A 72,089-nucleotide genomic window follows, 5' to 3' on the forward strand; every position below is an offset into this window, starting at 1 on the left:
TTCTAAGATTAGGAAGAAGACAAGGATGCTCACTCTCAGCACTTTTATTCAACACAGTACTGGAAGCCCTAGTTAAGCAATTAGAAAAGAGAAAGAAAATCCATCAAAATTGGAAAGTGATAAGTAAGACTGTCATTATTTGTAGATGACATGATGCTACTTACAGAAAAATCCTAGAGTTCATCAGCAAACTTTTAGAATGAATAAATTCAGTACAGTTGCAGGATACAAAATCAATATGCAAAAATCTGTTGTCTTTTTATATTAAATAGTGTATTATTAGAAAGAGAAATTTATAAAACAATTCCATTAACAATTGTAGAAAAAATAAATCCCTAATATATTTAACTGAGGAGGGAAAAGACCTACGCACTGAAAACTGTAAGACTCTACTAAAAGTAACTGAAGAAGACACAAGCGGAAAAATACTCCATGTTCACGAGCTGGAAGAATTAAAGTTGTTAAAATGTTCATACTATGAAAATCAATCTACAGATTCCATGTAATCCCAATCCCTATTTTGATGGTATTTTTCATAGAAATAAAACAAAAATACTAAAATTTGTATGAATGATGAAAGATCCCAAATAGCCAAAGTAATCTTGAGAAAGAACAAATATATAGGCATTGCACGTCCTGGTTTGAAACTATATTACAAAGCTATACTAATTAAAACAGCATGGCATTGACAAAAAAAGCCACATAGGTCAGTGAAACAGGAGAGCCCAGAATTAAACTGCAGCATATGCTGTCAACTAAATTCTGAACAAAGAAGCCAACAGTATACAATGGTAAAAGGACAGTATCTTTAATAAGTGGTGTTGGCAAAACTAGATAACCAAGAGCAAAGAATGAAACTAGACCATTTTCTTATACCATATACAAAAATTAAATCATAATGGATTAAGGACTTAACATAAGACTTGAGATAGTAAAGCTCTTAGAAGAAAACACAGGCAGTAAGCTCCTTGACATAGGTTTAATGATGATATTCTTTAATCTGATATCAAAAGCAAAGGCAACAAAAGGAAAAATAAACAAGTAGAATTACATAAAATTAAAATGCCAAAGAATGCTCAAACTACCATGATTGCACTCATCTCACATGCTAGTAAAGTAATGTTCTCCAAGCCAGTTTTCAGCAATATGTGAACTATGAACCTCCAGATGTTCAACCTGGTTTTAAAGGCAGAGGAACCAGAGATCAAATTGCCAACATCTGGTGGATCATCAAAAAAGCAAGAGAGTTCCAGAAAAACATCTATTTCTGCTTTATTGACTATGCCAAAGCCTTTGACTATGTGGATCACAATAAACTATGGAAAATTCTTCAAGAGATAGGAATACAAGACTACCTGACCTTCCTCTTGAGAAACCTGTATGCAGGTCAGGAAGCAACAGTTAGAACTGGACATGGAACAACAGACTGGTTCCAAATAGGAAAAGGAGTACGTCAAGGCTGTATATTGTCACCCCGCTTATGAAACGTATATGCAGAGTATATCATGAGAAACACTGGGCTGGATGAAACACAAGCTGGTATCAAGATTGCCGGGAGAAATATCAATAACCTCAGATATGCAGATGACACCACCCTTATGGCAAAATGTGAAGAAGAACGAAAGAGCCTCTTGATGAAAGTGAAAGAGGAGAGTGAAAAAGTTGGCTTAAAGCTCAACATTCAGAAAACGAAGATCATGGCATCTGGTCCCATCACTTCATGGCAAAGAGATGGGGAAACAGTGGAAACAGTGCCAGACTTTATTTTTCTGGGCTCCAAAATCACTGCAGATGGTGATTAAAGCCATGAAATTAAAAGATGCTTACTCCTTGGAAGGAAAGTTATGACCAACCTAGACAGCATATTCAAAAGCAGAGACATTACTTTGCCAGCAAAGGTCCATCCAGTCAAGGCTATTGTTTTCCCAGTAGTCATGTATGCATGTTAGTGTTGGACTATAAAGAAAGCTGAGCACTGAAGAATTGATGGTTTTGAACTGTGGTGTTGGAGAAGACTCTTGAGAGTCCTTTGGACTGCAAGGAGATTCAACCAGTCCATCCTAAAGGAGATCAGTCCTGGGTGTTCATTGGAAGGACTGATGTTGAAGCTGAAATTCCAATACTTTGGCCACCTGATGCGAAAAGCTGACTTGTCTGAAAAGACCCTGATGCTGGGAAAGATTGAGGGCAGGAGGAGAAGGGGACGACAGAAGATGAGATGTTTGGATGGCATCACCGACTCAATGGACATGAGTTTGGTTGGCTCTGGGAGGTGGTGTTGGACAGGAAGGCCTGGCGTGCTGCACCTCATGGGGTCGAAAAGAGTTGGACACAGCTGAGTGACTGAATCGAACTGAACTGAAAAACCTTCTATACAACAAAGGATCCCATTAAAAAAATGTCAACCTATTGAATGGGAGAAAATAATTGCAAATCATATATGATAAGGGGTTAATACCCAAAATTTACAAATCACTCATAGAGTTCAATAACAATAACAACAAGAAAACAACAAACATTTCGGTTAAAAATGGGTAGAAGATCTGAATACTTTTCCAAAAAAGACATTCAGATGGCCAACAGATATATGAAAAAATGCTCAACATAATCAGTCATCAGGAAAATGCAAATCACAACCACAAACAGATATCACCTCATCCTTGTTATAATGACTATTATAAAAAAGAGAAGAAGCATAAGTGTTGCGGAGGATGTGAAAAAAAAGGGAACTTATGCACTGTTGATGGGGGTGTAAATTCATTCAGCGACTCAGGAAAGCTGCCTGGAGGTTTATTAACAATTTTAAAATTTAATTATCTTATGATCCAGCAGTTCCACTTCTGGGTATTTATCCAAAGAAAAGAAAAACACTAATTTGAAAAGATCTCACTCCCATGTATATTGCAACATTAACTGCAACAGTCAAGAAACAATCTAAGTGTCTATCAAAGGATGAGTGAATAAAAAACTGTGAACCTTGCAGATATTTCACTAAGTGAAATATGTCAGAGAAAGACAAATACTGTACTATCTCTTTCACAAATGGAATCCCCCCAAAATAAATACAAGCACACAGATGCAGAGAACAGATAGGTGGTTGCAAGAAGCAGGATTGAGGGTAGATGAAAGAAATGGGTGAACTGCTTTGTTCTTGTTTTTTACGTTAAACAAACTGAATAATTTTTTAAATGGCTAGAACATAATATATTAAAAGGAAGAACACCATGTATGTGAGACCATATGTCACACAGGAAAAAACACTATCTTTCACACAAATATAGTCATTTTTTTAATCAGAACTGCTGAAGCTATGGAGCTCCATTTGGTGATCTACATAGCTTTATCAGGAATTTGAGTCATTTACCTGAGCTATCAATGTGTATTCTCTCTTTCTCTCTCTGAATATTGTAAGATTCTGGCTCTGCTCAATAATCATTATGCTTCCCACCTGCTAGTAGTTGAATCAATAGAGTTTGTTCTCTACATGGATTTAAGAAGTGCATCTTGATTTCAATAAATGCTTTATAGAACCAAGGGTTTTTAGGGCATGACTATGTTAAATACAGAACAACTTTACGATTGATACTAAATCTTGTTAAGCTCAGAAACTGTTAAGAATGCCATGAATATAGACAACCCATAATTTAAAAGATGCTATTCCTAATGAAAATAACTGTTATTGAGTTTTAAAAAAATTAATTGAATATTCATTCTGTCATTATGACAGTATAGGTGCTAGTCGTATAAAACAGGGAAATCATATATAATTATATTTAATTTTAGCAACATCATTATTCTTTCTTGGGCTTACTATATGTAGTCAAATATGACAAAAATGTGGGAATTTGGAGACTATGAAAAATGATTTTGACTTAGGGACACTTGGCCATCTATGTCCTAAGATTTCTTCTGTTATCTTTAGCTAAGAAACTGAAATACTATGCATGGTTTATCCAAAAAAATATATGATTAATGTATCTCTTAAAGTGAATGATGATTAATAATAATAATAGAAGTAGAGTTCTTCAGAGTCCTAAGTTACACATGAACAATTGTGAATAGTACTTCACATGCATCATTTGATTTGATCTTTATACATTAATATTGATAATAACAACTATATTTGTTCAAGTATTTACTTGTATTTAGACACTTTGTAGAGGAAATTTCATAGTTCCAGGGAAAAAAGACATTAAAACCCCTGAGGCTTAAATACAGTATTTTATATTGTTACTATACTTTGAAAGCAATGAGCCGAGATTCTTTTTCGCATTTATCTGACTCTGCCCAATACACTAGATTACCTCCCAAAGTTCTTGAAACAAAGGCAAGATAATTATCATTAACCATTCAATAAGTGAGGCTCCATGATCAGAAAAATCTCACAGACTTTGAATAATAAACTAAATCAGATCCTCCTGCACCCCCATATAACCCTTCTTCAATTATGAAGATAATGAGTATGTACAATAAAGAATGAAAACTCAAAATCCTTTGTGGCATTAAAAAAGTGATATAAATAGTAATTTCAAAAGACAAATATAGGTACTTTCAACTTTGTAGAATATGAAAGGAAGGGAAAATCATATGAAAAAAAATGCTTCATTCATCCACCTCACAACTTTTTATGAAAGAAAGTTGGTGAACAGTGGTATATTGATTAATTTCACCCTTCATTTTTTTCTAATTCATTTTTCTTTTCTCACATTTTTAGGAGATGGCACCTTAGAACTATAAAACTTCTTTCTTTAACTTAAAATTATTTACATTATAAACATCAACTACTTAAGTTATTTTGAAAGAACTTTGAACAAGCAAACAAAACCCACTTACTTCCCACTTGTTCTTAATGGTTTATAATACAGTATAATTATATGTGTCCCTTTTCTTTCTTTTTCACTTATTATACAATGACACCATTGTTTTCAGATAATAAGATACATAATACTGTACTCTGCTTTTTCCCCTCTAGTAGGCTAGTACAATGTAAATGTTATCACCTAACAATGAAGATAATTGTTTTAAGAAAAAAAATCTTTTACATCTTCTGTGACAAAAATGATTTTAAAAAATTGATGTAGTTACAACCGCTAAACAGAATTTTTTTCTTTTACTTTGGGTTCTTGTCAAGAGGAATAAACACACAGCCCTTACAACATTTTAGAATATAATCTAATACCCTGCATTTAATAAGGTATATCTCTCTGTCTCCACAAATCTTATGTATAATCCCCTAAGAATGTACAATAAACTGCATTCAGCCTGTTGTCAAGAGCCTGAAACCAGGAGGTCAGAGGCATGAAGCTATTAAGATATAAAACTTGTAATCTCAGTAATGTTTTACTTTGAATGCTATTTTATGAGGATTTTCCAATACCTTTTCCCAAGTTCACTGAGGTTCACAGGGGCAGTGTGAAATAAGAAGTTACAGGCCAAAAATTTGGGTCAAGTTCAAGCTTACTGAATGAATTCATTCAAAACTTTACAAGGTACACGGACCTTGTTTTTATCCCCATTTCCTCACATAGAACTTGGCATGGATTAAGAACTAAATAAATATCTTTTGAATAAATAAAGACATGAGCTCAAACAAACTGTTAATGTTTCCTGAGTCACAGATTCTTCAGTTGAAAAATGGAAATAACAATATCTGAACTGGGATGACAATAAGAAACGATATGTGTGTTTGGTTGGTTTGTGTGTATGTGTACATGAAATGTTCTGAAGTTTGTGGTAGCTATAAAGTACATGTACATGTAAAGAATTATTATTATTATTATTTTTAAAATACTGGAATCCTTTTTGAAGGCACTAAGTGAGGAAAATGAGCACTTTATGATCCTCACTCACTATGATAAACATCAAAAAGCTTGTAAATCCAAAGTGCGGTTTATAAATACAAAAAGTGAGAATGCCCCTGTGCATCCCACTTGTGATAAATTGTCCTGACCCAAATACTCACATCTGTTCCCTGAGAGGCAAGTTAAATACCACTTAATGTTGTCAATAGGATGTTCAAGAAGAAAACAGTATCTTAACGTGTCAGAGATATTCTCACACACTGCACTGCCATGAAACACGCACATCAATCAGGGCCTCATTAAAGGAAGGAGTGGGTTTAACATTCAGATTATCCATAAACCTTAGAGCACTCACTGTGATTGGTAGGAGCACGTCAAAGATGAGTCAGTGGGAGCAGTCCATCTGTGGAGCAGGCAATTCACAAGGTGCACTGTCGGTGGAGAATTTAGAAACAATAATAGAACTTGACTAAAGTTGGTCTGCTTTTTATTAACACCATGCCTCAAGTCAGTGATAAAATTGTCCTTCCAGAAAAAATCTGTTGTTTTAAGTACAAAACAATTGCTATGGTTACTACTCAATTTTAATAATATATATGTAAGCTTCAAATTAGCACATTTTTATTACTTATTCTTTGGTAAACGTTGTATTCTACATGGAATTTAATTTAACTCTCAGTTATACAGCTGGGCTTGATACATGCATTTGTTTCAACAACAAGTTTTTAAAGATGTGGAATCATTTAAGCTCTCTTCAAGCACAGTTCATGGTTCCATTTAAACAGCAGAGTAGAAATAAACAAGATAGGCTAGTGCTTGTACAAAAGGAACAAAACTTGATAATCTATACTTTTATTTGTGCTAAGTATTGGAAGCTGTTGGAATTACTCCTAAAGAAACAAAGGTATACAGCAATATGACACTTTCTGGAATTTACTGTAAAATGGGATTTTTATAACTCTATGGCAAAAGTTTTTCCTTATATTTTAGATTATTAAAAATTGTATAAATCAGTTGCATCATGTGAAATAAATTTTTTGAAATTAAAATTAATGAGAAGTGTTTCTCAATCATTACTATAGGTAGTCATAGTGTTACTAGTTATATTGCCTATAACCATAAATATTTTAAGAAGATTCATTTTGATAAAGTCATTGATATATCAACAGATTAATACTTTGAAATAGAAAATGTAAATTTATTATAACTCATTACAACTTTAAATATATGATATTTTCATAATCTTTAAAAGACACAGTAATAAAGTAAGAAATACTAACTCACTATAATATTCCTTTCTGTAATATATAATAATTCCATATTTATATTCCTTAATTTGTTTTATTGATATTATATATACATGAAGTTCAGTAAATAAAACCTTTACTCCCTTTGTTCTTTCTGGACATTACTCTTATGACTTTCATTCCATGATTATTACTGGTAATGACCTACTCAGTGTGTCATTTACGCTAGCTATGCTACGGATGATTCCTGACCCACAAATTGTTGTATAAAGAAAAGACTGTTGAAACAAGTTATGTCTATTTTCAAACAATATGGAAGTAATGGATTGTTTTAAATAATGGACAAATTCACTTCTCAATTGAATGGTACAATACCAAGGGGGGGGCGGATCAAGGTTGGTGGTTCAGATGGCAGAGAATCTGCCTGCAAAGCAGGAGACCTGGGTTCGATCCCTGGGTCAGGAAGATCCCCTGCAGAAGGGAATGGCAACCCACTTCAGTGTTCTTGCCTTGAAAATTCCATGGACAGAGGAGCCTGGCGGGCTACAGTCCGTGAGTTGCAAAAAGTTGGACATTGAGTGATTTTTAAATTACAAGAAAATAAAAGGGACTAACAACACCTACCACTGGCAAATATACAGACTAGCTAGTGGTCGGAGTCTAAACTGGTACAGTATTCTGCAGAAGCACTTAGTCATAGGCATACCCTGTGACCCAGAAGTTTCTTCTAAGAGGGCCCTTTGTTGTTGACTGAAGTTGTGTCTGACTCTTTGTGATTCCAAGGACTGGGGCATGCCAGGTTCCTCCCTCCTTGACTCTCTCCCAGAGTTTGCTCAAATTCATGTCCATCAGGGTGATCTAGCATCTTCATTTATGATGTTTAAGAACTGTAAACTACCCAGTTTCTTATCAACTGTAGAATAAATGAATTATCTGTGACATATTAATAGAATTAAATGTTCTAGAGCAATAAAAATGAAAAATCTACTACTAAATGCAGTAAGATGCATTCTCACAACATCCACTAACATACTTTATATAAAGTATATAGAAAAAAGAACTCCTACAAAATTTATATTAAGTTCAAAACTAGACAAAACTTTTATGGAAAAAAAATCCTTTATAGAGCATCAGAAATCAGGGGAATAACTAATTTGGGAAGAAGTATTAGTAACTGGGAGATACCTCAAGGAGGAATTTTGGTGTGCTAGTAATATTCAATTTGTTAAAGTGTTCTATATGCATGTTCCACTTCCATAAAAAGTGTTTATAATAAATGATAATAGATAACATTTATTGTAATTTCAAGAACACAGCAAGTCTAAACAAGAATTTCACTTGTATAGCAGAGCCACAGAGATGATATCTCTAACTATAATGGCACTACACATAGATTGATCTTATAGCAACCTTTGTCGTAGGCATTGGTATAGACATTTATATTTTATAAAAAATGTTTTAGATGTTAGTCTTTAATAGGCAATTTAGATAAAATTGGATTTTGAGATTGAGGGGAAAAATCTATTACTTTTGTTTCTTATATGAAGATTTGATATCTCATTCACAACTTAAACCATTATCTCACAAAGAATTACTAGACTACCTAGTGGAATTACCAGTTAAAGAGATATAAAGAATATGTGTGTTACATTATTCTTAGCATTTCCTTTATGAGTTTTCACAGATGTCTTGAAATGTACATTAGGGGCAATCACTTTGCCAGACATATAATTAATACTTTTCAAATCAAGAACCTATTGAAAGTTATACCTTCACTATTTTGAGCTTTTCTAATTAGGTATATGCTATTATTTGTTGTAACTGATTTTATTTTTTTCCAAGAAAACTCAAACAGGTAAATTTTCTGGGTAAAAATCCTTGAATTTTCTTTAAGGACAGAGGATAAGGGAATAGTAACAATGTATTATAATGGCAAGAAGTATAAATGTGTGCTTTTCTTTTTGATTTCCTAGATTATGCACATTGATTAATATTTATAATAATGTTTTATGTCAATTTTATTATATGTGAAATTTCAACAAATATGAAATTATTATAAGTTACTGCTAAGTTATGAATAAAACCCCCCATACCAATGTTGTTCAAATTATTTAAATATTATCAAATTTATAAATGAGGAAAAGAATTAGTAAACCAAAAGGATAATATTTTAAAGTGCTTGACAGACAACTAAATCAAGGTTAATAAACTCTGTCCTTTTATCAAACAAGAAATGTTTCAAGACAATGTCTATATGATACCATTAATTCTTAAATCACTAGAAAATTACAAGTCCATATGCAAACAAACTGTTTTTTATAATGTGAGATAATTGTCATAAGTTATGTACACAGAAATTATGCAAGGGTTTAGTGTACTGACATCACTGAAAAATCTAAAAAAAAATATGATTTAAATATTATGCTTTGATACAAAGTTAGAAAATCATGGCTTGGATCATGGAAAGACACTTAAAAAATAATTTTTTTTCCAACTACTACATAGCAAAACTATGATTGGGTAGAAAGTTAATTTTCTTCCATATTATGTAACTTATCAAAGATAATTTACTTTCATTCCCATAAATCATGCAGTTAGAAGGAAACATTTGTATATACCATTGCTCCACTTGTGGGTTTCTATTAAAAAAATAATATCTTAAAATACAATGAGCAGTTAAATAATCTTGGGTCTGCTATAATTTTCAATACTGTCATCTCCATGAATTACATTTCAATCTCTTAAAAAACTGTAATACACATCAATCTAGAAGTTACCTGTCCTGATGAAATTTTGGTACTTCTTTTTATAGGTCACTTTCTTAATACCCTTAAAAGTGACTGTGCTAGGTGCTCAGTCACATCTGACTCTTTGCGACCCTGTTGACTGTATAGCTCTACAGCTCGCCAAGCTCCTCTGTCCATGGAATTTTCCAGGCAAGATACTGGAGCCAGTGGCCATTTCCTTCTCCATTTAATTAATCATTAAAAATGATTAATATATTCAATTAACATGTTTTGAAGCTTGTTTTTAAAAACAATTTTCAAATTCAAAAAATTAGAATCTGATCATTTCAAGTATTTCTCATAAAGTTCTATATGAAAATATATGCTTGGGACACAAAAAATTTGACCGGATTACCAACATTAAAACTGGGGCATCATTCACAACGAATTCCCAGTGGAAGCTTAATGAATAATTATTTTTCTGTTGCTTTCTTAATTTTTTTAATCTGTTCTAAATACAGACACAATCAGTTGCCCCTTGCCTGAAATTCTTTACTATTGTGAAATGAAGGTGTGACTTTTTATCCTGAAATTTACTGGTAGGAAAGTAAAAGACCATAATGTTGTAGATGAAATATATGGATCAGATACCCTCAGACGATTCAAGAAAAAGTGTGAAAAGCTGGCTCTGCTTGCTGTGGTATTAAATGAATGGGACATGTATGTTTTCTTTTTTAAAATGTTTTTGATGATATCTGTTTAATTTGCAGATTTTCCAGGGGCTCAGTGGTAAAGAATCGCCTGCCAATGCAGGAGATGCGGGAGATCTGGGTTCAGTCCCGGGGTCGGGAAGGTCCCCTGCAGAAGGGAACGGCAGCCCACTCCAGCGCTCTTGCCGGGAGAACCCCCCACTCCAGCGCTCTTGCCGGGACAATCCCGTGGGCAGAAAAGCTTGGCAGGGTTTGCGAAAAGTCGGACAGGACTTAGCGACCGAGCGCAGCACAGCAGCACATTTGCTCACTTTCTAGGTTCAAGTCAATGACTTCAATGGATTAAAGATTTTAAAGATTCTATCCAGATAGATACGAATTTTTAAAAATGTAGCCACAATATATAACCCGATTTAAAAATTACTATTTCCTTAATACTATCACAAAATATACAGATTAAACCATAATTTGACTTAATATGGGTACAAATGAGATCAATATTCCCCAGGTCTCTTCTGTTTATTGTGAATAATTCATACTTTTTAAATAATATTTTCCCATAATACCTCTTTTTCAACTTGAAATTTTTTTATTGAAAAAAAATGAATTGTTCGGTCGAATATCACAAAGTTTGGATTTTTCTGACTGCAGTGTCATTTATTGAACATATTTCTTCATAGTTTATATCGCCTGAAAACTGACGGGTAAATCTTGAGGCTTGATTTTACGTCAGGTGAGAGACTTCATAATTTTTTTCATTCAACATCAGCTAAGAGTTTGGAAAATTTATTGTTGGCAATTAAGCCTACATTGTCCTTATTCCCAGAGTGTTGTTACTCTGAGTGGTGATGAGGTTTCTTCTCAATGAGAATCAATGTAAAACATCCTGTGGCAGAAAATATGAGGACGATACAAAGCATCGTCTCTCTGGGGTTCCTGTTTGGATTGGATTTATAAGGTAACAGTATACCTCTGTATTTCACTGGGGAGACATAAGCAGAGTCTTTAATTCTAATGAGTCCTGCTGAATACTTAGCAGGGCTAAGCTACTTTCTATGTGATCTTCTACCTATATTCTGGAGAAAAAGTTTGTTTTATCTTGTCTTGTAGTGAGCTTTTGGGAATTAAAGACAAAGTTTTGTCAACTTAGTAGAAAGTAGTACTGAGCATTTGTGCTTTAATTCTCCAAATAGGCTTAGTGGTAAAGAATCTGCCTGTCAATGCAGGAGACACGGGTTTGATCTGCGGGTCGGGACGATCCCCTGGAGGAGGAAATGGCAACCCGCTCCAGTATTCTTGCCGGGGAAAACCCATGACAGACGTACCTAGCAAGCTGCAGTCCACGGGGTTGCCAAAGAGTCGGGCACAGTTCAGCAGCTAAACAACAAACACCTCTGGGCCCGGCACTGTTTTAGAAAATGAGGGTATAAATATTAGTGAAAACAGATACGTTTTCTCTTTTTATAGTACTATGATGATATGAGGAATATAGATAACTAAATAATTTTCCTCGTTAATATACAATTACTAATTGAAAGTGCTCTGAAGGGAAAGAACATTATTTAACATCATTAAAACAAAGGAACCAAATTTTAAGATGTACCAAGAAATAATGAAGGCAGCCCAGAACCAGGCACATTTGGGAGGTGATTAGTATCCACCAGTACTGTTCATGGATTTCTCCTGGCAAAAATACTGGAGTGAGTTGCTATTTCCTCATCTGGTGGAGGCAAAAGGAGAAAGGGGTGGCAGAGGATGAGATGGTTAAATACTATCACTGACTCAATAGACATGAATTTGAGCAAACTCTGAGAGATACTGGAGGACAGTGGAACCTTGCGTGCTGCAGTCCATGGGGTCGCAGAGTTGGTCACAACTTGACGACTGAGTAACAGGTAACCACCAGGATAATTTGTGGAACATAAAAAAATATTTATCAGTTTCAATCCTAGATATTCATTAAGGAAGGAAACTCAATTCCTGAAAACGTTTCTGAAAATCATTGAGATATCGTCCTCACACTTTTTAAAACTAGACTTTGAATACAAGGATTATCCCTGAAAGGAAGAGAGAGATGAGATATAATTTCTAACTCACAACTGCTTGTCAATCACAGGCCTTCTCATCCCTCTTGTTTGTCCATATGGTCCACATGGAACATATTGGGTAAGCAAAGAACTATATCTGGTCACAAAGAGTTCTGACTTCTGGATAGGTCCAAACATAATTTTAACTGCTGTTTGTAATTCAAACTAAATAGTGTAGTGATTATATTAACTACATCAATATTAGGCTAACTAAGTTGCTTTGTCTAGAAATGGAGACATTTCTCATAGGCCACATGTAAAGCAACCATAAATAACCATGTGAAAAAATATGAACGCAAGCTGAACAGATTTAAAAACACAATATCCCCTACATCATGAACTATTTCTCTACTTTGGCATTTCTTTGTGTGACAGAGTCACCAAAGACACTTTAATATACAGAAACCACAACTTTTTTGTAATAAATGGGAAACAGAAGAATTGAAAAACAGAATGTAGGAAGTAATTTATGAAGAAAAAGAAAACAAAAGAACAATTTTTTACTTATAAAATTTTGCAGTCTGATACCTGTCTTGCTCATAGGAACCATTTTTCAGAGAAGATAAGTGGTGAGAGATGCGGCTTTGTTAAGGAAAGAATGTAATGTCAAGCAGCTGAGCAAGTGCACTTCTTAAAGAAATTAATCCTGTCTTCCTAATTGGACTCTTTTTGTCTCCCCTTTCCTCCTTAAATTTCTAACTGGCATTTTCAGTAAATGATAACAATCTTGATGGCATCTAATGGTCTTAGTGATATTACATTCCCAACTCTTTCTGTTCGTCGTCTTTATAAACACCTTTATGGTACAAGTGCCCAAGGTGGAATAATTCATTTGAAAGGATGGCTATTTATTTATGATATGTTATCATTTCCATATATATTCTCCTTTCTATTACTATATATTTTCTTTCTTGTTATACTTTTTTCAAAGGAGAAATAGGTGAAGTGAAAGTTGCTCAGTCATGTCCGACTCTTAGTGACCCCATGGACTATACAGCCAGTGGAATTTTCCAGGTCAGAATACTGGAGTGGGTAGCCTTTCCCTTCTCCAGGGGATCGAACTCAGGTCTCCTGCATTGCAGGTGGATTCTTTACCAGCTGAGCCACAAAGGGAAGCCCAGAAATAAGGTTAGACAATGATAATACTAGTAATTCTATTTTATAGGAGACAAAAATATCATTTTTATATGTTATATATTTAACCATGACATTTGAGATTCCTGTAGCATGAGGATAACATCTTTTAGTGGGAGGGGCAGTTTCGCATTTCTACTAGCTAGGATTTTATACCAAAACCTTTTTTTTTTTTTAATCCATAATAAACAACAGAACAATCAATGACAGAATACCAAATGAAAGGCCCTTTGTGTGTGTTAAGTCGCTTCGGTCGTATCCAACTCTTTGTGACCCCATGGACTGTAGCCCGCCAGGCTCTTCTGTCCATGGAGTTCTCCAGGTGAGAATCCCGGACTGGGTTGCCATGCCCTCTTCCAGGGACCTTCCCGACTCATGGACTGAACCTGCCTCTTTTACACCTCTGTGCTGTCAAGTGGACGCTTCACCACTATCGCCACCTGGGAAGCTAAAGGCCCTCTGGGACCTTTTTACCTTCCTCAAAGACCCTCTGTGGAAGGTATATAGAGGGTGGAAACTATATGTATATACATACATATATATATATATGTATGAGACCCTCTGTGGAAGGTATATAGAGGGTAGAAATTATATGTATATACATACATATATATACATGTATGTGTATATATATATATATATATATGTATATGTATAATATCTTTCCTATTGCTATATGTATTGGATTGGCCAAAAAGTTTGAGTTTTTCCATAAAATGTTAAGGAAAAACTCACACAAAATTTTGGTCCACTCCGTGTTTGGTATTTTGTCACTACACCATGAGGATTCTCCCAGTGACACTACGGCCCTGGGGCTATCACTGGGTGATGATGGTGATGAAGTGAGGAGGAAGTGGGTGATTTATATTTTGGGAGCCTAGTGAGCTGCTCAAGGAGAGACTGTGATTCCACTGATACTTCCCTGGGCTGGAACGACCATCTTCACATTCCAGTGAAACAGCTCCTCACTGCTGTGTGGCGTTACCTGGCTCTGCATGTGTAGTCTTTCACCTGGGATTTTCTATTTTCCTATCCATCATCTTCTTACATCACGGTTAAGCTCCTCAAGGCATTCTAGATCAGTGCTGTCCAAGAGAAATATTATTCATGACCCAAACATAATTTACAATTTTCTAGTAACTATATTAACAAAAGTAAAAATGAATTAATTTGAATATCTCTAAACTAAGATATTAAATATTATTTCACACACATCTGGAGAAGGCAATGGCACGCCACTCCAGTACTCTTGCCTGGAAAATCCCATGGACGGAGGAGCCTGGTAGGCTACCATCCAAGGGGTTGCTAAGAGTTGGACATGACTGAGCGACTTCACTTTCACTGTTCACTTTCATGCATTGGAGAAGGAAATGGCAACCCACTCCAGTGTTCTTGCCTGGAGAATCCCAAGGACAGAGGAGTCTGGTAGGAGGCCGTCTATGGGGTAGCACAGAGTCGGACACGACTGAAGCGACTCAGCAGCAACTCAGCCGTCACACACATCAATGTAAGAATCATTCATGTGTATCTTATGTAGCTTTGTTTTATTTTAAACCAAACGTCCAGAATCAGGTATTTTACACGCACAGCACATGTCAATTTGAGCTAGCCACATTTTAGGTGTGCAGTAAGCACAGGGCCTTTGTTGTTTTCAGTCACTAAGTCGTGTTCCACTCTTTGTGACCCTGTGACCCACCAGGTTCCTCTGTCCTCAACTATTTCAGAAGTTTGATCAGATTTATGTCTGTTGAGTTGGTGATGCTATCTAACCATCTCATTCTCTGCTTCCCAATTCTCCTTTTACCTTCAGTCCTTCCCAGCATCAGGATCTTTCCCAATGAGCATGCTTTTTGCATCAGGTGGCCAAAGCACTGCAGTGTCAATTTCAGCATCAGTCCTTCCAATGAATATTTATGGCTGATTTCATTTAGGATGTACCGGTTGGATCTCCTTGCATCCCCAGATTCTCAAGAGGCTTCTCCAGCCCTACAATTCAAAAGCATGACTTCTTCAGCAGTCAGCCTTCTTTATGGTTCAACTCTCACATCCATACATGACTACTGGAAAAAAACCACAGCTTTGACTACATGAACCATTTTCAGTAAAGAGATGCCTCTGCTTTTTGATATGCTGTCTAGATTTCTCAACGCTTTCCTTCCAAGGTGAAAATGTCTTTTCATTTTGTCACTGCAGTCATCATCCACAGTGATTTAGGAGCCCAGGAAAATAAAATCTATCACTGCTTCTACTTTTTCCCCTTCTATTTGCCATGAAGTGATGGGACCAGATTCCATGATCTCAGTTTTTTTGAATGTTGAGTTTCATGCCAGCTTTTTCCCTCTCCTATCTCACCCTCATGAAAAGGCTCTTTAACAGAAGTAAAGAGAAGCTAGAGTGGTATAATCTGCATACCTGAGGTTGTTAATATTTCTCCTAGAAATCTTGATTTCAGCATGTGATTCATCCAGCCCAGCATTTTGCATGATGTACTCTGTGTAGAAGTTAAATACACAAGGTGAAAATATATAGGTTCGATATACTCCTCTCCCAATTTTGAACCAGTCTGTTGTTCCATGTCCACTTCTAACTGTTGCTTCCTCACCCAAATACAGGTCTCCCAGGAGATAGGTAAGGTGGTCTAGTATTGCCATCTCTTGAAGAATTTCTCATAGTTTGCCATAGTCCACACAGTCAAAGGCTTTAGCATTGTCAGTGAAGCGGAAGTAAATGTTTTTCTGGAACTCTGCTGATTTCTCCATGATCCAATGAATGCTGGCAATTTGACCTCCAGTTCCTCTGACACTTGGAAAGCCAGTTTGTTCATCTGAAAGTTCTTGGTCCACATACTGCTAAAGTCTAGCTTGAAGGATTTTGAGCATAACCTTGCTAGTATGTGAAATGAATGCAATTGTGTGTTAGTTTGACCATTGTTGGGCATTGCCTTCTTTGGGATTGGAATGAAAAGTGAACTTTTCCAATCTGGTGATCACTGCTAAGTTTTCCAAAATGCTAACATATTGAGTGTAACAATTTAATAACATCATCTTTTAGGATTTTTAAATACCTCAGCTGCAATTCAGTCACCTCCACTAGCTGACGTTTCCTAAGGCTCATTGACTTTACATTCCAGTGTGTCTGGCTTGAGATGAGTGACCGCACCATCATGACTGTCAGGGTCATTAAGACTTTCTTGAATGGTTCTTCTGTGCATTCCTGCTACCTGTTCTTAACCTCCACTACTTCTGTTAGATCCTCACTGTTTCTGTCCTTTATCATGCCCATCCTTGCACGAAACGTTCCCTTGGTATCTCCACTTTTCTTGAAGAGATCTCTAGTCTTTCTCATTCTATTGTTTTCCTCTATTTCTTTGCATTCAAGCAGGTCTTCTTTTCTCTCCTTGCTCTTCTCTGGAGCTCTGCATTCAGTTGGGTATACCTTGCCCTTTCTCCCTTGCCTTTTGCTTCTCTTCTTTCCTCAGCATTTGGAAAGTTTTCTCAGACATCCGCTTTGCCTTTCTGCATTTCTTTTTCTTGGGGTGGTTTTGGTCACTGCCTCCTGTACAGTGTTAGGAACCTTCATCCATAGTTCTTCAGGCACTCTTTCTTCCAGATCTAATTTGAATCTATTTGTCATCTCCACTGTATAATCCTCTGGGATTTGAGTTAGGTCATACCAAATGGCCTAGTGGTTTTCCTTACTTGTTTTTTTTGTTTTTTTTTTTTCAGCTTAAGCCTGAATTTTGCAATAATGAGCTCAATGATCTGAGCCACACTCAACTCTAGGTCTTGTTTTTGCTGACTGTATGAAGCTTCTCCAACTTCAGCTGCAAAAAAAAAAAAAAAAAAAAAAACAACACATAATCAACCTAATATAGATATTGACCAGCTAGTGATGCCATGTGTAGAATCGTCTCTTGGGTTGTTGGAAAAGGATGTTTGTTGTGACCAGCATGTTCTCTTGACAAAACTCTGTTAGCCTTCGCCCTGCTTAATTCTGTACTTCAAGGCCAAGCTTGTCTGTTATTCTGGATACCTCCTGACTTTCTGCTTTTGCATTCCAACCCCTGTGATATTCAAGGGCTTTCCTGGTGGCTCAGACGGTAAGGCGTCTGCCTGTAATAAAGGAGACTTGGGTTTGATCCCTGGGTCGGGAAGATCCCCTGGAGAAGAAATGGCAACCCACTCCAGTATTCCTGCCTGGAAAATCCCATGGACGGAGGAGCCTAGCAGGCTACAGTCCATAGGGTTGCAAAGAGTCGGACACGACTGAGTGACTGAACTGAATGATATACAAAGGTCACTTTGTGTGTGTGCGTGTGTTAATTCCAGAAGGTGTTGTAGTTCTAAAATCAGTTAATTTTAGCTCTTTGTCATCAGTGGTTGGGGCACAGACTTGGATTATTGTGATGTTGAATGGTTTGCCTTGGAAATGAATTGAGATCATTCTGTCTTTTATGAGATTCCACCTAAGTACTGAATTTGGGACTGTTTTGTTAACTCTGAGGGCTACTCCGTTTCTTCTAAGGGATTCTTGCCCACAGTAGTAAATATCATGGTCATTTGGATTAATTTTGCCCTTTGCCATCCATTTTAGTTCACTGATTCCTAAGATGTTGATGTTTATTCTTGCCATCTCCTGTTTGATCACATCCACTTTACCTTGATTTGTGGACCTAACTGTCCAGGTTCCAATACAATATTGTTCCTTATAGCTTCAGACTTGACTTTCATACCATGCATATCTACAACTGAGCATCATTTCTGCTTTGTCTCAGTCACTTTGTTCTTTCTGGAGCTATTAGTAATTGCCCTCTGCTCTTCCCCAGTAGCATATTGGACAGCTCTTGACCTGGGGGGCTCATCCAGTGTCATATCTATTTGCCTTTTAATATTGGAGTGGGTCGCCATTTCCTTTCCCAGGAGACCACATTTTGTCAGAACTCTTCACTATGACTCTTCCATCTTGGATGACCCTGCATGGCATGACTTGTAGCTTTACTGAATTATGCAAGCTCCTGTGCCCCAACAAGGCTGTGATCCATGAAGAAACACATGTGCATAATGGCTACCATATTGGAGAGCACAGCTCGAATTATTCCTCCTTCATGTAGCCACAGGCCTACATCAAGCAATCATGTTCTCTATCAAGGATACCCCTCCATTTTTACACACTGAGAAATCTATTAATGAGACAAACAAGTCAAATCCCTAAAAAGCCAAATCACCTTTTCTTTTAAAGTTTATCTGATCTGGATACAATTGACATGAGTCTCTACAACCCAGTTCATAAACAAAACATATGAAATTTAATTCTCAGTCTCTTTGCATCCCACACCTAGACATCAGGCTTGTACATTATTTCCTCTTCAAACTCTCAGGTATCTGTTTGTTGACCAAGCCCTTCAGTTCAGTTCAGTCGCTCAGTTGTGTCCGAGTCTGTGACCCCGTGAATCGCAGCACACCAGGCCTCCCTGTCCATCACCAACTCCCAGAGTTTACCCAAACTCATGTCCATCGAGTCGGTGATGCCATCCAGCCATCTCATCCTCGGTCGTCCCCTTCTCCTCCTGCCCCCAATCCCTCCCAGCATCAGAGTCTTTTCCAATGAGTCAACTCTTCGCATGAAGTGGCCAAAGTATTGGAGTTTCAGTTTCAGCATCAGTCCTTTCAGTGAACACCAAGGACTGATCTCCTTTAGGATGGACTGGCTGGATCTCCTTGCAGTCCAAAGGACTCTCAGGAGTCTTTTCCAACACCATGGTTCAAAAGCATCAATTTTTCAGCGCTCAGCTTTCTTCACAGTCAAAGTCTCACATCCATACATGACCACTGGAAAAACTATAGCTTTGACTAGACTGACCTTTGTTGGCAAAGTAATGTCTCTGCTTTTTATTTTTATTTTATTTATTTTTTTTGTCTCTGCTTTTTAATATGCTGTCTAGGTTGGTCATAACTTTCCTTCCAAGGAGTAAGCCCTTAAGATGCTCTTAATATAAATTAGGCAGAGATAGGAAGCAAAAGAGAGTTCAAAACTCAAGAGAAGTTGGGAACCATATACGCCATATATCATGTTCCTAGGAAATTAGTATGTTCATAGTAAAAGCCAAAATCAAGGCTATTGGCTTGTTATATTTGTTCAGATAGAGCTATATTCTAATTTTGCCTCTATCATCTGTTTGCATGTATGCTAAGTCACTTCATTCATGTCCAAATGTTTCTGACCCTATGGACTGTGGCCCTCCAGGCTCCTCTGTCCATGGGATTCTCTAGGCAAGGATACTGGAGTGGGTTGTCATTTCCTACTGTAGGGAATCTTCCCAGTCCAGGGATTGAATCTGCATCTCTTATGTCTTCTGCATTGGCAGGTGGGTTCTTTACCACTAGCACTGCCTGGGAAACCCTAGAATATTAGAATGGGTTACCATGCCCTTCTTCAGGGGATTTTCTTGACCCAGGTTTCAAACCCAGGTCTCCTACCTTGCAGGCAGATTCTTTATCATTTGGGCTACTCAGGACCTAAAATTTTCACTATAGGAACATTTTTTGCTGTAATATAGGAACAATAATATTAATAGTCCTTGATATTAAGAATTACAATTGCAACCATACCTTTAATACTTGCAGTGGATCAGATTCTTTGCTAAGGATTTCAAATTCATTATTTATTAAATAAAGGAAATATATCTCACCAAATGTGGTAATACATGTACTATTTCTATCTTATATTTGCTTATGAATATAGTCAGTATAATACATTAACTATTATGATAGTGATTTCTTTATTATTTCTCATGTATCTTCAATTTTCTTAATTGATGATAACATCCCCATTTTAATAATAGACAGAAAATCTGCAGTGACAAAACAATGTGCATTATATGAATCCCCAGGGTACAGTTTGTTTATTTCTTACAACTTCTGATGCTCAGCTGCTCAATAGATAATGAATAAATTAACAAATTAATTAGTGAGCCAAAAAAGGGAGAATTTCTGAATTCAATAGCCATGGTACAGCAAAGCAAGATTATATTAATTATGTTCTCTATTTCATTTAGAGAGCTGTATTTTACACAGCAGCCTCCAAAATTTCTCAAAGGAAACCAAAAGAGATGTATGTTGTACCATCAGTGGAACAAATTGAATGTTTATTTAAATGGAGGAACCAGATTCTTTGACAATGAGACCAATTTGATTCCTCTTACTGCTGACTCATTTGAAAAGACCCTGATATTGGGAAAGGTTGAAGGCAGGAGGAGAAAGGGATGACAGAGGATGAGATGGTTGGATGGCATCACCGACTCAATGAACTCTGGGAGTTGGTGATGGACAGGGAGGCCTGGCGTGCTGCGGTTCATGGGGTTGCAAAGAGTCAGACACGACTGAGCCACTGAACTGAACTGATTGCTCCTCTCCTTCCCCTTCCCACTAGTGATGAGGTCACAGATGTGCCACTTGGTTTGTTAAACAGCAGTACACAGACAGTTGTGAATTCTCTGGATGCAGAACAGATTCATATAAAAGAGGGTCTGCTCTTTCTGAGATTTTAGATCTGGGAATTTATTGAATCTGCTTTCTTCTTTTTTTTTTTCAAAATCTTACAAAATATGAAGTTTTTGCTTCTACCATCAACATGTAAGTTATTAACAAACCATACCAAACCATTTGTGAGCAAATGTTGAGGTAATGCCCTTTTGTGTACAAACTTCTAGTTTAAAAATGCTCATTTTGTAACAGCCAACAAAGTTAACTGGCAATGACGTTGGCATTTTTGAGAAAATTAGATATTCATACATAAAAGAAATGAGACACCTATTTTACACTACTCAGAATTAAATAAAAATGTATTAAAGACTTAAATATAAGAGTAGACACTATAAAACTCCTAGGAGAAAATAGTTTTTAAAAAATTGCTGGACAGGGCTCTTGGCCATGATGATCTGGATGTGACATGTAAAGCACAAATAACAAGAGCAAAAATTAGCCTGTAGGGCCATAACTAAAACGCTTCTGCATAGCAGAAGAAACAATTAACAAAATGAAGAGGCAGCCTATGGAATGGGAAATGGTATTTGCAAACTATGTATCTGACCACGGGCTAATACCCAAAATATATAAAGAATTCATATAACTCAATAGCAAAAAGCTTCCAAATAATCCAATTAAAAACTGAGCAGAGGATCTGAATGGACATTTTTCAAAAGAAGATGTATGAAAGGCCACAGGTACTTGAAAAGATGTTAAATATCACTAATCATCAGAGAAATGGAGTGAAAAGCACAAGATATTATCTCATACCTACTAAAATGGTCACCATCAAAAAGGAAGGGATAACAAGTGCACCGTTACTGTGACTGCAAGTTGGTACAGCTGCTAGGGAAAACAGTATGGAGGTTTTTCAGCAAATTAAAAATAGAACTGCTATACAAGTCATCAACTCCAATCCAAAAGATGCATCCAAATAAGACAAAAGCCCTGTCGAGGGGTGTCTGCACCCCTGTGTTCACTGCAGCACTATTTACAATAGCCAGGCGTAAACCAATGTGTGTCCAAATAAAGATATATGGATAAAGAAGTTTGACACACATACAACAACGGAATACTTTTCAGTAATTAAGAAGAAGGAAATCTGCCATCTGTGACAACATGAATGGAACTAGAGAGCATTATGCTGAGCAAAATAAATTAGACAGAAATACAAATTCTGAATGATTGCTCTTACACATGGTATCCAAAAACAAAACAGAAAGCCCCACCAAACTCAAAAAAGATCACGATTTGTACCTATAAGAGGTGGTAGGTGGCAGGAGGAGGGAGTGGCTGAAGGTGGTTGAAATGGTTGAAAAAGTACAAACTTCAGTTATAAGATAGGTAAATAATAGGGGATCAGCAGGTAAAGAATCCACTAGCAATGCCGGAGAGGCAGGTTCAACCCTTGGGCTGGGGAGGAGCCCACGGAGGAGCAAATGGCAACCCCCTCTAGTATTCTTGCCTGAAAAATCCCACGGACAAAGGAGCCTGGTGCGATAGAATCTAAAGGATGGCAGAGTCAGACAAGCCTGAGCCCCTGTGCACACGCAGGCACTAGGGGTGCAACGCACACGCACCGTTAGCACTGCTGAATGACACATTTGGAAGCTACTAAAAAAGTAAATCCTAAGAGTGGTCATCATAAGAAAAAACAAACAAACAAACACTTTTTTCTCTCTTTTTGTATCTATATGAGATTCTGGAGGTTAACGACTTATAGTCATTTTACAATACACTTAAAGTAAGATCATTATGCGGTGTACCTTAAACTTACATGGTTGTTTAGTTGCTAGTCATGCCCAACTCTCTTGTGACCCCTGCTTTGCAGCCCACCATGTTCCTCTGTCTATGGTGTTTCCCAGGCAAGGACATTGGAGTGGGTTGCCATTTCCTTCTCCGGGGGATCTTCTCAATTCAGGGACCAAACTCTTGTCTCCTGCATTGCAGATGGCCTCTTTACTAACTTGTATAGTGCTATATGTCAATTTTATTGCAATAAATTTAGAAAAATTTAGGAGAAAAATAATCAGCATTTTGTATTAAATGCTATTTTGAGTGACAATCCATTTTCTTTACTTTTCTTGCCCTATTAAACTTTACTTAAATGGAACTATTTTTATTTAGCTGCATTTGCTATTTACATGAACAGCAAATAATTGCTACTTTATATGTGACTGTATCCCTGGAGCAGGAAATGGCAATCTGCTGCAGCATTTTTGCCTGAAAAATTCCAAGGACAGAAGTCTGGTTGGCTACAGCCCATGGAATCTCAAAGAGTCAGACACAACCGACACACTGAGCTCACATGTGATTCTATATCAGAGTTACATATCATTATTTTGCATCTAGGCTGTTTATTTAAAGAACTTGTACATTAAAAGAACAAAAAACTGCAACACCATAGGATGAAATTTTCATTGAAACGGCTTAGGAATATCCTGGTCTAAAAATTTTCAGGATGTTTCCAATGCCAGTATTAGAACATATGCTTATAACAAATAAAAGAGATATAATTCTTTACACCTGGGAGATATTTAAGATGAAGTGTTTACTTAAAGAAAGAAATAAGATTCAATGTTTTTCCTCAAAGGAAAATTGATATAAAAATGTGTCTCTTCTTTCCTTCCTCCTTCCTTCTTTCATTCCTTCTCCCCTTTCTTTCTTTTCTTTTTTCTTTCCTTTCTTTCTTAGCAGAGGAACAAAGCTTCAAATATTGATATCAATGGAGTTCAAGAAATGAGATCCATTCTTTGGAGCCCTACAGGATTAAAGATTATTGCCTGAGGGGACAAAGAGTTTGTCTCAGTAGACTCTATAACTACCTCAATTGAGTAAAAGGTATGCATGGTCCTGCTATTGAGCTTTCTGTGAAGTTCCTACTCTCTCTGATCATCACATCGTTGACAAGGTATCTCACATACGGGAACAAGAGCACAGATCCACAGACACACTGCTCTGCCCTTCCATGCTTGAGGATTCAGCAAACGCAATCTGGATTATGCACAATACTTAATGGAAATAGCCAAAAAACAGACTTGATCTTGCAGTAAACTGACAGGAATCTTAGCCTGAACATGTTTAAAGACAAAGATACCATTAAAAAAAAAAAAAAAAAACAGAGGGAGAATCATCAAATTATCAAGAACTGTCAAGCCATCCTAGTTTCAGGACCTATACAGTTCAAAGTTGAGTTAGAGGACTCCAAGCCAGGAAGGTTTATAGACTTCTAATTCTGTCTTAAAGATATTTAATTTTTTGCTTAAGCTCTTTTTAAAATGACAATTACAGGGAATCAAAAAAAAAAAAAAAGGCAAATTAAAACCAAAAAGCAAAATCTCTGCTCTGTTAAGCTTTATGCATTCTCAAAGAGTTATCTATAAAGTAGAAGAATCTTGCTGAATAAATGAAGGTTAAATCATCAATAGCAAGATCATTATTTTCTCATTTAAAAGATCTATAAAAGGACGCAGCACTGCCCTTGCTGTATTAATTTGTGAGCATAAATACTTGAAGGTAAACGCTTGGGATATGCATCCGGTCCAAAGTTAAAATAGTAAATGAAAGCTAACTTCTATTTCTTTGAATCTATTTTTCTCCTAGCTTATAAAGCAGATCAAATTATGATTTGTAAGGAAAGGAACCTTTCCTACTATATTTATCATATTGTGTATAATACTGTGTACTACAGTTAAATATCAAATCATATTTAACATCTGTGACAAAAGGTGTATCCATATAAATAAATAAGGGTTGTGTTACTAGGAGTTTCCCTCATTGGTTTCACTTTATGTTCATTTCCCTCATTGGTTTCACTTTATGTTCATTATGAACCAGGTTTGGCATATGCATATATTAAGTGAGATTCTTTACATATTTAGCACAACAAATACACAGCAAAGTACCTAGAAGTAAGAGATTTTTGCCTAACTTTTGATGAGAAATTTTAACATTCTGGGGCTCGTTGTTGTTCAGTCGCTCAGTCGTGTCCGACTCTTTGTGACCCCGTGGACTGCAGCACGCCAGTCCTCCCTGTCCTTCGCTATCTCCTGGAGCTTGCTCAAACTCATGTCCATTGAGTCACTGATGCCATCCAACCATCTTACCTTCTGTAGTTTCCTTCTCCAGACTTTAATCTTTCCCAGCATCAGGATCCTTTTAATGAGTCGGCTCTTCCCATCAGGTGGCCCAGTGTATTGGAGCTTCAGCTTCAGCACCAGACTGTCTAATGATTATTCAGGACTGATTTCCTTTAGGATGGACTGGTTTGATCTCCTGGCAGTCTAAGGGACTCTCAAGAGTCTTTCCCAACATCACAGTTCAAAAGCTTCAATTCTTCACTGTTCAGTCTTCCTTATGGTCCAACTCTCACATCCATACATGACTACTGGAAAAAAAACATAGCTTCGACCAGGCAGACCTTTGTTGGTAAAGTAATGTCTCTGCTTTGCTGTCTAGGTTGGTCATGACTTTTTTTCCAAGGAGCAAGCATCTTTTAATTTTTTGGCTGGAGTCACCATCTGCAGTGATTTTAGAGCAAGAGAGAATAAAATCTGTCACTATTTCCATTGTTTCCCCATCTATTTGCCATGAAATAATGGGACCTGATGCCATGATCTTCGTTTTCTGAATGTTGAGCTTGAAATCATCTTTTTCCACTCTCTTGTTTCACTTTCATCAAGAGGCTCTTTAGTTCTTCTTCGCTTTCTGCCATTAGGTGAAACCTCTGCATCTCTAAGGTTATCGATACTTCTCCTGCAATCTTGATTCCAGCTTGTGCTTCTTCCAGCCCAGCGTTTCTCATGATGTACTCTGAATAGAAGTTAAATAAGCAGGGTGACAATATACAGCCTTGACAAACTCCTTTCCTATTTGGAACCAGTCTGTTGTTTCATGTCCAGTTTTAACTGTTGCTTCTGGACCTGCAAACAGCTTTCTCAAGAGGCAGGTCAGGTGGTCTGGTATTCCCATCTCTTGAAGAATTTTCCACAGTTTTTGTGATCCACACAATAAACGACCTTAGCATAGTCACTGAAGCAGAAGAAGTTTTTCTGGAACACTCTTGCTTTTTCTATGATCCAGCATATGTTGGCAATTGGATCTCTTGTTCCTCTGCCTTTTCTAAATCCAGCTTGAACATCTGGAATTTCTTGGTGCAAGTACTGTTGAAGCTATCTTGGAGAATTTTGAGCATTACTCCACTAGCATGTGAAATGAGTGCAATTGTGTGGTAGTTTGAACATTCTCTGGAATTGCCTTTCTTTGGAATTGGAATGAAACTTTATCTTTTCCCATCATGTGGCCACTGCTGAGTTTTCCAAATTTGCTGGCATATTGAATGCAGCACTTTAACACTTTTAGGATTTGAAATAGCTCAGCTGGAATTCCATTACCTCTACTAGCTTTGTTTGTAGTGATGCTTTCTAAGGCCCATTTGACTTCACACTCCAAGATGTCTGGCTGTATATGAGTGATCACACCATTGTGGTTATCTAGGTAGTGAAGATCTTTTTAAATAGTTCTTCTGTGTATTCTTCTCACCTCTTCTTAATATCCTCTGCTTCTGTTAGGTCCCTACCATTTCTGTCCTTTATTGTGCCCATCTTTGCATGAAATGTTCCCTTGGTATCTCTAATTTTCTTGAAGAGATCTCTAGTCTTTCCCATTCTATTGTTTTCCTCTATTTCTTTGCATTGATCACTGAGGAAGCCTTTCTCATCTTTCCTTGCTATTCTTTGGAACTCTGCATCCAGATGAGTACATCCTTCCATTTGTCCTTCATCTTTCACTTCTTTTTTCTCAGCAATTTTGTTATGCCTCCTGAGACAATCATTTTGCCTTTCTTTTTCTTGGGGAGGGTTTTGATCACCATCTCCTGTACAATGTCATGAGCTTCTGTCCATAGTTCAGGCTCTGTATCAGATCTAATCCCTTGAATCTGTTTGTCATCTACACTGTATTTTCATAAGGGATTTAATTTAGGTCTTACCTGAATGCTCCAGGAGTTGGTGATGGACAGGGAAGCCTGGCGTGCCGTAGTCCACGGGGTTGCAGAGTCAGACACGACTTGAGTGACTGAAGTGAACTGAACTGAATGCTTTAGTGTTTTTCCCTACTTCAATTCAGCCTGAATTTTTGCAGTGAGTTCATGATCTGAGCCATAGTCAGTTCCTGGTCTTGTTTTTGCTGACTGCACAGAGTTTCTCCATCTTTGACTGTAAAGAATGGCCTTAATGTCCTTATTTGTAAAATCGTTTTTTGAAAAAAAAAAAAAATAGGTTAGAGCTAGTTGTTCAAGGTGTTGTAATTTTTTTTTGGACAGGGCACAGAGACACATGCTTAAGAATCTATCTATATTATTCCTTCCTTTTCAATGTAAAAGAGCTTATTAACTGATTTACTTATTTTCTTGATACTTAAAGATGTATTATTAAAGAAATATAGAGTCAGTTTTTAATTATTTTTTTCTCCAGCTTTTGCTTCGAGGAGTTTTCTTGTTTTATACATAAGAAGGTATGAAGTATTTCTCTGAAACTGCATGAAGAATAAGAGTAAATAAAAACTATAAACCAGTTTTGTACCAGGTTTCAACAATAAAGAAATGCCTTTGGTTCTTTATATTACCTTTTGGACTATACACATGATTATAACTGACTGATCTAGTTACCTTTAATTCCAGTTTATCCCCATTTGATTCTAAGCAATTATCTGTCTAGATGAAGTAAGGAAATAAATCATCTGCATTTTATATGAGGTGTTGACATTTATTGATTTAATGTTCTCTTAAATACTTTCAGGGAAACAGTTTTTAAATTATAATAATAAGTGGACAGAAATTAATGGACCTAAGAAGAGTACCATGTTGCCGTATAATTCATTGTCAAAATTTGTGAGTGAATTTTATTTTCACCCTTTTTAGTAAGAGAAAATTATGGCTCAGAGGCTATGTAGCTATCCTTTGTAACTTGCACTGCTCCTTTCCCACGAGCAGTGAGAGGATACTGCACTATTAGTGAAGTGAAAGTCCCTCAGTCATGTCTGATTCTTTGCGACACCATAGACTATACACCCTATGGAATTCTCCAGGCCAGAATACTGGAGTGGGTAGCCTTTCCCTTCTCCAGGGGATCTTCCCAACCCAGTGATCGAACCCAGGTCTCCCGCATTGCAGGTGGATTCTTTAGCAGCTGAGCCACCACTGAAAAACATAATTATTCCTTTTAGACACTGACATGTATTATGTTTTCTGCTTCCACAAGACTAAAAGTCCTTCAAAACAAAACCTTTGAAGAAAATATTGTACTCTAAATAATTTAAGAAGAAATAGATAATCTATTATGAATATAATAAATGACTAGCATTCAGATACTTCTGTATTAATATTTAATACAAAAATATGTTGCAATGTAACAAGCAGTATCAGTTCATTTCAGTCGCTCAGTCTTGGCCAACCCTTTGCGACCCCAAGAATCACAGCACGCCAGACCTCCCTGTCCATCACCAACTCCCAGAGTTCACTCAAACCCATGTCCATTGAGTCAGTGATGCCATCCAGCCATCTCATCCTCTGCCGTCCCCTTCTCCTCCTGCCCCCAATCTTTCAAAGCATCAGGGTCTTTTCCAATGAGTCAACTCTTTGCATGAGGTGGCCAAAGTACTGGAGTTCCAGCTTTAGCATCATTCCTTCCAAAGAACACCCAGCGCTGATCTCCTTTAGAATGGACTGGTTGGATCTCCTTGCAGTCCAACTTTACTAAACATTGTATATAAAAACATGAAGCATAAATAATTCAGATTACCGTTCTTATAATCTCCAAGAAAGCTGTGAGTACGTATTAAATGTGTCTTTCTACAAATACATAATCAGCCATCTTTCATCTCATAATTCCTTTCATGTTCTTTACCTTGTGCTCTATCTGTTTTACCCAATCCTTTACCTATCCTCTTGATTTTCTGGCTTGTTTTCATCTTTAAAACAACAGAGTTACAGCTTCTCTTTTTCATATGCAAATAAATTATATTTCAAAATTGTTATACTTTATCAGGTTTGACTGTAGACTCAATGGTAAAGAATCCACCTACCAGTGCAGGGGATGGGAGTTCAATCCCAGAGTCAGAAAGATCCTCTGGAGAGGGAAATGGCAATCCAGTTCAGGATTCTTGCCTGGGAAATCTCATGGACAGAGGAGCCCTAGCGGACTACAATTCATGGGATTGCAAAAGAGTTAGATATGACTTACTGACTAAACAACAGACAACATAGATACATGCAAGGTAAGTATAAAATTAGAATATACCACTTATCCCTTATCAGTTTCATATTTAACCATCTTTAATAAAATCAGCAGATGACACCACCCTTATGGCAGAAAGTGAAGAGGAACTAAAAAGCCTCTTGATGAAAGTGAAAGAGGAGAGTGAAAAAGTTGGCTTAGCGCTCAACATTCAGAAAACGAACATCATGGCATCCGGTCCTATCACTTCATGGGAAATAGATGGGGAAACAGTGGAAACAGTGTCAGACTTTATTTTTTAGGGCTCCAAAATCACTGCAGATGGTGAGTGCAGCCATGAAATTAAAAGACACTTACTCCTTGGAAGAAAAATTATGACCAACCTAGACAGTATATTCAAAAGCAGAGACATTGCTAATAAAGGTCTGTCTAGTCAAGGCTATGGTTTTTCCAGTGGTCATGTATGGATATGAGAGTTGGACTGTGAAGAAAGCTGAGCGCCGAAGAACTGATGCTTTTGAACTGTGGTGTTGGAGAAGACTCTTGAGAGTCCCTTGGACTGCAAGGAGATCCAACCAGCCATCAGTCCATTCTGAAGGAAATCAGCCCTGGGATTTCTTTGGAAGGAATGATGCTAAAGCTGAAACTCCAGTACTGTGGCCACCTCATGCAAAGAGTTGACTCATTGGAAAAGACTCTGATGCTGGGAGGGATTGGGGGCAGGAGGAGAAGGGGACGACAGAGGATGAGATGGCTGGATGGCATCACTGACTCGACGGACTTAAATTTGAGTGAACTCTGGGAGTTGGTGATGGACAGGGAGGCCTGGCATGCTGCGATTCATGGGGTCACAAAGAGTTGGACACGACTGAGTGACTGAACTGAACTGAACTGAATAAAGTCAGGATTTTTCTAACATTAATAGCAATAAAAATTTTGTTGTCAATAAAGATTAGGTTAAGGGAGCAATAGATAGATCATAAGAAGTTCACTCAAAAAAAAAAAAAAGAAAAAGAGAAGTGAGCTGCTTTTGCCTTAATAGGAAATATAGAGATGGTGAAAAGAGTTGAAGTGTCAAAATTTTACCTTAGGTTGAATTCTTGCCTTATTTGAAATCATAGTGAAGGGCTGTCTCCTTTTAGACACCTGTGTTTAACCATACTGTTTTCTGATACAAACTATTTTTCTTCTGTTACAAGTGTCTATGCTACATTGTTAAATCTGAAGTCTGAGGTCAAAGAAGACAGTATCACTTCATGATTCAGACACACTACAAGAGGCATTCTCCCATACCCCTCTGATGCCTGAAGTGCTCTTGTGAGTTTCCAGAGCTTAGCCTTCCAAAGAAGGGAAGGCTAAAGTGAATCTAAGACATGGGTTAAAGCAACTTTTAGATTCTCACTATTGTGGAAAATAAACCCCCCATCTTGAAATTTTACTTCAGATTGATTAGGCAAATAAATGATGCTTGAAAAAAAGTTGTTCCACTTCAAAATCATTGGCTTTTGCACACTGTTCTCAGTTTGATTTTTGAAAAACCTCTCTTCTCTGCCAATTGTGGTACCTCCAATGGTCTTTCGGCATTATCTGTTGGGTTACTGTATGATCTCAGTGTACGCTAAATGCAAGCAGCTGAAAAACGTACTTTATATTAAGACATACTCAAGTTTTTAAATGGAGAAACAAAAAAAAACCCTTAATGGAAGTGTGGAAATCAATCCAAAGAAAGTACAAAATTGACTTAACTTGGCAGGTTTAGACTTATTGAGCTAAACGGACTATTCAGTTGGATAGTGAAGTTCAGGAAATACAATTATTGTCCTGTTACATTGGTGACTCTGGATTTGGCCTTTGAGGTTGTTTCAGTACAAATCTTTTACAAAACATCTATGTAAAACTCTCTCTTTACCCTTCCGGAGTGTCGGTCACGATATTTAGTCAGTTACTATTGATGTTTACCAAATATTATTTTGTTAATGTTAAGAATTTAAAGTCTCATATATCCAATGGAACACTCATTTAAAGCCCCAGCACCTCTCACCAGGATTGTTTGCATTCTTGATTAATCCCTGGAGCATACAGGATAACTCATCCTAACTAGATGTATGAGGAAGTGGAAAATCTATAGCAAGACTGAAGCCCTATGGTTATTCTGAGAAAAGCACCTACCCCTTCAGTCTCACTTTTTTTTTTTTTCTATTATGTGTATTACTAGTCACTAAAAATCAAGTGATATTTTTCTATCATTTGACTTGGTAAAAAGGCTTTACTGTTTTCAGTTTATAAGACTCTAATTCTTAAGCTAACATGTTTCATAAATCATCAGACAATAAGAATGTTAGTGGCTCTATGCAAGATGTATTTGGGAGGGCCTTTTTAAAATATTCAAATAAACTTAGAATCTAAAATTTTATATTATTTTATTTATAATTTGAACTTATAGGTCATACAATTTTAACATGATTATACTTAGCATATGTAGTGAGGTAAGTTTGACACTTTGCAATAGAAAATTTGTGGTGACTGAGGGTTTTCTGTTCAATGATAGTCAGCATTGGAGAAGCAATTTTTGTATGCTGAAAGCAACCATATAACCTCATGATTACACCCATATGAATGCCTTTAGAGTTTACTCAGATGAGTACACAGCAAGATGACAAAAAACCATTTAAGCAATAGACACAGACTCCAAGCTTCTGAGTTAGTGCACTGTGAGTAATACAAAGCTAAAAGAGACCTAAGATATAGGAGTTTAAAGTCATAAGATATACAACTTCAGTGCACTAGATTTTTCATGTCACTTCCAAGGGCTCACAGAGTACCTGTAATTCAGATTATACATCACTAGCTTATATGGAGACTGTTAAGAAAAATCTTGGGTTACCACAACACATTTTAGCTGGGCCAAGAGCATTATGAGGACAGGCATTTTAAAAAGAGAGAGAAAGAAAGAGCTGCTCTTGTTGAAAACCTCATCAAAAACCCCAAGTCAGGACTGCTTTACCATTCTGAGTCATCCTGTAAATCTGATTATTTTATAAGGGTGATCAAGTTAAGAGAAATGACAGAAAATTCAAGTTCAGGCTTTGAATAACTGCAGTTCAAATAAACGCTGAGCCTTCACGAGAAATGAGTATCTTGTAGAGTCAGAGTGGCAAATAATGGATACAAACTCATGATAAGCCATTCAGTAGAGGCTTGACACAAACAAGGAATCTGCGACCACTAAAGTGGGGGCAAACAACAAAAACTAGGAAACATACAAGAATTGAAAATATGACTTTGGTGGATTTTGTTAAAGATAGCATCCTTTGCTGCATAGCACTGCTGAAATGTCATCAGGTCAGAACTTTACCTGTTCTATGTCTAGGAGGGCCTGTGACTCATGCTACTTCTTCCCTTTTCCCATTTGCTATTCAGGGTCCTGGCTGGATTCCTGGAACACAGTGGACATTTAGATAATGGGTTAATCAAGTATAATAAATCAAAGTATTCCATATATTATGCAGTTAGCGGCTATTTGATTATTTTCCATAATGAGAAATAGTATAAATAATCTGAGTTTCTCAGTCTTTTTCTACCAAACACTCTTTTCATATCCAATTCAAGACATAAATAACTAGTAGTTATCTCTCTTGCAATTGGTATTTCAAATGCCCATTTGTATTTCTCTTCAGATTCTTTCCCAGGAAATATTTAATGAGTGCTTGTTAATTCTGTCTGTGTTCAAAGATGGGATGTATCATTTGTAAGAAAGATCAAGTTTTGGCCTTTCCTGGAGCATCTGTTTCAGTGAAAGAAAAGACATGAAACACAAAATTACATAATACAATTTATCAGATGAATAAAATGAGAAGTGAGAATAAAGAATAATGGACATGATTTTTAGATAGAGTTAATCAAGGAAGGCCGCCGTGCAAAACTAGCACTTATGATAAACTATTTCAGGAAAATAAAAGGCAAATATAATGATCTCATGGAATGAAGAGTTTTGTGAAGCAGAGGATTAGAAAGAAGTCCACTGAGGATGGGGCTTATGAGTGAATGGGAGATTGACAAGCAAGAACCACATGTTCTGTGGTTGTGGAGATGCTTGGATTTTATTCTGATTGTGACAAAAGCCACCAAAAGTTTTGAAAAGAAAGTGATCTGATCTAATTTAGGCACTAAAATGATCATACTGACTGCTCTGTGGGAAAGAGGTAAGAAAATGGAATACAGCAAGAAGAGTCTATTGCAGCCTATGATGGCTAAAGTGGGGTGATATTAATATAAAACTGGAGAGAACAGTTTGGATTCAGCCTTTATTTTCAGGCAGGAACAATGTGACTTCCTGTAGATGAGAATTAGGTATAAAGGAAAGGAAGGAGTCAGATATGACTCCTCATATTTTGGCTTAAAATAACCAGATGTTTTGATGGCCTCATTTATCCAAGTAGGGAAGAAAGGGAATTTGAATTTGAAGATACCATTTTTGCATTATTTTTCAACCTGGGTATCAAATGTACTGGCTTATGCATTTAGAATTCTTTAGGAGAGTAAATTAAATTGTCCTTTTAGTAAGTAAACTAACCCTCAGTATGATAACATATATCAATAATCCTAAAAGCAAGTATCAGTAAACAAGGAAAAGGCTTTACTGAGAATTCTCTTCAGAAGTCATATAAGTGTTTTCAATATTATTATTATCCCTTTGTTAGGAAAGAAAATATTTTACCAAGAATTTTACCAAAATCTTGCCTTCTTTATTCACATACACTCCCACTGGACTATTGTAATGTACCAAAAACCCCAAGGAAATACTGACAAATGACTATAACCATAGTATATAGACAAGTTTAAGTATTTGATTCAAGGTGAAATAACAGTTCATTTAAACTTCCTATTGTTAAATATTAGTACTAAAATAAGTGTTTTATCCAGTAGAATAAGGATATCTTGGTTTTCCCAGGTGGCTCAGTAATAAGGAATCTGCCTGTCAATGCAGACATGGGTTCAATCTTTGGGTCAGGAAGATCCCCTGGAAAAGAAAATGGGAATTCATTCCAGGCTTCTTGCCTGGGAAATGCCATGGACAGAGGAGCCAGGTGGGCTACAGTCCATGGGGTGGCGAAAGAATCAGACACGGCTTAGTGACTAAACAACAACAACATAAGGACGTCTTAACTGACTAGACGTTCACAAATTTTATTTCCTTTGTCTTTTGAGGTAACTTCATTAAATGTTTTTGCTTTTTTTTTTTTTACCCACCTGGCATTCATTCTCTTGGTTTAATTCAAATCATTTCAGTGTACTTTTATAGAATTCTGTATCTACTTCATGGTTGGTCTTTAGATCAGGATATTTTCTTTTGTTCTTAACTGAAATGATAGATTTGTGCCATCAAACCAAATTGGAATTTTTCTTCTATTACTTTTCAGTAAGAATAGAGTTCAGAAAGGAAATAGTATAGATGCTTTTATTCCAAGGACAGAGTCTTAATGAAATCTTAAGTGGTCCCTATGAGAGAAATATCTTTTCCTTCCCAAGTCTTATTTTTCAGCTGTTATTTATATTACATGTCCTTTCATATCCTTCAAATGTCTTTTTTTCAAATCCAGTTATTCATATTTGGTTTATAAATTCTACAGACATAGAAATTTAGATATATGAGGCTTTCTTTTATCCAAAGAATTTTAGTATCGCCTTTTTTGAGGAAGTACAGAAGCTTGTGGAGTTTAAGTATGTTCACAAAATATCTGGAAATAGTAAATTATTACAAAATCATCTTGCAAAAAAAGTGGCAACCGAGGCACTATTGGTAATTGATTCATGCTAAAATAAAGCTGTTGTTGTGGTTTGGTCACTAAGTCGTGTCCAGCTCTTTGCAACCCCATGGAATGCAGCACACCAGGCTCTTCTGTCCTTCATTATCTCTATGAACTTGCTCAAATTCATGTCCATTGAATTGGTGATGCTATCTATCTAACTCATCCTGTCAACCTCTTCTGTTGCCTTCAATCTTTCCCAGGATCAGGGTCTTTTCTGATGAGTCAGTTCTTTGCATCAGGTGGCCAAAGTATTGGACCTTCAGCTTCAACATCAGTTCTTCCAATGATTATTCAGTGTTTTGATTTCCTTTAGCATTGACTGGTTTGATCTCCTTGCAGTCAGAGGGACTCATGGGAGTCATCTTCAGCACCACAATTAGAAAGCATCAATTCTTTGGCACTCAGCCTTCTTTATGATACAACTCTCACATCTGTACATGACTGGTGGAAAAACCATAGCTTTGACTATACGTACTTCTGCTGGTGGGCTTCCCTGGTGGCTCAGAGGTTAAAGTGTCTGCCTCCAATGCGGGAGACCTGGGTTCGATCCCTGGGTCAGGAAGATCCCCTGGAGAAGGAAATGGCAACCCACTCCACTATTCTTGCCTGGAGAATCCCATGGATGGAGGAGCCTGGTAGGCTACAGTCCACGGGGTCGCAGAGTCAGACACGACTGAGTGACTTCACCATCACCACTTCTGTTGGTAAAATAATGTCTCTGCTTTTTAATGTGCTCTCTAGGTTTGTCATAGCTTTTTAAAAATTCTTTCATTCAATTTCAAGACTGGAGTCGCCATCTGGAGTGAATTTTGAGCTTATGAAAATAAAATCTGTCACTGTTTCCAATTTTCCCCCCTTCTATTTGCCATGAAGTGATGGACCTGATGCCATGATCTTAGCTTTTTGAATGCTGACTTTCAAGCCAGCTTTTTAACTGTCCTCTTTCACTCTCATCAAGAGGCTTTTAGATCTTCACTTTCTTCCGTTAAACTGGTATCATCTGCACCTTTGTGATTTTGATATTTCTCCTCGCAACCTTGATTCCAGCTTGTGATTCATCCAGCCCAGCATTTTGTACTCTGAATAGAAGTTTAATAAGCAGGGTGACAATATACAGCCTTGCTGTACTCCTTTCCCAATTTTGAAGCAGTCCATTGTTCCATGTCTGGTTCTAACTAATAGCTTCTTAACCCATATACAGGTTTCTCAGGAGACAGGTAAGGTGGTCTGGTACTCCTATCTCTTTAAGAATTTCCCACAGTTTGTTGTGAGCCACACAGTCAAAGGCTTTAGCCTAGTCAAGGAAGCAGATGTTTTTCAGGAACTCTCTTTTGTTGTCCATGTCCAACAAATGTTGGGTTTTTGATCTCTGGTTCCTCTGACTCATTGAAGCCTAGCTTATACATCGGGAAGTTCTTGTACAATTGTAGAAGAATGTCATGCACTTCTGAAGCCTAGCTTGAGGGATCTTGAGCACAACCTTCCTAATATGTGAAATGAGTGCAATTGTGTGGTACTTTGAACATTCTTTAACATTGCCTTTTATTGGGATTGAAATGAAAACTGACTTTTTCCAGTCCTGAGCCACTGTTGCATTTTCCAAATTTACTGATATATTGAATGCAGCACTTTGATAGCATCACCTTTTAGGATTTTAAATACCTCAGCTGAATTCCATTACCTCCGCTAGCTTTGTTAGTACTAATGCTTCTTAAGGACCACTTGACCTCACACTCCAAGATGTCTGGCTTGAGGTGAGTGACCACATTATTGTGATTATCTGGGTCATTAAGACCATATTTATAGAGTTCTTCTGTGTATTCTTATCCCATCTGCTTAAAAAAAAATTTTATTTTTAATTGGAGGATAATTACTTTACAATATTATGATGGATTTCTGCCATACGTCAACAAGAAATAACTATAGGTACACATATGTTCCCTCACTTCTGAACCTCTGTCCTTACCTCCTCTCCATGTATTTAATCTCTTCAGCTTTTGTTAGGTCCTTACAGTTTCTGTCCTTTATCCTGCCCATCTTTGCATGAAATGTTCCATTGGTATCTCTAATTTTCTTGAAGAGAGCTCTAGTCTTTCCCATTCTATTGTTTTCCTCTATTTCTCTGCATTTTTCATGTAAGAAAGCCTTGTTATCTCTCCTCCTCCTGCCAACAGAGGATGAAATGGTTGGATGGCATCACTAACTTGATGGAAAGGAGTTTGAGCAATCTCTAGAAGTTGGTGATGGACAGGGAGGCCAGGCGTGCTGCAGATCATAGAGTCGCAAAGAGTTGGACATGACTGAGCAACTTAACTGAACTGTTCTCTCTCCTTGCTCTTCTCTGGAACTCTGCATTCAGTTGGGTATATCTTTCCTTTTCTCCCTTGCCTTTCACTTATCTTCTTTACTCAGCTATTTATAAAGCTTCCTCAGACAACCAATTTGCCATTTTGCATTTCTTTTTCTTTTGGATGATTTTGGTCACTGCCTTCTCTACAGTGTTACGGACCTCCATCCATAGTTCTATAGGCACTCTCTACCAGATCGAATCTCTTGAATCTATTATTCATTGCCATGGTTTTTTACCTAAATCAAATACCTTATGATTATAGGCATTTGACTTAGGTCATATTTGAATGGTTTAGTGGTTTTCCCTACTTTATTTTCAGTTTAAGCCTGAATTTTGCAAAAGAGAAAACATAATCTGAGCCACAGGCAGTTTAGGTCCTGTTTTCACTGACTGTATAGAACTCCATCTTCAGCTGCTAAGAACATAATCAATCTGATTTCAGTATTGAAGATTTGGTGATGTCCATGTGTAGAGTCTCTTGGGTTGTTGGAAATGGGTATTTTCTATTACCAGTGTGTTCTCTTGACAAAACTCTGCTAGCCTTTATCCTGTTTCATTTTGTACTCCAAGACCAAACTTGCCTGTTCCAGGTTCCTCTTGATTTCTTACTTTTGCATTTTAATTCCCTATGATGAAAAGGACACCTTTTTTTTTTTTTTTTTTGGTTTTGTTTCAGGTAGATGTTGTCAGTTTTCCTAGAACCTATCAATTTCAGCTATTTAGCATCAGTGGTTTGGGAACAGACTTGTATTATTATGATGTTAAATGGTGTGCCTTTTAAACAAAGCAAGATCATGTTGTAACAAGTTAGTTTATTATTGACACACTATGTAATAGCCAATTCTGATCATTTAAACTGTTGTTTTTGATGAGATAAAAATAATATATATTAAGACAAATTTGACTTCAAAATTTTCAAATAATTAGAACTTTCTGTTCAGTTGCTAAGTCATGTACAACTCTTTGCAACCCCATGGACTGCAGCACGCCAGGCCTCCCTGTTCATCACCAACTCCCAGAGTTTACTCAAACTCATGTTCATCGAGTTGGTGATGTCATCAAACCATCTCATCCTCTGTTGTCCCCTTCACCTCCTGCTTTCAATCTTGTCCTGCATCAGGGTCTTTTCCAGTGAGTCAGTTCTTTGAATCAGGTGCCCAAAGTATTGGAGTTTCAGCCTCAACATCAGTCCCTCCAATGAACACTCAGGACCAATCTTCTTTAGGATAGACTGGTTGGATCTCCTTGCAATCCAAGGGACTCTCAAGAGTCTTCTCCAACACCACAGTTCAAACACATCAATTCTTTGGCACTCAGCTTTCTTCACAGTCCAACTCTTGCATCCATACGTGACTAATGGAAAAACCATAGCCTTGACTAGACGGACCTATGTTGGCAAAGTAATGTCTCTGCTTTTGAATATGCTACGTCGGTTGGTCATAACTTTTCTTCCAAGGAGTAAGCATCTTTCAATTTCATGGCTGAAATCACAATCTGCAGTGATTTTGGAGCCCAACAAAATAAAGTCTGACACTGTTTCCACTCTTTCCCCATCTATTTGCCATGAAGTGATGGGACCACATGCCATGATCTTCGTTTTCTGAATGTTGAGCTTTAAGCCAACTTTTTCACTCTCCTCTTTCACGTTCAAGAGGCTTTTTAGTTCCTCTTCACTTTCTGCCATAAGGGTGGTGTCATCTGCATATCTGAGGTGATTGATATTTCTCCCGCCAATCTTGATTCCAGCTTGTGCTTCTTCAAGCCCAGAGTTTCTCATGATGTACTCTGCATAGAAGTTAAATAAGCAGGGTGACAATATACAGCCTTGACAAACTCCTTTTCCTATTTGGAACCAATGTGTTGTTCCATGTCTAACTGCTGCTTCCTGACCTGCATATAGGTTTCTCAAGAGGCAGGTCAGGTGGTCTGATATTCCCATCTCTTTCAGAATTTTCCACAGTTTATTGTGATCCACACAGTCTGGGTCTTATAAAAGTACTAATTTAATACTCTCTGAACTTCCAAGGACATACATATCTCTGTTATTTAATTTCTATACTATTTCCTCTAAAACAAAGTGAACACTCTCAGCATTTGAAATCCAGGTAATTCTGATTGGCAACAAGTGTTTAGTAGGTACTGAAAGTATCTTGAATTTTAAAGCACATGCTTTGAAACTGACCCATTTTATCTGAATTATCAAACTTATTACTGAAGCTTATTTGGTGTATTCACTTAATATTCTTTGACATCTGCAGGTCTTCAGGGACAGCTTGCTTCATTCCCAATATGGGTAATTTGTGTCTTGTCTGTTTTTGTCACCCTTGTCAGAAGTTTGCCAATTAAATAAATATTTCAAAGAACCAGCTGTCTCATTGATTTCTTCTACTCTTTCACTGTTTTCAATTTCATTGATATCTGCTCTTATATCCCTCTGTAGGAGTTCTTTGGGTTATTTTGCTCATGGTTTTTCTAGGTATTGAGTTGGCAGCATAGATTATTGATTTGAGAATTTTTTTTTTGCTTTCTAATATATGCATTCTGTGATATATATTTCTCTCTTAGCGCTAAAGTAGTGCTGGTGCATTATTGTGTCCAACTCCTTGCGGCCCTATGGAATGTATCCCACCAAGCTCATCTGTCCACGGAATTCTTCTGGCAAGAATAATGGGGTACGTTGCCATACCCTTCTCCAGGGGATCGAACCCACCTCTCTTGTGTCTCCTGCACTGGCAGGCAGGTTCTTTACCACTAGCATCACCTGGAATCCCCAAAGCAGTGCTCTGTCCCACAAATTTTGATATACCCTATTTTATTTTCATACATTTCAACTTACTTATAGATTACTTTGAGAGTTTCTCCTTGACCCAAAGATCACCAAATTGTGATTTAACAGCATATTCTTTAGTTTTCAACTGTTTGGTGGTTTTCCAGTTATCTATTATCAATCTCTAATTTGATTCCTGTATGGTTGGAGAACACACTGTGATTTCAGTTCTTTTACATTTTCTGATATCGATTTCATAGCCTAGGATAAGGTCTATCTTAGTACATGTTCTTTGAGTGTTTAAAACATTGTGTATTCTGCTGTTGTTGAATGCTGTGTTCTAAAAATGTTGATCAATTTTCATTGGTTGATACTTTTTTCAAGTTCTTTTATATTTTCATTGATTTTTGTCTAGTTGTTCTATGCATTACTTAGAGTGTGCTATGGTCTCCAATTATATTAATTTTTTTCATATGCTTTGCAGTTTTTTGCTTGGTTCATACATAATTAGGATTGCTGTGTTTTCTTGGTATATCGACTCTTTTTATCATTATATCATGTCCCTCTCTAACTACTAATTTCCTATGCTCTGAAGTCAACTATACCTGATGTTAAAATATCCACGTCTGCTTGCCTTTGATTAATGTTTCAGTTCAGTTCAGTCATTCAGTCGTGTCTGACTCTTTGTGACCACATGAATTGCAGCATGCCAGGCCTCCCTATTCATCACCAACTCCCAGAGTTCACTCAAACTCATGTCCATCGGGTTGGTGATGCCATCCAGCCATCTCATCCTCCGTTGTTCCCTTCTCCTCCTGCCTTCAATCCCTCCCAGCATCAGAGTCTTCTCCAATGTGTCAACTCTTCGCATGAGGTGGCCAAAGTACTGGAGTTTCAGCTTCAGCATCAGTCCTTCCAATGAACACCCAGGAATGGTCTCCTTTAGGATGGACTGGTTGAATCTCCTTGCAGTCCAAGGGACTCTCAAGAGTCTTCTCCAACACCACAGTTCAAAAGCATCAATTCTTCAGCACTCAGCTTTCTTCACAGTCCAACTCTCACATCCACACATGACTACTGGAAAAACCATGGCCTTGACTAGACGGACCTTTGTTGGCAAAGTAATGTCTCTGCTTTTGAATATGCTATGTCGGTTGGTCATAACTTTCCTTCCAAGAGTAAGCGTCTTTTAATATCATGGCTGCAATCACCATCTGCAGTGATTTTGGAGCTCAAAAAAATAAAGTCTGACACTGTTTCCACTGTTTCCCCATCTATTTGCCGTGAAGTGATGGGACCACATGCCATGATCTTCGTTTTCTGAATGTTGAGCTTTAAGCCAACGTTTTCACTCTCCTCTTTCACTTTTATCAAGAGGCTTTTTATTCCTCTTCACTTTCTGCCATAAGGGTGGTGTCATCTGCATATCTGAGGTTATTGATAGTTTTCCCGGCAATCTTGATTAATGTTTACATGGTATAAATCTGATATCCTTGTACTTTCAACCTGCCTGAATTGTTATATTTGAAATGAGCTTAAAAAACAGCAAACGCTTGAGTCCTGTTTCTCAATTAATTATGCTAACATTGCTGATTTGATTTATATGTTAAGCCATTTACATTTATTATAATTATAAACCTGTTAGGGATCAAGGTTACCATTAAAATTTTTGTTCTCATGTATGTTACTTACGATTATTTTTCTGTGATTTCTTTGTTTTCTTCTAGTCTTCTGTGGGTTATCTAAATGTTTTTTAATTCCATTTTTATTTATCTACAGTGCTTTTGAGTGTATTTCTTTGAATAAATGTATAAGTCATTTACTCTAAGCACTTAATTATATACATATAGCTTACCACACTCTGCTGATGGTAACATTTCATCAGAAACTTTACCTCACTTATCTACTCTATCTTCAAGTTCACTGATTCTCTCTTGGTGCCCTCCATTCTGTGGTCTTATTTTGCTTTTCATTTTGGTTTATATTGTATTTCAAATTCAAAAATGTTCATTTTTTAAAATATATTTTAAAATTAATTTATTCTAATTGGAGGCTAATTACTTTAAAATATTTTAGTGGTCTGTGCCATACACTGACATGAATCAGTCACAGGTGTACATGTGTCCCCCATATCAAACTCCCCTCCCACATCCCTCCCCACCCCATCCCTCAGGGTTGTCCCAGTGCACTGGCCATGACTACTCTGTCTCATGCATCAAACTTGGACTGGTGATCTATTTCACATACTGTAATATACATGTTTCAATGCTATTCTTTCAAATCATCCCACCCTTGCCTTCTCCCACAGAGTCCAAAGTCTGTTCTTTATAGCTATGTCTCTTCTTCTGTCTCGTGTATAGGGTCATCATTACCATCTTGCTCAATTCCATATATATGTGTTAGTCTACTGTATTGCTGTTTTTCTTTGACTTACTTCACTCTGCATAATAGGCTCCAGTTTCATCTACCTCATTACAACTCATTCAAATGCATTCTTTTTAATAACTGAGTAATATTGCATTGTGTATATGTACCACAGCTTTCTTATCCATTCATCTGCTGATGGATATCTATCTTACTTCCATGTCCTAGCTATTACAAACAGTGCTGTAATGAATATTGGGGTATATGTGTCTCTTTCAATTCTGGTTTCCTTGGTGTATTTGGCCAGCAGTGGGATTGCTGGGTATATGGCAGTTCTATTTCTAGCTTTTTAAGAAATCTCCACACTGTTCTCTATAGTGGCTGTACTAGTTTGCATTCCCACCAACAGTGTAGGAGTGTTCTCTTTTTCTCCACACCCCCTCCAGCATTTATTTTTTGTAGACTTTTTGATGGCAACCATTCTGACCAGCATGGAATGGTACCTCACTGTGGTTTTGATCTGAATTTCTGGATAATGAATGATGTTGAGCATCTTTTCATGTGTTTGTTAGCCATCAGCATGTCTTCTTTGGAGGAATGTCTGTTTAGTTCTTTGGCCTTTTTCTTTTTTTGGAAAATCCTGATGGACATTTTCTCCAGGATTTATTTTTCAATTAAATTTTTTTATTGAAAGTTAATTGCTTTACAGAAATTTGCTGATTTCTGTCAAACCTCAACAGGAATCAGCCATAGGTATATATATATATATATCCCCTCCCTTTTGAAACTCCCTCCCATCTCCCTCCCCAGTTTAGGTCGTTTACTTTTCTGGTATTGAGCTGCATGTGCTGCTTGTATATTTTTGAGATTAATTCTTTGTCATCTATTTCACTTGCTATTATTTTCTCCCATTCTGAAGGCTATTTTTGTTTTCACCTTGCTTATAGTTTCCTTCATTGTGCCTAAGTTTTTAAGTTTAATTAGGTCCCATTTTTTTACTTTTGCTTTTATTTCCATTGTTCTAGGAGGTGGGTCATAGAGGATCTTGCTGTGATTTATGTTAGAGAGTGTTTTGCCTATGTTTTCCTCTAAGAGTTTTATAGTTTCTGGTTACATTTAGATCTTCAATCCATTTTGAGTTTAATTTTGTATATTGTGTTAGAAAGTGTTCTAGTTTCATTCTTTTACAGGTAGTTGACCAGTTTTTCCAGCACCACTTGTTAAAGAGATTGCCTTTTCTCCATTGTATATTCTTGCCTCTTTTGTCAAAGAGAAAGTGTCCATGCTGCTGCTCCTGCTGCTAAGTTGCTTCAGTCGTGTCCTACTCTGTGTGACCCCATAGACGGCCTCCTACCAGGCTCCTCTGTCCCTGGGATTCTCCAGGCAAGAACACTGGAGTGGGTTGCCATTTCCTTCTCCAATTCGTGACGTGAAAAGTAAACGTGAAGTCGCTCAGTCGTGTCCGACTCTTAGTGACCTCAGGGACTGCAGCCTCCCAGGCTCCTCCGTCCATGGGATTTTCCAGGCAAGAGTACTGGAGGGGGGTGCCACTGCCTTCTCTGTAAGGTCTCCATAGGTGCACGGATTTATCTCTGGGCTTTCTATTTTGTTCTATTGATCCATATTTCTGTGTTTGTGCCAGTACCATACTGTCTTGATGACTGTGGCTTTGTAGTATAGTCTGACGTCAGGCAGGTTGATTCCTCCATTTCCATTCTTCTTTCTCAAGATTGCTTTGGCTATTCGAGGTTTTTTGTATTTTCATAAAAATTGTGAAAGTATTTGTTCTAGTTATCTGAAAAATACCGTTGGTAGCTTGATAGGGATTGCATTGAATCTATAGATTGCTTTGAGTTGTATACTCATTTTCACTATATTGATTCTTCCAATCCATGAACATGGTATATTTCTCCATCTATTTGTGTCATCTTTGATTTTTTTTCATCAGTGTTTTATAGTTTTCTATGTATAGGTCTTTTCTTTTTTCTTTAGGTAGATTTATTCTTAAGTATTTTATTATTTTATTTGCAATGGTGAATGGAATTGTTTCCTTAATTTCTCTGTTTTCTCATTGTTATTGTATAGGAATGAAAGGGATTTCTGTGTATTAATTTTATATCCTTGTTGCAACTTTATTATACTCATTGATTAGCTCTAGTAATTTTCTGGTGGTGTCTTTAGGGTTTCCTATGTGGAGGATCATGTTATCTGCAAAGAGTTAAAGAGCTTTACTTCTTTTCTAGTCAGGATTCCTTTTATTTCTTTTTCTTCTCTGATTTCTGTGGCTAAATCTTCCAAAACTATGTTGATAGTAGTGGTGAAAGTGGGCACCCTTGTCTTGTTCCTGACTTTAGGGGAAATGCTTTCAACTTTTCACCATTGTGGATAATGCTTGCTGTCGGTTTATTATATGTGGCTTTTATTACGTTGAGGAATGTTCCTTCTATGCCTGCTTTCCGGAGAGTTTTTATCATAAATGGATGTTGAATTTTGTCAAAAGTTTTCTCTCCATCTATTGAGATAATCATGTGGTTTTTATCTTTCAATTTGTTAATGAAATTTATTGATTTGCAAATATTGAAGAATCCTTGCATCCCTGGGATAAAGCCCACTTGGTCATGATGTATGATCTTTTTAATATGTTGTTGAATTCTGTTTGCTAGAATTTTGTTGAGGATCTTTGCATCTATGTTCATCAGTGATATTAGCCTGTAGTTTTATTTTTTTTTTCCTGTGGCATCTTTGTCTGGTTTTGTGGGGCCCTAAATGGGAAACCTTAAAAAAGAAGGGCTAGCTTTGTGGTTTAGAGCTAAGATGGCGCCTGGCGGAAGAGATGAGGGCATGGCCTAAGTTGTCTGTCAAAACTCTTGATTGGTTTTCTTGATTTCTGTGCACATAGACAGCGCGTGATCACCATAGACTCCTGTTATAATGATGGCACATGATAATTTGACCTTTAATGTGATTGGTGCAACTATGGAAAGTCCCTCACAAACCCCTCCCTGCTTGCCTTTATAAACCAAGAGCTTATAACAATAAACCGGAACTGCTTAGACGGAACCCCTGTTGCGTCTGATTCTCTCTCGCTCGCCGAGGGGCTGGGTTGGCGGACAGCAGGCTCACCTCTCCTCGGGACCCCTCGGCTTTGCTGAGGGAAGTTCCACTGCCTCTCTCTTTCTGCGGAGCACCCCCCGCATGGTTTTGGTACTAGGGTGATTATGGCCTCACAGAATGAGTTTGGCAGTTTACCTTCCTCTGCAATTTTCTGGGAGAGTTTGACTAGGACAGGTGTTAGCTCTTCTCTAAATTTTTGGCTGAATTCACCTGTGAAGCCATTGTGTCCTGGGCTTTAGTTTGTTGGAAGATTTCTAATTACAGTTTCAATTTCTGTGCTTGTGATGGGTCTGTTAAAATTTTCTATTTCTTCCTGGCTCAGTTTTGGAAAGTTATACTTTTCTAAGAATTTGTCTATTTCTTCCAAGTTGTCCATTTTCTTGGCATATAGTTGAAGATAGTAGTCTCTTAAGATCCTTTGTATTTCTGTGTTGTCTGTTGTGATTTCTCCATTTTCATTTCTAATTTTCTTGACTTGATTCTTCTCCCTTTTTTCTTGATGAGTCTGGCTAATGGTTTGTCTGTTTATCTTCTCAAAGACCAGCATTTAGTTTTGTTGATTTTTGCTATAGTCTCTTCTGTTTCTTTTTCATTAATTTCCTTATATATTTTATTTGGTGACACTTTAAAATGTTTGAAAGTGTGTGCAATTGTTGGATATAAAATATGTCAGTGATAGCTACTTCTAAAGTCTTTCTCAGGTAATTCTATTATCTCTTTCATCTCAGTGTTGGTTTCTATTGATTGTCTTTTTCATTCAATTTGTTATTCCTGATTGTTGATATATATGGCTTTCCATTAATAGCTAGATAGTTTCATGTTAAGATTTAAAATTTTATTTTCCTGATGACTATAACATTTGACTTCCATTTGTAAAAACATGGATGGACTTGGAGGGGATTATGGTAAGTGACATAGTCTGACAGAGAAAGACATACATTGTATGATTTTACTTACTTGCAGAATCAAAAAATGCAACAAACTAGTGAACATACCATAAAAGAAGAAGATTCACAGATACAGAGAACAGCCTAGTGGTTATCACTGGGGAGTTGAAAAGAGAATGGCAGATGGATATAGGAGACTAAGAGTTACAAATTATTATGTATAAAATAAGCTATAAAATACATAACACCAAGAATATACCCAATATTTTATAATAACTAAGAATGCAGTGTAATATTTAAAAATTGTGAGTAACTCTATAATAAACCTATAACTTATAAACCATTTTTCATCAACTATACTTATATTAATAAAAATATTATTTAATGTCATATCCATAAAGTTAATGATTAAAAATTACACAAATCAACATTGATAAATATTGAATAACTATTACTAACAATAAAATAAAAACAAATAACCCTTGGGAAAAATACAGAACCAGAATCAATAGGCAGAAAAGTTTAGTAAGGGAATCCAGAGACTGCCTTTGGAGATAGAAGTATATGAAGCTAAAGCAGAATGTTAGGCATATTTGAGTTCTGAGAATTTAAACTATAATCTTATTCTAAGTAATGAATGATGGATAGTGATGGGATTGGTAATAGAGTCAAATAAAAAGGGAATATTCTATTATGGCAATTACATGACATTTCTTGCTCATATTAGACAATTATGATAGAAAAGCATCATTCTGTCATATAAAGACTGTAATTTGTGTGCTTTTGAATTCTATCTTTTCAGCTAAAACAACAAAATTTTTCTTCTAGTGTTCTTTTTCAAAAAAATCAGTGTCTTTGTATAGACTAGGGCAATGTTATGGGTTGTTCCATCACTTAATCTTAAGACCTATTATTTTGGTCTCTAATTTTTTTTCTTTTTCTGAGCAAAAGTTTGTAGAAAGTGCTCAGCAAACATTTGTAATTCTGAGAGGATGCTGTTTACTTTCTAATCTTCAATAAAAAAGAAGCATATGACAGTTAGAACTGTTGAAATGTCTTTTCCCTGATAGAAGAATTTTCTTTAAAGGTGGTAGTGATGAGGTCTAGAAAGTCTACAAGACTTTTTTACATTTATGACTGTATTTTCTAAATATGCTTTATATTTTGGAACAGTTTGATATTTCTGGAAAAATTGAGACTTTAGTGTAGAAAAATTGAGAATATAGTATAGAAAGTTCTAACATATATGTATATGTTCCCATATATCATGTATAGTTTTCCTATTATTAACATCTGACATTATTAATAAAATTATAAGATTATTAATGAAGTTTAATTGAAACACTATTGATACATTGCTGCTGCTACTGCTGCTAAGTCGCTTCAGTCGTGTCTGACTCTGTGCGACCCCATAGATGGCAACCCACTAGGCTCCTCTGTCCCTGGGATTCTCTAAGCAAGAATACTGGAGTAGGTTGCCATTTCCTTCTCCAATGCATGAAAGTGAAAAGTCAAAATGAAGTCGCTCAGTTGTGTCCGACTCTTAGCGACCCCATGGACTGCAGCCTACCAGGCTCCTCTGTCCATGGGATTTTCCAGGCAAGAGTACTGGAGTGGAGTGCCATTGCCTTCTCCAACTAACTAGCTTGACTGATACATTACTATGTATCATTATTATACATATTATAATAATGAAGCATTATCAATATATTATTGTTAGCTAAAGTTTGTAGTTTTTCAGATTATCTTAATTTTTTAATGTATTTTTCTCTTCTAGGATCACATTCAGGTTCCCCATGTCTTTTTAGATTCTCCTTTGTTGTGCCAAGTTTGTGGACTTTCTTTGTTTCTGATGAGTTTGGCCATTTTACGGTTTTCTGGTCAGCTATTTTTTTAGAATTACACTCTACTGGAATTTTATTGAATTTTCTTCCTCATTATCAGACTGGAGTAATGGGTTTGGTCTTGTGTGGAGGAGCATCACAGGAAAAGTGCATTTCTCACTACATACTATTAATATAGTTTATCACTGTTGATCTTGACCTTGACTGCCTGGCTGAGGTCATGTCTGTCATGTTTCTCCACTGTAAAGTTTCTCTTCTTTCCCCCTTCCCACACTACAGTGTTTGAAGGCAAGTCACTGAGTATAGTCTGCACTTAAGCTACAATGATCCTCCTGAATGCTAAGGATTACATACATTATTTTGAAGTCTTCTGTACAGGAAATTTTTCTCTCCTCACAAAGTTGTTTATTTATTCAATCATTCACTTATGTAAGTATAGACCAATGGATATTTATTTTATACTTTGGGCTATAATGCAATATAATTTTATTTTCCTACTCAAGTTATTCCAGTTTTGGCTTCTGGTGACTCTTTTAGTTTCTCAACATCATTAAAGTGAAGTGAAGTGCTCAGTTGGGTCTGATTCTTTGTGACCCATGGACTGAAGCCCACTAGGTTCTTCTGTCCATGAAATTCTCCAGGCAAGAATACTGGAGTAGATAGCCATTCCTTTCTCCAGGGGATCTTCCAAATCTAGAGACTGAAAGAATGTCTCCTGCATTGTAGGTCTTTACCAGCTAAGCCACCAGTGAAGCTTGCCTATCAACCTGTCTATGTGTGTATGTTTAATCACTTTGTTCTCAGGCAATAGAAGAATGTTTCAGGCTCATCTTGCCTATTTTCTGCCCTAGTCCTAAAACAAGCCATTTCTCCAAGGGAGCCTTGGTGCTTTAGTCTGGAGAATGGTATAGACATTGCAGTCTGAGAGCTATGACTGGAATCCTGACTAATCATTTTTGATAGAAAAATCCTTTGGGAAAGTTCTAGGCTGAATTGTGTTAGACTTTTCAAAGTGCTGTAGAATAATCAATGAAGTCATTCACTGTCCTTGGTAAAATTCTGCCAGAATTTCAAATATTTAGTTATATTTACCTCATAAAATTTGTACATGTAAGAAGTTGGACATAAAATCAGATTATCATTGAATAACTGAGAATATCATATGCAAATGACAGTAAATAATGGTGAAGTAATAGATAAGAAACTTGGCACTAAACCCCACCTTAGTTTTTATTGCTCTTGATAAATAAACATAGTCCAGTCAAAAGGCTGCTGCTGCTAAGTCGCTTCAGTCATGTCCAACTCTGTGTGACCCCACAGATGGCAGCCCACCAGGCTCCCCCATCCTTGGGATTCTCCAGGCAAGAACACAGGGGTGGGTTGCCATTTCCTTCTCCAAGTCAAGAGGCTAAAAGAGAGTAAAAGCTTAGGCAGCATTTGAAGCAGAGTAGGTATTCTCATCACCAAATGGAATTACTCAACTGCCCAGGCCTTGGGATATTGAGTATGAGGATGTTAAAAGCTGTTGTGTGCTATTCAGGAAGTGACATGGGCTGAGTGTGATATAATGAAAGCATGAAAAATGATGGGGGAAAACTAACGTGATCACCATTGAGGATGCATATGTGCACGTTAAATAGCTGCAGTTGTCTCCAACCCTTTGTGACCCCATGGACTGCAGTCCACCAGGCTCTTCTGTCCATGGGATTCTCCGTGCAAGAGTGTTAGAGTGGCTTGCCATGACCTTCTCCAGGGGATCTTCCTAATCCAGGGATTGAACCCACGTCTCTTACATCTCCTGCATCAGCAGGTGGGTTCTTTACCAGTACTGCCACCTGAGAAGCCCACCATTAAGGATAATCTTTCTTAAAAAACGCTATAATATGTCCAGCTTTGAAAGACTGATATATCATAAGGAATAAGAGTAGTTTTGTAGAGTGTTTGCAGAAAGATAAGAAGTTACATAAGTTTGGGGAAGTATTAGAAACAATTCTTGGAAGAGAGAGATTATTATTGCACTTTAAACACTGATGGCTAAGCAATTTAAATTTAACAAATGTGACAGGAGAAAGAGAGCCTAATGTCACATAAGGACTACCATAAGGGAAAGGGGAAGCCATTTAAGGGGCTGAGAACATAAGAGTGCCATAGTGAAAATTTTCAATCATTTAGTGTCTTTTGCTTGATTATATTAAGCATCAGTGCTCTTCAGTTTACAGTAGATACAATTATCGTACCCTCCCATACATTGCTTCTATTGATTTCAATGTTTTAAGTTAAATATAATAAGAACACTGTATCAGAGGATCATGTACTTCTATACATTTTTCAGAATGCTCCTTGTCCATATAAGGTCCTAAATAAATATTTTGTGAAAAATTATGCATTTAAAGTACAATATTTTTGATTTATAGTTAAAGAACATTATACTTATCATTAAGAACCCCCACAATATAGAACTAAGCAAAATTGATATCCTCTATCCTTCCTCTCTATTTCTATTCCCACACTCACATATTTTCCAGGGATGGTGATTATTAGTATATTTGCATATCTAAAATATATATGACAGGAATACTGCTAGCTAAAATCTATTGAGTTGACCCAGGCAATGGGATAAGTAATTTCTTACTTATTCACTCTTACTTTTATAAAACACCTTAAAACAGTATTATTATTTCCATAATAACATAAAAAGAAATAATATAACAAAATGAAAGAATATGGTATTTATACTGTCAGTAAGTACTTATGTGATACCAGGCTGCTTTACTAATATCTGCAGTTGGTATGTGGAGAAGGCAATGGCACCCCACTCCAGTACTCTTGCCTGGAAAATCCTATGGGCGAAGGAGCCTGGTGGGCTGCAGTCCATGTGGTTGCGAAGAGTCAGACACGACTGAGTGACTTCACCTTCACTTTTCACTTTCATGCGTTGGAGAAGGAAATGGCAACCTACTCCAGTGTTCTTGCCCAGAGAATCCCAGGGACAGGGGAGCCTGGTGGGCTGCGGTCTGTGGGGTCACGTAGAGTCGGACATGACTGAAATGACTTAGCAGCAGCAGCAGCAGTTGGTATGTGCCATTTTAGAATTCTCCATGCTCTGTCCTGGTAATAGTCCCACTTGCTTCTGTGCCTCTGCTGGGGCCTCTTATCCAGCCAATCAATGGCCCCAACCACTAGCACCCATGGCAGCTACAACCTACGTGTGGCCCTGCTCACCATTCCACCAGAGCTGTCACTGCTCTACCAAAACAGAGGGCAGCCCACATAAGGGGCACCTGTTGAGTGTCTGGCTCTGTGCCCAGGCAGCACTGTTCTGAGCCTCAAAGGACATCTTCCAAATAAAGTCATTCCTTTAAGACTGGGAGTTAATTGATATGCCTAATACATAGAAACAAAAACAAAAAATTTGCCAAAATGAAGAGACAAATGTGTTCCATCTGAAAGAATAAAATAAAACTACAGAAAAATAACTAAGTAGAATGGAGATACAATGAGAATCATCCTTACAGAGCAGCAAAGTGAAAAAACTAAAGAAGTGAAGATACCATAACGTAACTTTGGGACAATATTAAACACAGTATCATTTGCATTTTAGGTACCCCAGAAGGAGAAAAAAGAGAAAAAGTGTCAGAAAAAAATATCTGAAGAAATGGTAGTTGAAAATTTCCTGAACCTGGGGAAGGAAAAAGACGTCTAGGTCCCTGAGGCACAAAGAGTTTTAATAGGATAAGTCCAGAGACATATACCAAGACACATTATAATAAAACATGGCTGCTGCTGCTAAGTCACTTCAGTCGTGTCTGACTCTGTGCGACCCCATAGATGGCAGCCCACCAGGCTCCCTGATCCTTGGGATTCTCCAGGCAAGAACACTGGAGTGGGTTGCCATTTCCTTCTCCAATGCATGAAAGTGAAAAGTGAAAGTGAAGTCGCTCAGTCATGTCCAACTCTTAATGACCTCATGGACTGCAGCCTACCAGGCTCCTCCGTCCATAGGATTTTCCAGGCAAAAGTACTGGAGTGGGGTGCCATTGCCTTCTCTGAATAAAACATGGAAAATGTAATAAAAAATAAAAAATAAACCCTAAAAGAAGCAAGAGCAAAAGGACTAACATAGAAGAAAAACCTCATAAGGCTATAAGCAGAATTTTTCAGCAGAAACTTTCCAGGCCAGAAGAAAGTGCCATGACATAGTCTAAGTACTGAAAGGAAAAAAAAAAAAAAACTGCCAAGAAGAAGCCTCTCCACAGAAAGGTTATCATTTAGAATTGAAGGAGATGTCAAGAGTTTTACAGGTAAAAGAAGCTAAAAGATTTCATCACCACTAAACTGTCCCTATATGAAGTATTAAAGGGATTTATTTAAGGTTAAAACAAATTTCATTAGTTAATAACAGGATAACTTACAAAGTAAAACTCTCACTGAAAGAGGTAAGTATATATTGGGTTGGTCAAAAAGTTTGTTCAGGTTTTTCCATAATTTGCAATGGAATAACCCAAACAAACTTTTTGGCCAATGCAGTAATAAAGGTCACTCACTTATAAAGGAAGCATAAAGGTTAAAAGACAAAAGTAGGAAAAAGAACCTACAATTATAATAATTTAAGGAATGCATAAAATTAAAAATGGTAAAAATGTGGCATCAAAACTATAAAATATGGGGGAGTGGAGTAAAATATGAAGCTTTGTAATGTGTTTGTATCTAAATTGCTGCCAACTTAACATAAGCCTACTAGGATGTCATATGTAATCCTCATGGTAACCATAAGGAATTAACTTACAGTAAATATACAAAATAATTGAAAAAGGAATATAAATATAACACTAAAGAAAACTACCAAATGCAAAAAAAAAAGAAGAAAGGTACAGAAAAGAACCATAAAATATCCAAATGAAACATATAAAATGACAATAAGCACATGCCCATTAGTAATCACTTTAAATGTAAATGGAATAAATGTTCCAATTAAAAGACACAGACTGACTGAATGGATTACAAAAAATAACATCTATAAGGAAACAAAAAACAGGACCCATCAATATGCTGCCCGTAGAAGACTCAGATCTAAAGATGAGTGGACTGAACATGAGCAGATGGGAAGAGCTGTTCCATGCAAATGATAACAAAAAGAAAAAGTTGGGCTAATATTTATACCAGACAAAATAGACTTTAACATAAGACTTTAAAACATACTTTATTATTCGAAAAATTAAAAAAAAATCTAGAAACAAATGAAAACAGAAATGCAATATAGCAAAATCCATTGGATGGCAGCAGAAACAGTTCTAAGTGCCAGGTCACAGCAAGACAGGTATACCTCAAGAAACAAGATAAATCCCAAATAAACAATCTAACTTAACACTTAAGAGCTATAAAAAGAACATGTGAAAGCCCCAAATTATAAGAAGTTAGTATAATAGAGATCCATGCAAAAATAAATGAAAAAGACAAAAAACAGAAAAGACCAATGAAACTAAGAGCTGGTTCTTGTAAGATAAACAAAATTGACAAACATTTAGCTAACTCATCATAAAAAAAGAGAAAACAAGTACAATCAGGGATGAAAGGGAAGTTTCAGCTGATACCACAGATAGACAAAGGTTCATAAGAGATGACTATGTACACCTATATACCAATGAATTGGACAATCTAGAAGAAATGGATAAATTCCTAAAAACATACAATCTTCTCAGACTGAATCTTAATGACGTATAAAATCTGAATAGAATAATTACTAGTAAGGAGACTAAACCAGTAATCAAAACTTTTCCAAAAACAGAATCCCAGTACCATATGGCTTCACCGACATATTCTACAATACATTCAGAGAAGATTTAATACCTATCCTTCACAAAGTCTTCCAACAAATTGAAGACAGGAGATCTTCCAAAGGTATTTTACAAAGCCACTACTACAACAGATATCAAAAGTAAGCAAGGACAACACACAAAAAGAAAAATACAAGTGATATTCTTGATGAACATACATGCAAAATTCTTCAACAAAATGTTAGCAAACCAAATTCAAAAATACATTAAAAATGTCATAGACCATGATCGAGTAGGATTTATTCCAGGGAAACGGACAGTTTAACATCCAGAAACTAATGAAAATGCCATTTTTATTTTTAAAATAAGGGATACAAATCATCTGATCATCTTAATAGATGAGAAAAAGCTTTTGATAAAATTCAGCATTCATTTACAATAAAACCTGTGAACAGAGCAGATTTAGAGGGAATGCATCTCAGCATAATAAATGTGATATATGACAAGCCCACAACTAACAGCCTATTTAATAATGAAAAGCTGAAAATTTTTACTTTGATATTAAGAACAAGACAAAGTTGTCAATCTAGCCACTTTCTTCAGCAAAGTACTGGAAGTCTTAGAGCAATTAGGCAAGAAAAATAAATAATATATAAACTGGAAAGGAAGAAGTAGGACTGTCACTGTTTGCAGATTATATGACATATATAGAAAACCCTAAAATACTCTATCAAAAACCTATTAAATCTATAGAATGAATTCAGCAAAGAAACACAATACAAAATAAATATACAGAAATATGTGGCATTTCTATACACTAATAAAAACTATCATAAAGAAAAATAAATAATCCCATTTACAGCTGCATCAAAAATAATAAACTATTTAGGAATAAATTTAACCAAGGAGGTGAGAAATCTGTATACTGAAAACTATAACACTTTCATAAAAGACACTGAAAAAGACACAAACAAATGGAAAGATACTCCAGGATCATGGACTGAAAAAATCAATATTGTTAAAAATGTCAATATTGCTCAAAACAATTTACAGATTCAGTGCAGTTTCTGAAAGTGAAGAGGAACTAAAAAGCCTCTTGATGAAAGTGAAAGTGGAGAGTGAAAAAGTTGACTTAAAGCTCAACATTCAGAAAACGAAGATCATGGCATCTGGTCCCATCACTTCATGGCAAATAGATGGGGAAACAGTGGAAACAGTGTCAGACTTTATTTTTGGGGGCTCCAAAATCACAGCAGATGGTGACTGCAGCCATGAAATTAAAAGACGCTTACTCCTTGGAAGGAAAGTTATGACCAACTTAGATAGTATATTCAAAATCAGAGACATTACTTTGCCGACTAAGGTCTGTCTAGTCAAGGCTATGGTTTTTCCTGTGGTCATGTATGGATGTGAGAGTTGGACTATGAAGAAAGCTGAGTGCCGAAGAACTGATGCTTTTGAACTGTGGTGTTGGAGAAGACTCTTGAGAGGCCCTTGGACTGCAAGCAGATCCAACCAGTCCATTCTGAAGGAGATCAGCCCTGGGATTTCTTTGGAGGGAATGATGCTGAAGCTGAAACTCCAGTACTTTGGCCACCTCATGCGAAGAGTTGACTCATTGGAAAAGACTCCGATCTGGGGGGGAACTGGAGGCAGGAGGAGCAGGGGATGACAGAGGATGAGATGGCTGGATGGCATCACTGACTCGGACATGAATCTGACTGAGCTCCGGGAGTTGGTGATGGACAGGGAGGCCTGGTGTGCTGCGATTCATGGGGTCTCAAAGAGTCGGACACAACTGAGCAACTGAACTGAACTGAATGAACTATCAAAACTCCAATGCCATATTTCACAGAACTAAAAGAAACAGTTTTAAAATTTGTAAAGAACCACAAAAGGTCCCAATTATCCAAAATAATCCTGAGAAAGAAGAACAATGTTGGAGGTATTATTTGCTCTCATTTCAAACTATATTAAAAAGCTACAGTAAGCAAACTGTATGGTTCTGGCACAAAAACAGATTCACAGACTAACAGAACAGATTTGAGAGCCCAGAAATAAGGCACAAAGAACATACAAGGAAGAATATTAGTTTTTCAATAAATGTGTGGGAAAATTAATAACTATACAGAAAAGAATGATACTAGTTCACTAAGTTACACCATACGTAAAACTTAACTCACAGTGTTTAGAAGACTTGAATGTAAGATATAAAACTATAAAATTTTTTACAAGAAAACTTAAGCAATACCTTCATTGACACTGGTATGAGCAATACTTTTGTGTATCTGACTCCAAAGTGAAGGGAAACAAAAGCCAAAATAAACAAATGGGAATCCATCAAACAAAAAGCTTCACAACAAGGGAAAACATCATCAAAATAAAAAGACAATTTACTGAATGGGATAAGATATTTGTAAACCGTATGTTTGTTAAGAGGTTAACATCCAAAACATACTTTTTTTAAAAAAAACTCATAATTCAATAACAAAAATCAAACTGTCCAATTGAAAAAATGAGCAGAAGACAGGAATAGACATTTTTCGAAAGACAAAGACAGTAAAAAAGGCACATGAATAGATGTTCAACATCATTAATTAGGAAAATGCATATCAATAGCACTAAGAGGTATCACCTCTCACCTATTGCAAAGGCACTTTTTAAAAAGACAAGCAGAAACAAATGTTGGAGACGATGTAAAGAAAAAAGAACCCTCAAACACTGCTTGGTGGGACTAAAAGTTGGTGTGATATATCGCAATTAGAACTGTGGTATGGATGGCAATTAGACTTGTAGTATACATACAGATGTCAAAAATTATAATGCTGTACACTGACACATATGATATTAACGATTATTATTTTAAAGAATATGATACTCACTTAATGTATCACATCAAAGTAGGCCCTCAGTACCTATTCTTAACAAAATACTAATATCCATTCCAATTTTTAAAGTTTTCCACACACAACTTGCTTTCATTGCTAAATAATAAATGTTATATCTCTTTCCATACTAGAATACAAAGATAATGCTGATACTTTTGAACAGTTGCACAAAACTGTTTTATGAAGGCAGGGAGATTTCTTAAACCACAATTTAATTGGAGCACATAAATGATAATTTTTCAGTGAAAATCTTTGTAAGTATATTCCTATACTATTTTCTGCAATAACTTTAGGATAAATTTGTAGAACTAGAAATACTCAAGGAATTTCAGCATTTGTAAGATTACATCAATTTATACATGAAGTTTTTCTGGAAGAGTAATATGTTCCCCTTAAAACAGTTGACAACAAAACCTATTATCAAAGTTTGATCAATAGCAATCTGATAACTGAATAGTCTTGCTATTATAAGTGGTTTTGATTGTACTTTCATTTGTTAACGGACCATTCACCTTTAGCTATTAACTGCTTCTTCATGCTCACTGCCCATATTTGTACTAGATCTAATTCATTTTATTGTAAAAATTTCTCAGTGTAATAAGAGCATTAGCATTTATATGTCAGAAGCATAAATTTCAGTTTGGTTCATTTCAGCCACTCAGTTCTGTCCGACTCTTTGTGACCCCATGGACTGCAGCACGGCAGTCTTCCCTGTCCATCACCAACTCCCAGAACTTGTTCAAACTCATGTCCCTCGAGTCTGTGATGCCATCCAACCATCTCATTTTCTGTCATCCCCTTCTCCTCCTGCCTTTAATCTTTCCCAGCATCAGGGTGTAAGTTTACTGTTCTCTGTTATTTTCTGTCGCCAATTATATTTTTACTTCCTCTGGGTGTTCACTTATTTCCATAGAATTGTCAACATTTCATACAGTGAAATTTATCAAACTTTTTCATTTTTTTATTCTTTAATTTTATATCCTTAGACCTTACTCAGTCTATGAGCATAGGCAATATCCACACATTTTATCTGTCATTCCATTTTTTAAAAAATTTCCTTTTCGACTCTTTTATTCATTTGTAACTTATTATGTTGCAATCTTTTTTAGCCCATTGGCCCCAACAATTTCTTGAGTAGTGTTTCTTTCCTTCACTGATTTTAATTACTTCTGCATAATATATTAAGGGCTTCGCAGGTGATACTAGTGGTAAAGAACCCACTTGCCATTGCAGGAGACCTAAGAGATTCCTGGGTGGGGAAGATCGCCTGGAGGAGGGCATGGCAAACCACTCAAGTATCTTTGCCTGGAGAATCCCATAGACAGAGGACCTTGGCTGGCTATAGTACATGGGTGGCACAGAGTCAGACAAGACTGAAGTGACCCAGCATTCATACAATATACTAAATATTCACGATGTAATTTAAAATAGAAACAAAAATGGTATAAATGTTATAGTGTTCATAGTGTTGCATTCATCTACATTTTTGAAATACAAGGAATATTTTACTTTCAGAAAAGCGCAGCTCCACATGAAACTTTTGCTAGGGGACCAAGAATTTAGAACTTTGCAAATAGCGAAAGCCATGCCATTTTTTAAAAGATTAGAAACATATGAGGAAAGATTATAAGCATAATTCTCAGACTTTAAAAGTTCTAAGTTCTACTCTCTCCAATGTATACAGAGAAATATCCTTTCCTTTTCTATATCCTTTTGGACGTCTGGAAGCAAAACAAGCTTGGTGGTTTCCTGTGCTGCAGTATTAACACTGCTCATTCTTTCATATTTATCAAGCAAAGCTACTTAGAAGTACAGTAGCTCTATGGCCCATGTTACTATCACAGAGAGCAAAAGAGAAATATCAAATCCCCACTACAAAACACTGAAGCTGAGCATATCTAAATATTACTGGATAGTAACATCCTTGCCTAACTGGTCGTGAATTCTGTGTGATTTTCTGATTCACTCTATTTATAGTCTATCTAGAGTCTTTCTCTTGAAGCTTAGAAAAGTTACACAATACACTCTTTATTTAAATGTAATATGGACAAAAAAAAAAAAAAAAAACTGAGAGGAAAAATTCAAAGCCCCTCTGACTTTCCAGAGATAAATTTGGGGGTGGGCATAAAAAGTGTATCTCATTCAGGCGGCATGACCCTTATCTCAATAAGCTGTGCATTAGACATGGAATTGGTGCTTTCCTAAGTGGATGAAAACCTCCAGCCCCCAAAGTTTATATGATTTTCTCATGCTTCTGCAGAAGCTAAGCCATAATTTCAGAGTTCATATCATGCATGCAACCATCAGTCTCTCTGTTTACAGGCATAAATGGCAGGCTTATTTGTTTCTTTTTGGATGTAGTGCCCCTTGGAGAATGAATGTGTATATACACAAATCAGAAAAAAAGAGAGTATGACAGAATTCTAGAGGGCAATATTTAATTTTGTTTTAAAAATGAGCTCTCACCTATTTCTCATACTGAAAATGAAGCCTGTAATTTCCCAAAGGTGTGCAGTGGGAAATAGATAATATAAGGAAATTCATCAGTGGATTTTTCTCCTAAAATGAAAAATATGGACATGGAAGGAAATATTGTTTCTGCTAGTCATGGCAGCATTTAGGGAAGCATGGAAAGAGGTCTTAATAGTAAGTCTGATCATAAACAAAGAAACTATTACAAATTCAACAAATTCATTTCTTTCTCGGGTTCAAGTGTGACAGAAAGATGGAAACACATAGATAATGAGTGAATCAAAGGGACAGTGGTTGTGTTTCCCTCTCACCTCTCACCAAAGTGAACTCAATTTTATTCCTTAAGTAAAGAAAAGGGCATCAAAAAGCAAGAATAAAAAAAAAAAAGCAAACAACAGTAACTTCTGAAAGAACTCTAATCAGATATATTCTCTGTATCTTTATTTATTTATTTAGCTACTTCTGTCTAGATACGAGGATATTTATTATTTACCATTATTTTCCACTGTACCTTATAACCAGTAGTGAGTAGTATCCAAAAAATAAAAGAACAAATTAGATAAGATTAAAAATAGCAAGTTAATATATGTGATCTCATTTAAAGAAAACATAACTAAAAGATCAACTCCTGTGTTAATTTGGCTATCCTGCAGCCACTTGCCAGTATTTTTAACTTCTTTATCAACAGTAATTTACCTCATTTCTATTTTTTCTTAACATTCCTCTTTGTAAGGAATCTAGATTTCTTTTCATCTTTAAAAATTTGAAATTTCTTTCTAAAGTCAATATATAATAATTAAGTATGTGTAAAATAGGGAATCTGTATCTTGAAATGCCATGGCATATACATTCCATTTTACTGTTCTTGCAGTGAATTATGAGTTTGCCACTTAAAAGTAATGAAAGTTACATAGCAACATTGAAAGTAGAAGAGACGCCTTAAGATAGTCTATCATCTAATTCATTCTTCTACTCCTGCTGCAAATAAATCTGTCACATGGCTAAAATGCATCTCAAATATTAGATGAGTCATTCCACATATTAAGATTAGACAGAGTCACTGAACTGGGAATTCAGAGCAAGGAGAGGCAAAGCACAGACTGGAAGTTTGATGAAGCAGACTGCAGTAGGTAAAGATATGGTGAAGGATGATTCAAATAAACACTTGCTCTGCAGATGACTGGGACTCCAAAATTCTAGTAGAATCAGATCAAACACACTGTAAAGTTATTTGGGCTGCTATTTCCAAGAGTTATTTAACTCTTGGAAGACTGGAACATAGCTAAGAGTCATAAAGAAAACTATAGCCTTAGCTTACCAATTTGGGCATTTGGAAAGAAAACATCATTGGATAATTCTACAAATTATTTTAAGAGTGAAGGGGTCTGATAAATACCATAACTTCATGAGGCATAGCACCTATGTTTACCACTTTTATTCAGTGTAGGGAAATTTCTTAAAATCAGAAGTAAGACTCAACATCCATCTTAATCTCAGTGTATTTTTGGATTCTCCCCTTTATGGCATAATAATAACTTTAGAATACATAGAATAGACCACCTGGCTGTCAAGAATGTACATAAAAGTAGCTTGATAATAATGTAGGAATTTCAATGTTAGAGAATTAACTGTATTTTCTTCCTGGAATTTAAAAAAAAGTCCTCTAACATATTGCCTCTGAATCCTCGATAATCAGTTAGACTGGTTATCTAACTGATTAGATAATCCAAAATATTGATTAGATATATCAAATATATTGATTAAATAATCAATAACCCTGGATAATGAATTAAATATTTTTTAAATTAAAAATGAGTTTCTAAAAGGAACATAAATTCTGCTTACGTTGAATCCGTGTCTTTTTGATTGATTCCAAAATTGGCTTAAATCTGGGAAGAGAATCAGGCTTGAAGTCCTCTCACATCTGCTATTGTTGATCTTGCTGTTTGTGCCATTACACATTGTAGCTCATCAGGCAAAGCATACAAGCATACAAGGCTATTGGCTCCAGCACTCAGCAAGTTGGACAGGTCATATGCATGGCCCAGTGAGAGATTATTGTGGTCTATTCTCCTTACTGTCTACCCCGGAACCCTTGATTCACCACAACATTAGTATACATTTGTTCATGGACTTGCTGACTCTGGTTTCCTAAGTCACAATATTCTATAAAAAATACTGGAGATATCTAATGCATTCAGTGGTTGAACCATCAAAAACACAAAAAAGCTATCAAAGTTTAACATGACATAAATGAACTCAACACATAAACGGAAGAGGACTGGATATGAGATATAATTTTCTGTGTTTGTTAGGAAATTTATAACTTAGATAAAGTATTTCATGAATTTTGGTAACTTTCAAAAAAGTAAATCACTAATTTTGAAAGCATTTAATGTTGCAACTGAAGAGACAAGACATATTCAATAGTTAAAAGAATTTTTCCCCAAAGCTATTTTTTCCCACAGGAATTTCTAATGTAGCAAAAGAATATCTGGATCTCATCAATGATAGTAATTTGATGAAAGGTGATCTCAGTGAATAATGAGCCTATACCTAAATGCAAAATGGAGTTTAAGACCATTCAACTTGAGCATTTCTGATTTATTCAGTTTTATTCCCATTCCTGGTAAAAATGGGTCTAGGGCTCATTTTGCTATTTTTGACAACATACTTTTATTTGATAACATTTCAAGTCACTTGTGTACAACAACACAAAAATAGAAACCACTCAACTGTGAGGACTTACTAGCTGCTATTTAATAAAAATATCTTATCTCTCTATAACTAGAACAAGATAATTATAGTGATAACACAGCTTTTGTGTTTTAAAAATTCATAATAAAACATACTCATGTTAAAAATTAACAGAGTACAAAAGAAAGGGGAGGGGTAATATAGAAGTGAGAAAGTGGGTGTACAACCTACTGGGTGTAAGACAGACTCAAGGATATATTGGACAACATCGGGAATATATTCAGTACTTTGTAATAACTGAATGGAGGCGTGTACGCTCAGTCGCTTCAGTCGTGTCCAACTCTGTGTGACGCTATGGGCTGTAGCCCACCAGGCTCCTCTGTCCCTGGGATTCCCAAGGCAAGAACATTGAAGTCGGTTGCCATGCCCCAGGGGACCTTACCAACCTGAAGATTGAACTCATGTCTGCCTGCATCTCCTGTAATACAGGAGGGTTCTTTACCCACTGAACCACCTGGGAAGACCAACTGAATGAAACTTAGCCTTTAAAAATTGGATTAAACATTAAAAAAAAATTAAGAGAGTCCAAAATGAAATACAGTAAAATATTAGTCTTATGGGAGTTCCACTTCCCACAGACACACTTGCTCTGTGTATGTGTGTGGGTGTGTGGGTGGGCATTTTTTCACATAATTACACGAGTAGAGAATTAACTAAAGAAAAAGAACAAATAGTGTACGTGAAAACACACCTCTTTCACAACTACATTCAAGAAATAGACAAAATTTTTACCTATTAGAGAATGCATATTAAATTTGACAAGAATAGGACTTAGGAAGAAGGCAGGGAAGCAGAAACTCCTAAGGCTATCGCGAGAGCTAATAACGCGGTACTAGCAGAAATGGCAGCCCACTCCAGCGCTCTTGCCTGGAGAACCCCAGGGACCGGGGAGCCTGGTGGGAGGCCGTCTATGGGGTCGCACGGAGTCGGACACGACTGAAGCGACTTAGCAGCAGCAGCGGCAGCAGCGATATTTTAAGCACATGCAATCTGACCAGCTTCTTTTTCCTTAATGACTTGCAAGTGACCACTAACTAAAATAAGTGACTGATACTTGTGTAGGTTTCTGGGCGTCAGCTTTTTTCCGATTTATAATTTGTCTTTCTACTGTGTCTTCAATATTGATTTTGCAGGTAAGTTTCAATTTTTATCACTTTATGCCATCAAATTAATTGGTTCTCCTTTAAGTCTTAGTTTTTGTCTAGCTTTAAAAGGGTTTCTTTCATAAAAAGGAAAGGCTTACTCTTGACTTATTTTTGCTGTTTTATGTGTGTTTTTATTTACTGGTTTCAATTTTTTAACTATAAAATATTAATCATAAACTAAAGTATAAAGGCTTGTAAAACATTATACATATGATTTTTATAAAGGTTAATGTTTTGCTGTTTTAGCTTTATGTATTTTTTCTTTAACTATTTTAAGTTAAAAATATCATATTTTACCCATTTTATGTAAATACTTCAGTATGTATACCTAGAAAAAGTAAGCACAGATACTGCTTTTTAAGAATTTCAAACATTCTGGTATAGATCATTTTTCTTTCTTTCTTCATTTTTATACAATTTTTAAAGGTTAGTTTCCACTTACAGTTATTACAAAATATCATCTACATTCCTCATGTTGTACAGTACATCCTTGAGCCTATTATACACTATTTATCATTCTCTGACTTATCTCTTGCATAATGTCCTCCAAGTCCGTCTGAGGCTACAAATGGCAAAAAATCATTTGTCTTTATTGATTAATAGTACTCCATTGTATGCTTGTGTCTACATATATGTATACAATAGCCTCTTTGTACATTTATCTGTTTATAGACACTGAAGCTGTTTCCATGCCTTAGCAAAGTAAATAATACTGCTGTGAACACTGGGGTTCATGTGTCTTTTAAATTAGTGTTTTGTTGTTATTATTATTATTATTTTTTTGATATATGGCCAGGAGAGAAATTTCTGGGATATTATGGTAGTAGTAGTTTTAGTTTTTTGAGAAACCTCCATAATTGTTTCACCATTGATTTCCATAATGGTTGCACCAATTTATATCACCACCCACAGTTTAAAGGGTTCCCTTTTCTCAACACCCTTGCCAACATTTGTTGTTTGTAGAAGACTATTTAAGTGAATTATCAAAACTGGTTTAGAAAGATTTCTACAAGAAAAAAATAAGAGATAAAAAAACTACTGCAATTTTTAATAGATTATTTGAAAGGTAAGTCTTTTGAAATCCAAAGCAATTGGCCCTCCATACACTTGCCAGGGGCCAGCCTGAGGAACTCCACCCATGGCAAAGGTCATGAGGAAGGAGGCTTGGCCTATTCAAAGACGTGATCAAGCCTCAGGAAACCCCCTATTCCCGAGCATCTACCCCAAAACCAGAGTCTGTTTTATGTTTTCCCCATAACCATTTCTCTCGAGAAGGAGTAAAGGTGCAGCTCCAAGGCAATAAAAATTCCTGGGCGTGACAAGAGTGTTTCAGCTTAGGACTCCTCTGAAGGTTATCTAGCGCACCTGTATAGGTTCGTCTGGCCACATGTGATTGTTTACAGCCTCCCAATCTGAGAAGCATGAGATGTTTTAGACTTACTAAAGGCAAATTCTTTTGGGGAGTTAGAAATTATTAGTATAGTGGGTTGGTCAGGAATTATATTGGTGAAGGGTTTTTCATTTGTTGTGCCAATAATTGCTGCTAATTCCCTCCCCTGGGTGTGACAAGGGTGTTTCAGGTCAGACCTCTCTGCTGACAGGCTAGCTTGTGTGACAGGATTATCCATACTCCTGCCACTAGGCACATGATTGTTTACTACCTCTCAACCATAAACAGCACAGAGAGTTTTGAAGTATTTTGAAAGTCTTAATTAGCATAGGGCTTTTCTCATTGTTGAGTCAATGATTGCCGCCAGGCCTCCATATCCTTAGGCACCTGGGAATATATTAATCAATGTATTTGGAATATAGAAAAGGAAATAGTTTTTGATGTTAGCAATACTAGACTTTTTGAGTTAATGAATTTTCTCTTTTGTAATAGATCAGTGTACTTTATTATAAATCCCTGTGTCCTTGCCATGTAAAAATGTAACTTCATCACTATCTTAAGACTAGATAGATCTTAAGGGGAGCATTGGTGAAAGGATTTTCATTTGTTGGGCTGATGTTTGCTGCTAAATCTCCATATTCCCTGCCCTTATAATGAACATAACTAACATATAGGAGAAATAAGTATTAACCTTTAAGCATATAGGAGAAATAAGTATTAACCTTTAAGATTAATCCTGTTAACCTTGGGTTAAATAAATTCCTTTCTTGATTGTAACTCACTACACCCTCACCCTATAGGAATGCAACTTTATTTGGAGGGTGGTGCCTGGTTTAAGAAAAAACACCCTTGGAAGAAATAAGTTTTTTTGGTTATCTGAAAGAAAGGATCATAAAATGTCAGCAGGTCTCACTCATGGCCAGAAGATGATGTAATATTCCTAAGACCTTTTTTATACATTTATGTGAAGCACCTGATTTTGATAAAGGTCAGGACTGCTGACCCCCACGTGACTCTGTATTCATCCCTATATGTAACAAAAGGTATATAAGCAAACCCCAAAATAAAGAAATCAGATCAGTTTCCAGAAAGACTGATTCCCTCATGTCTCTTCTTTCTTGCTCCCGTTTCTCTGGCTGTATTCCCATCTGGATTCAGCCTCCTTTTCTCCACTACACTATCTCCTACTACACTATCCGTTTCTAACCTCTATATATATCTGTAATTAAATATGTATTTTTCCAAAGACGCCGATGCCGTCCCCACCTTCGAATTCCCTGGGTCCACCAGGGCTGGACCCTGGCATATACTTATATTTTCTGACCTAGTTTAACAATGAAGGATTTATGTTTTTTGAGAAATAAACACTTTTGAGAGGTTAACAATTTTGAGATATTAACTGTTTTGTAATAACCAGATTCAGTCTGGCTAATTAATGTTCTTGTGTGATAAAAGAAAAAAAAACTTCTGCAGACCTGGCTATCTGTCTCTTTTCCATTAAGTATACACCAATGGCAGAGACTCTGGAGAGTTGTTGAGCATATATCATGAGAAGGATTGTCATAAGCAGCCAAATTCATAATAATTAATGGAAGTAATTGATTGACTCCTAAATTATCGCATTCAACACCAAAGTATTATTCAAGTGTGAAATTAAAAGAAAAAAAGTTTCTAAGTCACAATGCAGTAGTGATATATATGTGTATATATATATATGTGTGTGTGTGTATATACATATATATATATATATATATTTCTAAAAGAAACCTATTAAGTGCTAATGATTTTAAATGGTCCTAAAAGAGCTAAAATGCAATTCAGATACAACATTTGAAGTACTAATAGATTCCCCTTTTTCCCTACTGACATCAGATTCATATACACTTCAAATACACATTTTTAGAACTCATTTTCAGCACAATCTCTTATTTTAACCCATATTTATGATACCCCAAAATGGTAGCCTAATGTACACTGGAAAATATAACAAATTGGACTCACTGCTTTTACCTATATGCGTTTTCTTCTCTTTTTTCTTTATGTCAATAATGTTTCCAATCAACTTTTATTCAGAACTAAGACCCAGTAGGGGGCTGGCATTTTAAAATTATTTCTCATGGAACTCTTACTAAAGTTGTCATTTTTTAATTTGAAAAATACAATATTCAATGTATATGTTTTAATCTTTGATCACTTTCATTATATATTATATTATCACAATATATTATATATATCTATATAAAAGTACACTCATCAAAGAGGTGAAAAAATAAAATTATAAAGTGGGACCAATATACATATATATATTATATATAATATATACATACTAGAAACAACAAATTCTTCACATATCACGGCTTAAAGAAAGAGACAAATAATTTTAGGCCTAAAGCTAAATGATGATGTCTCTTCAAAATAAGGGTTTTACATGTAATTCAAATAGAAATGGGAGAATGGCAATGAAACATGTATAATATCATATATGAAATGAATTGCCAGTCCAGGTTCAGTGCATGATACTGGATGCTTGGGGCTGGTGCACTGGGACGACCCAGAGGGATGGTACAGGGAGGGAGAAGGGAGAGGGGTTCAGGATGTGGAACACGTGTATACCTGTGGCAGATTCATGTTGATGTATGGCAAAACCAATACATATTGTAAAGTAATTAGCCTCCAATTAAAATAAATTAATTTATATTAAAAAAATGAAAACAAAATAAAAACAAAACAAAAAAAAGAAATGGGAGGAAAGTCCACTGACAACAGTAAATATCATAAAAAGTGATATTTTGTCATTACTTTACCCTTTATTCACTGATTAGGATAGATAATGGTTTATGATGTCAGAGAAACAAGGCAGAAAAATGAAAAGTATAATAACTGAAAAATATCTTCCTCTTAAAGAATGCCAGATATGCCACGTCCATGCAGCCTAAATATTTTGGTTTGGTTTTTTAAAATTTCAAACTCTATTTAAATTTTATTTCAAATATTAAAATATTGTCAATGTACTTCAACAATTTCACTCTCTAACTTGTAAGCATTTGAATCTAACTTGAACTTGATAAAATCTTTCCTGCTGCTGCTGCTACTGCTGCTGCTGCTGCTGCTAAGTCGCTTCAGTCGTGTCCGACTCTGTGCGACCCCATAGATGGCAGCCCACCAGGCTCCACCATCCCTGGGATTCTCCAGGCAAGAACACGGGAGTGGGTTGCCATTTCCTTCTCCAATGCATGAAAGTGAAAAGTCAAAGTGAAGTCACTGAGTCGTGTCCAACTCTCAGCGACCCCATGGACTACAGCCCACCAGGCTCCTCCGTCCATGGAATTTTCCAGGCAAGAGTACTGGAGCGGGGTGCCATTGCCCTCTCCTAAAATCTTTCCTAGGATCTATCAATCTCACATCAAAAATAAGTTACCTTAGTTTCAGTAAGTTTTGACAAGAAATTTATATTCAAATTAGAATATAATATCCAGTCATAATATTTCAAATATTAACACAAAGTTTCTAAACATATAAATGTATCTTCTTCTGGATTTAGAGCAGAAAATAGTTCAATCCTAGTGATTACTTTAAAAAAATATTATATTACATATAGTGCTTTGCAAAGTATATAGTATACAGTGCCAGTTCTATCACATCAGAGGCTACTGTAACACAATATCAGGGAGTATTAGTGTAAAAATAATTAGGGGATAATTTAAGCTGATGTCGTTATTGCCGAACATCTCTGAACCACTGATGTTATAATTTCAAAAAGGGCAAAATGGTATACCACATTGCAAATATATTGACCATAGATTCACTTTGCTTCAAGAAGAATCTTGCAGAAACAGTATTTTAAAGCACAAATTTTGGCAGACACTGAAATGTTCTGTTTAGAATTTTTTATAAATATTAGGTAATATTTTAAATAAATACCTGTATCCTAATACATTTTAATTTTGTATTTGTGATTTAATATGAACAGGGGCCTAGGGAAGACTGCTTAGCATAAAAATGAGTAGTCAAAGGGGACAGATTTCTATTTTTAATTTTCATTCTATTATTATTATGTGTGTAGGTTTTCAGTGAATAACTTAAACTATTCTTAATATTCTAACACACTATGAAAATTAATGATATAACAGAAGTGACTTTTGAGCATGTCAGATAAACATGGTCTTATTTGAGTATTATCAGAGATGTTTCTCAGGAAGAAGTGAACTTTTTCATAGAAACTGATTTTCTAGAGTCAGTATATGTTCAAAGTATCTTACTGACCCACTGCAAGAAATAATGTATTTAATTTAATGCAGGTACATGGCAGTGATTTTTAATTGCGTCTATTCAATGGTACATTTGCAGAATAACTGGCTGGCAATAAATATACTATTCACAAAAATGAGTGAGAGATGGAACTGAAAAATCAAACCTATTTCTTTGGTTTAAGGTCTATCTGGGAGGTCAATACCTCTCAAACTTAAATGCATATAATGATTCCCCTAGGGTCTTTTTAAAATCATTTCCTGGGCCTTACTTTCTCCAGAAAATCTACCCAGTAGGTCTGGCCCATGAAACTGATTTTTTCCAAATGCTCCAGGTCACTCTAAAACTTTTGACCCATGGCCATGCCTTGTCAAATATGGGATTAGGTGAATCTCACAGACTTGCCTGATCACTTCCTTCTACTACTGAAATGGCTACATTTTCTCAGTTGACCAGATTTTAGTAGTACTGGTATTATAATTTTGTCTCAAGGCAGATTCATCAAAGAATAAAGAACAGTACTCATACTTTTTCTAGAAATAGAAAACATTTCAATAATACTAGAGGTTAAAAACAAATAAAATGCATCATAAATGTGCCATATTATTTACTGATGACTGACACACTGAGACATTAGGCCAAGGACATTTTTCTCCTCTGGTATGCTTCTCAAGAAAACAGAACTTCGAATTGTAGTCTCAACAAGTTATAATCTATTTTCGCATTTAGTTACACATATTTATTCAACAGCTATTAGATATCACTGACTCAATGGAAATGAGTTTGAGCAAGCTTTGGGAGATGGTGAAGGACTGGGAAGACCAGTGTGCTGTAGTCCACGGGGTCGCAAAGACTCAGACATGACTGAGTGACTGAACAACAACATGCTTCATGCTGGATACAAATATTCAGATAAAACATATACACCTTCAAGTTATTTCTGTCAATTGACTCAAGGTTCCATGTCTGCTCTATATTCAGGCACTCTGCAATCAGGTAAGTGATGACTGATGAAATTTTTATATAATTAAGATATATTTAATAATTTAATCTATATTTGCCTATATAGTTTTGATTTTTCAGCATTAATAAGCTATTTTTAGGTTTAATTAGAGAAATACTAATGTTTCAGTATTGTTCTTCTCTTTACAATAATTGACCATTTTTGTTCAGGAATCTGCTTAAAAGTCACTAAATTGCCCTTTTTTCCAACTGAGCTATAAAGACAGATCTTGATTTCAGCAGCAACTGTGTTACTGTGTATGCTACATGCCTTTCACTAAGGCAGTGTAGGCCTGATTTTTATGATTTGAATTAGAAATCAGTATTTAAAGAAGACCTATTAACTTCTAAGAAATAGGAAATTCCATGGATAATAGACTGCTGTAACCATTATAATATCATATTTATCCAAAATTAAATTCACATATCTTGACATTTTATATATACATGGTTATTTACAGGTAGACAGATATAAAGGGACAGACTGACATAATAGAAGCTATTTTAATGTTGTCAGCCTATATTTTGCACGTGTTTCAATAAGGAGCTTGAGTTATTTGTGTAGAATTTTTCTCACCTTCATAGATACACTTACTCGCTAAGTTCCATGAAATTATTAATTACAGCTTTGAATTGTAATTAATTAAAAATTTAAAAAATATACATATGTATATACTTAAACACATGCAAACATAGTATATGTAAACATACATACATATGTGTGTGTGTATGTGTGTATTTGTAAACTCAGAATTTATCTATTTAAGATTGCTTTCTTCATTCATTAACCATTCATCACAGACTATTGACTCTGGGTAAGGAAATGTACAAGAAAAATGGTGGCAATAGGAAATATCACTTACTTGATTAGAGTTATTCAATTCTATTTCAGGAATGCATTTCAAATACCTAAACCAATCAAACAAAATTTCTAATCTGTGTATTTCAAGAAGGCTTTATGAGTTTTCTAAATTACTATCCAATAACACAGAGTTTCTATAGCAACTGTGTTAAGAACACAGCACTTGTGTTCCAGCACTTGAAAAAAAGAGAAATGCTCCATAGGTACTCAAATACAGTTTAGAAATTAGATAATAACCTGTCTTTCAGTGAGTAGCATACCACAACATACACACAAGTAGAACTTCATATTGTCTTTCCTGGAGAATGATTATACCTATACTTATATCTATACTTATGTCTATATACAAATACATTTTCAAAGAAATTAGCTAGAGAAGTTGTACCTTATGGAAAACTGTATTTGTTACTAAATAAGTGACTGCTGTTCTTCATCCCAAGTATCCCCACTGTTATTTACCTTTATTTAGAAGACAAGATTATTGAATTCACTTGTTTGGGTTTTTAAAGAAAATCTATTTAGAGATATTTTAGATCTGCAATAAAATTCAGAGGAAGATATAGAGAGTTTCCATATACCCACTGACCTGACACATGAATGTGCTGTACTGGGCTTAGTCACTCAGTCGTGTCTGACTCTCTGTGACCCCGTGGACTGTAGCCCGCCAGGCTCCTCTGTCCATGGGGTTCTCCAGGCAAGAACACTGGGGTGGGCTGCCATGTCCTCCTCCAGCAGATCTTCTCAACCCAGGCACTGACCCCACGTCTCCCACATTGCAAGTGGATTCTTTATCATCCGAGTCACCAGGGAAACCCAACAATATTGGAGTGGGTAGCCTATCCCTTCTCCAGGGGATCTTTTGAACCCAGGAATCAAACTGGTGTTTCCTGCATGGTAGGCGGATTCTTTGACACACCATAATCACCCAAAGTGGATAATTCACATTACCATTC

The sequence above is a fragment of the Oryx dammah genome, unplaced genomic scaffold (assembly GCF_014754425.2).
Source record: "Oryx dammah isolate SB20612 unplaced genomic scaffold, SCBI_Odam_1.1 HiC_scaffold_5, whole genome shotgun sequence".
In the NCBI taxonomy this organism is placed as follows: domain Eukaryota; kingdom Metazoa; phylum Chordata; class Mammalia; order Artiodactyla; family Bovidae; genus Oryx; species Oryx dammah.